The 72,089-nt window shown below is 36.9% G+C and overlaps 1 protein-coding gene across 2 annotated transcripts; it reads left to right on the forward strand.

Annotated features, from left to right (window-relative positions):
* The first annotated feature begins 18,108 nt into the window (after positions 1-18,108).
* lrrtm4l2 (leucine rich repeat transmembrane neuronal 4 like 2) lies at positions 18,109-58,442 on the forward strand. Of its 2 annotated transcripts, none has more exons than XM_065248225.2 (3): positions 18,109-18,513; positions 31,402-33,034; positions 55,629-58,442. In XM_065248225.2, exons 1-2 carry the CDS (start codon positions 18,510-18,512, stop codon positions 32,991-32,993), a joined length of 1,596 nt encoding a protein of 531 aa, XP_065104297.1. In that variant the 5' UTR covers positions 18,109-18,509; the 3' UTR covers positions 32,994-33,034; positions 55,629-58,442. The 2 variants fall into 2 exon arrangements, with proteins under 2 accessions (XP_065104297.1, XP_065104296.1); XM_065248224.2 differs by having other exon boundaries at positions 31,402-32,987.
* Positions 58,443-72,089: the final 13,647 nt, after the last annotated feature.

Below are 72,089 nucleotides of genomic sequence, written 5' to 3' on the forward strand. Positions count from 1 at the left end.
TAAACGCTGTTTATAAAATATTAGAAGATCATACTAACTGAACTTGTTTTTTACCCGGAACTTAAGAAAAGTTAAATGTTAAAGTTAAATGAGAATGCAGTGCTACTAATAGTAATAATATTAACAGTAATAATATAACCATTACATCTTATATAAGGGTTCATGAATCACAATGAACTTATTTTTACTTCAGTCTGAACTAATGCTGAGTTAATGCATGTACTAATCATAAACTAATGTTTATAATATTAATATATGCCTATTTTATTGTTTAAGGTGAATAATGCCTCTTTTAAAGTGGCACTGCCACTTTATTTTTCATGTTGAAAATTTTGGTTTGTGTGCTTGTTTAATTAAGAAAATGCTTAAATAAAATGTTAGCGTTAATGGCAGATGTTACATTTATTATTTGTTGGGGAATTATATGTATAAAAAAATCATTAGACTATTCGATTAATCGAAAAAATAATCGATGGATTAATCGGTTGAAAAAATAGTCGATAGTTGCAGCTCTACACTGTACACAAATTCTGCCATTCTGTTTTTTGCCACTCAGTGGGCGTAACTGCAGACCCTCTATTAAGTAAATATCCAATTTTTTTTCATAATAAATGTACCTACTGCTTATATACGTTTGTGATTGTTCGAGTTTTCCAGGGGAGAGAGGGAGGTGTGTGGAATCGCACAGGAGAAAAGCAACGATGAGACAAAATGCAAAATGGAGCAGCACTCACTGTCTGGATAGACACCATTTCATTTTTAAAGAAACTTGCATTTTTAAGAAACACTTCAGGTTTATTTGTGAGGTGAAATTTAAGACCTAGCAGGGTTATTGCAGTAAATTTCATGAAATTCAATATGGTTTTTGAAATGTCGCTGTTTTTGTTTTTATTTACTTAAAATCAAGTAATTATGTTTTAATTCATAAAGTGTGCTTTTGTTTTATTCAATGTGTTACTATCAGTTGACACTAATAGCAAAGTAAATCAGTGTTAGTATCAGTGGCGAAGCCAGAAATGTTTAAGGGGTGGGCCTTTATAAAACAGGGTGGGCAAAGCATCGAATGTACATAAACTGGGGGCGTGCACAACAAAGTTTTTACGCCCGTGGTGGGCGTATGTTTTTTTCCCAATGGAAGCATGGCGTTTTTCAAAACAGCCAGCAGCTGTCCATTTATTGAAAAAGCTCAGCTCGTCAATGTAAGTTCTCACACGGCCGTTTAATCACAGTGGACGAAGGGCGGGACAAATATCACAACAACCAACCGGCTCACAGCTCAAGTATCACAGCAACCAAAGCGCTATAGGCTGAAAAAACAGCTGGTATTTGGCGTCCTCCAGGCGTTTTCAGCCGCGTTTAAAAACGTTGGTGTGCACGCTACCTAAGCCAAAATTATAAAACAACTTATAAATAACCAACAGTAGCTTGTCTACAGTATATGGGCAGGTGGGGCGGTGCCTGTTTTATACAGTCTATGGGCAGTGCCACACCAAATTATGAATCCACTTGAAAACACAGAACTCAATATAAACTGAATTAGTAAAGGAATTAGTTTTTACGTTATTTACGTTACGTGAACATAGTTCCGAACAATGATTTGTCATTCCTCGTCAGCAAAATGCATGACGTGAAAGCGTCATAGGATACGACAGATTCAACAGGTAACGTTAGTGATTTGATTTTACTAAAGAACTCGTTTGAGAGATTGTTATTTAATGAGAAAATGGCCATCAAACAACATGGCGCAATACAAAATTGCATGTGTTGTCATTTAAGTGTACATTTTATTCCAACAACAGTAAATCATACAGCCTATGACACAACACAGAGTCTGCCCCCTTAAATAGTTGACTGGAGTAATACTCCTGACTATAAACTGTAAATAGTAATGACACCACTATAAACATTACGAAAATGTCTGAACTCACCTTTAGATGTCCTACTGTATTAGTCTGAGACGGGGCTTCTGGTTAAAGACGGAGAAAGTCTCGATCATAATAACAAAGTCCAATATCTTTGATCATAATATGTCCCTTCGCGCAAAGAAAAGCAGAAATACATTTCTCAGACGAGCATTTATCATCGATGAGCGTAACGTTATATGTTTTTTATACAGTATGTGGTGAAGAACAGTCTTTGACACAGCATGACGTCTTATCAAAGTAATAAGTGCTCGTTTCATTTTGACGACGTTTGAAAAGATGTCCTCAGTAATCCAACATTTCCATAAGCGATGTATAGTCTCTGTCTCCAAAAGTAAACAGACAGCAGCAGATGTCATCGTGGAAAGGCTGTTAAACGCGATGATTTGCAACTAGCTATTTTCAAATTCAGTTCAATCGCGCGTAGGCGGAACTAACAATGACTGACGAATCATATTCAACGTTTCATGTTGACAAGCGTGTGCACCGATAGGGTAAAAGAAAACTGCGAAACTGCTTGAACATGCAAACTTGCTCTTATATTTTATATTTTAATTATATTTATAATTTTATTACATATATGAAATTATAGTGTGATAAGACGTCTATTCGTAGTACTATTATTTATTTTTGTTAAATTATTTACACATTTGTCTGGAAAATGGCCTTCTGATTGGATGGGCCACAACTCAAAGTGGGCGGGCCCAGGCCCGGCCAGGCCCACCCGTAGCTTCGCCACTGGTTAGTATTCTGAAGTATTAACTGTCCATATATTGCACTTTAAAAATAAGTTTTTGTTGTTGTTAAAAAGTAATTGGATACATTTTTCCTCTTTATATATTTGAAATCAAATAAGATTTGTCAAAAGTAATCTAAATGTAATCCAGAAGTAGTCAGATTACATTAACAACGATGTGTAATCTAAGAGAGATTATAGTACTCACTACAAATTTTGTCATGTAATTCGTAATCGGTACCTGATTACAATTCATAAGTAATCTACCCAGCTCGCAATAAAGTTGAAAAAAAAAACTCATTGTTTCTAATATCAACATAAAACTGTTCATAGTCAGTGCTTTAGTTGTCCGTATTCATCTTTGGTCTTTCTGTCCTACGGTGGTGTAAATCTTGTAAATTTTATGTTTTTCCCACATTTTTATTTTTCTTGTTGATCATCGTTACCTTTTTTGCATTCCCACTTTTGTAATCCTGATATTTTCCTTTGCATTTTCTCTGTTAGTGTGTAAAATTTTCAGTAGCATTACTCTAAACAACAAGTGCATTTACAAGCCATAATTCTCTTTTAAGAGGCTTTCATTTAATTTTTACATACATGTAGATGCACATTGACACTGACCACGTTTACATGCACCCTCATAATGCGATTGGGATGTTGGCAATATTGCAATTATACTCGTGTAAATACTTCGATAAAAATAATGCGATTAAGCTCATAATCACAGCAAGTATAATCGTATTAATTTATAAACTTTTTTAAACTCTTTCACCGCCAGCATTTTTCATGATTTTCACAAACGTTTAATGCTCTTCTTCAAATATATAAACATACAATATATTAAATGAAAGAACAGACCCTCTGCTTTCAAAAAAAAAAAAAACTAAAAACGTTTCATCCTACCTTCATCAGTTCTCATTTTAACTCTCAAATATGGGTAGGTTTCTTCAAAAACACAAAATTTTGAGCAAAAAGCTGAGATATTTGCATTTTTGTAAAGGAATTTTGATAGAGATCAGATGCAGAGCGATCCTCAAAACCTACACGGACAAACAGCTGTTTGCCTTGGCGCAATACTTCCAGGTTTTATAAGTTGCACCTGGTGGATAATAGCGGTATTGTGGATTGACGAGATAACTCGTCAATGGCGGGGAAAGAGTTAATTTCAGTATGCGACCATGTAAATAGTTTAATCGCATTTATACAGCCCTAACTGAAGTATGTGTGTTTTTTCATGCAAATGAAGCGCAAATTCCTTTTAAACTTGACATTAGAAACTTTTCCACGAATCGCTATCAGCAGTCGTCTTCATCACGGCACCGAATAACGAAATGCGTCCATAAGAATGTGTTTGTCATTTAACATAAGTAAATTAAATCAGCGGACAGTAAATGTGAGTTTATCATTTGTGCTCTGCATTGGGCTATGTGTGAATAATAAGCACAAACAATAGCGAATAATCAGAAAATAAAAACTGCGTGTAAACAGTACCGTAGAGGTTAGCTCCAGTCGTGTAAACATCTTACTGCGATTAAGTCCTTACTTTGACTATTGCAAATATCTGCATTATTGGTGTACATGTAAACTTAGTCATTGTAAGCTGTGTTATTTCAGTTTTTCTCAATTGCTAAAACACTAAAACTATTTGGCTGAACAAAGTTCTCAGTTGCCTAAACTCATTAAGCTAATTGTGCAGTCTGTGGTCAGTAATTTAAACCATTTCACATGGTAAAACACAATTTGCAGATCTCACTTAGACTTTTTGGCAAAACTCTAAACACATTCTGCACTGTAATGCACATGTCATCCAAACTGTTAAACACAAGCGGCAACAATCAAATACAAATAGAGCACACATGTCATTGATTAAACACAACCACTCAAAATTGATTTAACCTGTTTCAAATGATTTGACACAACCAAAATAAGCCAGTTAACTGTTGTATAATGTAGTACAGTGCTTTGTATGCTGTATATTGTACAAGTGTATTGCACTGAACATTGTCTTTTCCTTTTGTTAACAGCACTGACTGCTCAACAAATTTTGACTGGTTGCAGGTTCATATCAAGAAAGAACAAGAAATACTGCATCACAGAAACAAAGGACAAGTTTGAATACAATGCAGGGTACAGTACTGTAAAAATAGGGGTACAAGGAGGAAAAATAGCAAAAAAATTGCAAAGAGCAAAGCAGAGTAATTTCTGATCAATTTCGAGCTACTATGATGGAACATGATTTCATTCATCAAAATATATTGACGGAAAAATAAGAAAATTGTTTTGAGATTACAGTTTTTCCTCAGTTACTTGGAGCATTTCTCGAATCATTCTTAAAATTTCTCAGAACAATTCATACAAACTGAACAACATCATGGATGTCCTGCAAAAGCATGTAACTTGTTCAAAATCCTTAGTTCATCTCTAAAAAGTAAATTTTTACATCAGTGAACATGTCAGTCCCATCAAAATGGTAAGTTCTTGTGTCATTGTTCATAAACAAATGTTTAGCCATGTTGTCAATATACTGTGTCCTCAATTATACTGTACGTGTCAGTATTTTTTTTCATGTAAACTGTGGATGAATTAATTTTTTTACCTTTTTTCTGTAAACAAATTACACAAATTGTGATTTTGAAAAAAAAATTTTTTACAGTACAAATAAAAAAATACAAAATTAGAAAGGATCACTGTACACTGTAAATGTCCAATTGTCTGGAACTTCCAATCAGGATTTGAGAACTATATGTTTTGAACAATGTGTTTTCTATTTTTTGGTGTATTGTTTACTCACTGTTTGATACTGTATATAATTTTGATCACTTTGTTTATGATTTGAGAGCAGTATCTGATTTTGAACTGTTTTGATAGCAGTGTTTTGAACACAGGTAAAATTGTTTTGATAGCAGTGTTTTGAACACAGGTAAAACTGTTTTGAGCAGTGTTTCATTTTGAACACAGGTAAAACTGTTTTGAAAGCAGTCCTTTGAACACAGGTAAAACTGTTTTGATAGCAGTGTTTTGAACACAGGTAAAACTGTTCTAAGAGTAGTGTTTGATTTTGAACACAGGTAAAACTGTTTTGAAGCAGTCCTTTGAACACAGGTAAAACTGTTTTAAGAGCAGTGTTTTGAACACAGGTAAAACTGTTCTAAGAGTAGTGTTTGATTTTGAACACAGGTAAAACTGTTTTGAAAGCAGTCCTTTGAACACAGGTAAAACTGTTTTGATAGCAGTGTTTTGAACACAGGTAAAACTGTTCTAAGAGTAGTGTTTGATTTTGAACACAGGTAAAACTGTTTTGAAAGCAGTCCTTTGAACACAGGTAAAACTGTTTTAAGAGCAGTGTTTTGAACACAGGTAAAACTGTTCTAAGAGTAGTGTTTGATTTTGAACACAGGTAAAACTGTTTTGAAAGCAGTCCTTTGAACACAGGTAAAACTGTTCTAAGAGTAGTGTTTCATTTTGAACACAGGTAAAACTGTTTTGAGAGCAGTGTTTGACTTTGAACACAGGTAAAACTGTTTTGATAGCAGTGTTTTGAACACAGGTAAAACTGTTCTAAGAGTAGTGTTTGATTTTGAACACAGGTAAAACTGTTCTAAGAGTAGTGTTTGATTTTGAACACAGGTAAAACTGTTTTGAAAGCAGTCCTTTGAACACAGGTAAAACTGTTCTAAGAGTAGTGTTTCATTTTGAACACATGTAAAACTGTTTTTAGAGCAGTGTTTTGAACACAGGTAAAACTGTTTTGAGAGCAGTGTTTGACTTTGAACACAGGTAAAACTGTTTTAAGAGCAGTGTTTTGAACACAGGTAAAACTGTTCTAAGAGTAGTGTTTGATTTTGAACACAGGTAAAACTGTTTTGAAAGCAGTCCTTTGAACACAGGTAAAACTGTTCTAAGAGTAGTGTTTCATTTTGAACACATGTAAAACTGTTTTGATAGCAGTGTTTTGAACACAGGTAAAACTGTTCTAAGGGTAGTGTTTGATTTTGAACACAGGTAAAACTGTTTTGAAAGCAGTCCTTTGAACACAGGTAAAACTGTTTTAAGAGCAGTGTTTTGAACACAGGTAAAACTGTTCTAAGAGTAGTGTTTGATTTTGAACACAGGTAAAACTGTTTTGAAAGCAGTCCTTTGAACACAGGTAAAACTGTTTTAAGAGCAGTGTTTTGAACACAGGTAAAACTGTTTAGAGAGCAGTGTTTGACTTTGAACACAGGTAAAACTGTTTTGATAGCAGTGTTTTGAACACAGGTAAAACTGTTCTAAGAGTAGTGTTTGATTTTGAACACGGGTAAAACTGTTTTGAAAGCAGTCCTTTGAACACAGGTAAAACTGTTTTAAGAGCAGTGTTTTGAACACAGGTAAAACTGTTCTAAGAGTAGTGTTTGATTTTGAACACAGGTAAAACTGTTTTGAAAGCAGTCCTTTGAACACAGGTAAAACTGTTTTGATAGCAGTGTTTTGAACACAGGTAAAACTGTTCTAAGAGTAGTGTTTGATTTTGAACACAGGTAAAACTGTTTTGAAAGCAGTCCTTTGAAAACAGGTAAAACTGTTCCAAGAGTAGTGTTTCATTTTGAACACAGGTAAAACTGTTTTGAGAGCAGTGTTTGACTTTGAACACAGGTAAAACTGTTTTGATAGCAGTGTTTTGAACACAGGTAAAACTGTTCTAAGAGTAGTGTTTCATTTTGAACACAGGTAAAACTGTTTTGAAAGCAGTCCTTTGAACACAGGTAAAACTGTTCTAAGAGTAGTGTTTCATTTTGAACACAGGTAAAACTGTTTTGAGAGCAGTGTTTGACTTTGAACACAGGTAAAACTGTTCTAAGAGTAGTGTTTGATTTTGAACACAGGTAAAACTGTTTTGAAAGCAGTCCTTTGAAAACAGGTAAAACTGTTCCAAGAGTAGTGTTTCATTTTGAACACAGGTAAAACTGTTTTGAGAGCAGTGTTTGACTTTGAACACAGGTAAAACTGTTTTGATAGCAGTGTTTTGAACACAGGTAAAACTGTTCTAAGAGTAGTGTTTCATTTTGAACACAGGTAAAACTGTTTTGAAAGCAGTCCTTTGAACACAGGTAAAACTGTTCTAAGAGTAGTGTTTCATTTTGAACACAGGTAAAACTGTTTTGAGAGCAGTGTTTGACTTTGAACACAGGTAAAACTGTTATAAGAGTAGTGTTTTGATTTTGAACACAGGTAAAACTGTTTTAAGAGCAGTGTTTTAAACACAGGTAAAACTGTTTTATAAGCAGTGTTTGATTTTGAACACAGGTAAAACTGTTCTAAGAGCAGTGTTTGATTTTGAACACAGGTAAAACTGTTCTAAGGGCAGTGTTTGATTTTGAACACAGGTAAAACTGTTCTAAGAGCAGTGTTTGATTTTGAACACAGGTAAAACTGTTCTGAGAGCAGTGTTTTGAACACAGGTAAAACTGTTCTGAGAGCAGTGTTTTGAACACAGGTAAAACTGTTCTAAGAGCAGTGTTTGATTTTGAACACAGGCAAAACTGTTCTGAGAGCAGTGTTTTGAACACAGGTAAAACTGTTTTATAAGCAGTGTTTGATTTTGAACACAGGTAAAACTGTTTTGAAAGCAGTCCTTTGAACACAGGTAAAACTGTTTTGAGAGCAGTGTTTGACTTTGAACACAGGTAAAACTGTTTTGATAGCAGTGTTTTGAACACAGGTAAAACTGTTCTAAGGGCAGCGTTTGATTTTAAACTGAGGTAAAACTGTTTTGAGAGCGTGAATGAATTTCCTTAACTGGTTTGTATTAAACACTTGACACAAATATAGACATAGATGCTGAAATGGTGTTAAGAAATAAACAAACAGAAACCTGCTGTTTAAATGGTTATGCTGATATAATTTGTAACGAACAAAACTTGATTTAGAAAGAAGCAAGGAAAATCTGTTTCCCTCTAATGAAGCACAGGAGAAGATCCTGCTAAACACTCTCCCTACAGTATTTTGTCTCGCGCCTTACGCCTGCCAGGAACTAAAAGCTTTCTCATCTCGCGCTCGTTCCAGACTCATGCTTCTCTCATTCACTTCTTCCTGCAGCAGTATAAGAGACGGACGGTTCGCCGGTCTTCTGAAGCATTTCTTAATTACTTTCAGATGAGAGCTGACAGTGAGCGCTCTCTGTGATTAACTGGACCCAGCTCATTCCTCCAAAAGCCTTTAGAAAATAAAGGAGCGCAGTTATGGACCATTGTCATGATATCATTCTCCATTTCATCATAGCTTTCTGCCACCTCAAATGAAGTTTGTCCCAATGATTTTGCTCCTAGTGGGTCATTTTTTGTTAAATAGATGTTTAGGTACTAAGAGTTTGTCAAATTGAAATGTGCCAGAGGAAACAAACGCTACAGTAGGAGAGGCAGAGCACCTGTTTAGACTGTCTGGTTATTTAAGCAATATAATAATTTATGTCTAGTACACTCTTAAAAATGAAGATGCTATAAAAGGTTTTTCACATCGATGCCATTCAAAAAACATTCTTCCACTACATATAAACTTGTGTGCAACTTAGAAGAAACATTTTTAGCTGTATGGTTCCTTTTGGCAGGGTTTTTTTTACTTTTTTGTCAGCTGAACGCCCTTGACCTAAATTATTTACTTGAAGTACACCCTAAGATTTTACATCCATAAATATTTCCGTAATTCAATACCACATTTGCATGTTTAACTTAATTTACTTTTTGCTTTCATCTGCTTTTTTATCAGTAGTTTTTTACATTACTTTATTATTATCCGTTATTGGACCTTCATCTGGTAATTTTTCATCAACCCCCTGCAATTCCCCTGTTACCCCAGTTTGAGAAACCTGTTCTATGTCTTCATGAATTTGATGTAGCGATTGTCTTATTTTCCTTGTCGTGACATACTTTTGAGTGAAATGGCTTCTGAAATAAGAAAGGAAGGGTGGGCATGTTAGCTTCATGCTATATCATGCTAACTTTGTGCTAAATTATGCTAGCTTCATGCTAAAGCATGATAGCATCAAGCTAGATTCATGCTAAATCACGCTAACTTTGTGCTAAATCACGCTAGCTTCGTGCTAAAGCATGATAGAATCAAGCTAGCTTCATGCTAGATCATGCCAGCTTCATGCTAAATCATGCTAACTTCGTGCTAAATTATGCTAGCTTCATGTTAAATCATGATAGCATCAAGCTAACTTCATGCTAAATCACGCTAGTTTTATGTTAAATCATGGTAACATCATGCTAGCTTCATGCTAAATCATGCTAACTTTGTGCTAAATCATGCTAAATTCGCGCTAAATCATGCTAACTTCGTGCTAAATCATGCTAACTTCGTGCTAAATCATGCTAACTTTGTGCTAAATCATGTTAACATTGTGCTAAATCATGCTGACATCATGCTAGATTCATACTACCAGATAAAATGTTAAACCAAACATCTTAAAAAGTCCACATTAAACCTGTTGAACTTTTGTCTAACTGTTTTATACATTCAGGACAGGATTTGTCAAGCCAACATAAAGTTTGTCTACAGTTCTTATTAATATGCACATCCACAATCATTACGATTTGCTTTCACTCCGAGACGTTGGGGTTATGGGTGGGGGTTAATTCATGTTTTTAAAATAATCATATGTTTTATATGATTAATTTCATTCTAAATATCAACGGTAAAACACATACAAATTGTACCTGGTTTTCAGGAATTGGCTAGTTTTTAAAGCATTTTTCTTATTCAAATATATATAGGGATTTTCAAAAATTATTTCAACAAGCTCGAGGATCGACAACACTGACGCACACAAAAAATCTATCAAGTTTAACAGAAGTAACAGAGTGCAATTTCTCATAAATGTCTAAACTTAGTATGGGCAGGTTTCACAGCCAGGATTAAAACTTTAGCTTACTCATACATTTGAAATGTAATTCATTATACCACTTTCAGAAATACATCATATATACCTGCACAATTGTTTTTGACACTGAAAGGTCACTTCACACACAAACACACAAACACACACACAAACACAACACTACCTTGGAGACTAAAACAGGAAGATACTCGATAAAGCAAAATAAAGTATGTATAAATGTCATGTTTTTCTCTGAGGGACACTGTATTCTACCACTGAAAATATTGCCATGTGTTTTAGGAGGCTATGGATTATTAATTCCTGGTCACATAATATTACACTGAACAAAGAGCTTATTGAATGGACAACAAACCACAGGATCTGATACAGCACCAGTAAATGCCACACAGGCCTGAATAGTGTTCAAATGTTATAAAGACTAAATGCTTGCTTAAACATTTCTAAGCATCGGCCACTGTCAAAGAATAAAGACACAGCTACAAAATATTGTGCGCTGACAGCGGGATTGCTTCAAGCACACACTTATAGCAGTTAAACAGCACAGAGATTATTTTAGTTATTACCCTGAGGTCAAAGCAAAAAGTCTTGCATTAAGTTTAGTCTTATTACAATATACAGTAAGCGAGCTTTTCTCTAACAAAACAGTGGCCAAAACAATAAAAACACACATGCATATAAACTTGAGTTGAGCTGAAAAGAAACAAACATCAAATTACTGCTTTAAAATGTCTTGATGTAAATAAACCGACGTGTTCTGCTGTCGCAGTTTAATGAAAACCATTCAATATCAAACCATCTAAACACAATCCCACGTTCAAAGTGACTGGAATGCAAAAGAAGTGTCAACGTTTCTGAATCTGTAATAACCTTATAAGCAATATTTTTAACAGACATCAATGAACTGAATAAAAACTTTCTCCTCCGGGAGCGAAGAGCTTCACACAGACCATAGAGTACTTGATATTAAGATGTTTTTCTCATGATGACATTTAAAAAACACTCTTTGGGAATGCAGTGCAAGGTGGTAGGTGTTTTTTAAAATTAATTATATATCAGTACAACTCACAAAAAAATAACAAAACGCTTTAAGCATGTTAGATTTACCCAAGTTCTGGATGTTTTAATGCATATACTACTTTCATGGGAACTAAAATTCTTTCATCCGGTGATCTTCAGGTTATTATTTTGATAACTCACGTAGAAGCTTCTCAAGTACCAATGCAGAACGGCATAAATATGTGACCCTGGACCACAAAAACATCAAAAGAGTCAATTGAGATTTATACATAATACCTGACAGCTGGAAAAATAAGCTTTCCATTAGGATAGGACAATATTTGATTGAGATACAAAAATCTGGAATCTGATGGTGCTAAAAAGTGAAATATTGAGAAAATCGCCTTATCAACACATATTACTAATGATATACATTTTTTACATATTTACGGTAGGAAATTTACAAAATATCTTTATGGAACATGATCTTTACTTAATATCTAGATTTTTTGGTATAAAATGTCAATGTATTGTTGGCTATTGCTACAAATATACTCATGCGACTTTTGACTGGTTTTGTGGTCCAGCCATGGTAACATTTATAGATCAAACATATGTTTTACACACACATATTCGTTTTACCAGAATACTTTGCATAATATGGATCGGATCAGTATTGAAAGTAATCTTCATATTAACTTTTTCTATGATATGGGTACATGCCCTCAATATGCTTACGTTAAAGTTCTTTCTGTGTTTTTAAAGCTTTGATTGTGTTTACAGTGCGCAATATAACATGTGTTCATGTTTCACGTGTAAAAAACACGGTATTTTCCACACAATTTACTTATCTGTATATTGCGGTTTTTACTGTCCTCAAAACAGGCTTCCTTGTTGTATGAAGTCCCTCCTTCAGAAATACGTATCGAGTTCTGATTGTGTAGTTTGTTTAGTGTGTTGTGATTCGATAGCAGCTTAGCTTAGCAGAGCTGCTTGAGCCAAAGCTGGCGACTGATGTATTCCTGTGGGCGGAGTTTAGTAAAAAAAAAAAACGGTTTACTGACGTCATTAAAGCAGGAAATAGATGCCTGTAGTCCAAACCGGCCGTTCGTTGTAGGCTTTGAAAGAGGAATTTTATTAAAGAAAATATATCGCCTGAAAGAGAAGCTTTATTATTTTACAGGGATTATTTATGCTATTACAGCAACATTACACACTAACTAGGGTTTAAAAATTAGATAAGGAAGAACATGACCTTTAAAATAAAGTTTTCAATGATGTCTGACCTTAAAGGTGCAGTGTGTAAATTTTAGAAGCATCTAGTGGTGAGGTTGCAAATTGCAACTAACGGCTCAATACACTGCTCACCCCTCGCTTTTGAAACACATAGAGAAGCTACAGTAGCCGTCACCGGTAAAACATGTCATCGTCAGAGACAACTTAGTAAAAAAAGTTTGTCTGTTAAAGGTTTCTGTAGAAACATGGCGGCACAAAATGGCGACCTCCACGTAAGGGGACCCTACATACCCTGTGAATGTAGATAAAAACGTCTCATTCTAATGTAATAAAAACATAACGGTTCATTATAAAAAGGTCTTTATACACCCCTGATAATATAGTTTTGTATATTATTTTGCATTTCTGTCAAGAGATCCTTCTAAAAATTACACACTGCACCTTTAAGAAAACCACACACCACTTTGTAAATGGATTATTATAATTTGATGGGAATGATCGGCTGGTGGTACTAAATATGGAAATTTTTGCAATATAGTTTGATTCTGTACTTATAGCCACTATCACGGCATTACTAATGGCTTCAATCAATAGCAAACGCTAATACATTGTCAGAAAATGCAGGGCTCAACATTAAGGACCCAGAGCAAGCATGAGAGACGTTCGGGCCAGTAAAATGTATTGTCACTTGCCCGATCGGCCCAGTGCTTTACCCTCAGTCACTAAAATATATTTTCATCAATGTATATTATTTAACATCTTGGAAGGAGACATTTACTTGGGTAAAACACGACGAAAGAAACAATGCAACATTTTGCACAGTTTGTTGTCAGTTTAGAGATAAAGCAGAAAAGTTGGGAGCCTTTTTTCGTTGGAACGTTTTTGTATATGTATACAAATATATTTTACATTTATATTGTTATTTTTAAATATGTGACACTGACATTTTTTTATTGGGGCCAGTAAAAATTTTGGCAGGCCAAGTGAAAACCTGAACCACTGGCCCAAACGGGTCAGTATAAAAAATGATGTGCGTTGAGCCCTGAATGGTCAATAAACAATCCCAATCTCTCACTGTGGCAGTACCCTTAAAAAAGGTCCTTATTTGTACAATTTAGGTACAGGTGTGTATACATTTGGTACCAATATGAACTCTTTTGAAAGGGTACTGCCCCAGTGACAGCAAATGCTGGGTACACACCAAAAGATAATCAGGCTTATTTTGGGCCGATTTCCCCCCTTCCGACAATCCTAGCTATGTCCCGATTATCATGATGGTTCTATAGATTATCTTATCAGATTTTCCCTTGTTGTGAGGTCTGTAAAGAGAGCTCTGGAAGAACGTCGGAGCCGCCCCGATCACGAATCTAGTATATATTAAATATATGTTTGATATTTACGAGACTTTGGTTAAAAAAATCTGTTTGTGTGAGGTGTGCTGTCTTTGACACATCATGGCACACCACACACTATAGGAGCAGAATGTTAAATCTAGGATTTTTTTATCCTCATGTTTGTGGTCTATCACATTTTGAAAATCTTATAAGTATTAAAATCTTTTGATGTGTACCCAGCATAAAGGACGATTTTGGAAAAAGATATTGGTGAACATTACATAAGTTTTTAATATATGCATGAAGTGAGAAAACAATGCACAAAATGCACTTAGTATCACATTTTGTCCCAAAATAAGTAAAGAAAATTACAGGTGGACAAACTTTCCGTCTCACCTCATTATTTTTCTGCAATGTCTTTTCTCAGCAATATTGCATAAGCGAGAGTGTGGCTATCCTGACATTCAGTAACAGCAGGTCTGCAATTGTGATGTTGTTTACAAAAAAGGAACAAACTGATATCAAGCAACTTACATTCAAATGTATTATGGCCAATTATTTTGATCCGCCAAAACAAAATGTGTTTTTAAATGAAGCTAAGACAGAATTAACTATCAGACAGTCTGTCTATGAACACAGACAAGGAGAGTAAAGCAAACAGTGATGCTAAATACCAACACACCTTAAATATTCTTTATCCAATCAGATGAGAGCACAATGTTGTACACTCACATTTAATGATATAATAATGGTTAATGCACTTCTATTTTCTCTTTGAAAGCTTGTGAATCAAGCAAAGGTTATGCAACCATTATTTCATAATACTAAACTCTTTATGAGACTGCATGGAGGTCATTCAATAAAACGAAACACATGGGTTCAAGTTTACACCATCCTTGTTAAGCCACAACAAACACATGACGAAACTTAAACTACTGTATACTGTTTGAATGATGTTAATAAGACCTTTAAAAGTCATTTTTAAAACACAGCTGACACGCGTCCAATCCGATAGAGCTGCTTATCTACGATTCGCTTGCGAGTCAACAGCAGCTGCTGGATTTGGCTGATGATGAGAAAATTACAACATAATTACATTTGACATTAATGAAAGATCACAGAGCATCCCCTTCTGTCTGCCAACTATTTCAATATATTCCAAGACTGATTTTAACCAAGCAATAAATAGTCAATACAGTATACATTCCTCAGGGAATACCAAATTTATTTCTAAACTTAAAGGGATATCAAAATCCAAACCCAAAAATGAAAAATCTTTTACTCCCCGTCATGCCATTCCAGATCTTATCATCTGACTTTCTTCTCTGTGAGATGTGTAAAGCAGCATTATGCAAGGTTTTATGTCTATGACGCCAAACAGCATCAGTTTGTGTGTAACTATTAATCTGTGAGCTAAAGGTGATAAAAGCAATTTCAATAATAAAACGGACTTATATTTCCATCTGTTCCTCGTAAGGTTTAACAAACTCTCATGCAAAACAAAACAAAAGTCATACAAATTCGAAACAATATAGGGGGGAACTAAACTATATAAAGGAGTAGACCTGCAAGGGAGATTAAAAACATAAACGTGCTTTGGGTAAAAATATCCGTTTAAACAACCAAATAACTTTAAGTAAGCATTGAGCATATTTTCTCTAAGACTCTGTGACATTCTTGGCAAACTTCTCATGGCCTTTCAAAGCCAAAGGATTGTCTGCTGTGTGGTTGTACTTTGACAGGAGACTATTAATGCATTCAGCTGCAGTAAAATATCATAAAAGCCAAAAGACTTGAATACAAAAACAGGCTGTAGTCCAGAGCCCATATGTCCTTTGGTGAAAACGATCTCATTATATAAAACGTGAATATTTGTCCTTTTCTCTGCTTTATGGACAGAGCTGAAGAGATCTGATCTGAGGTCAGATCCAACTATTCAGACATCACAATGACAGTTCAATTACATGCTAATCAGTGAATCCTCTTACCTGTCTTTAAAGCTTTCCTATAAACCTTGAGCGATCCCAATTTGATTCAGTGATTGAGCTCTAAAAACCCATGAAACGCTTTAGCGCGCACACACAATCTTCTTTACTGTTATATTTTTTGCATGATGGCACCTCCGAGTGAACCTGCCTTCAGATGGACCTCCAAAGCACCATAAACACATCTAATGATCCTGAACATTTTCAAGTGAGCTTATACCAAAGCTAATATCTGATTAATAAAGTGACAGAATTGATCAAATCAACTGCTAATATGTTTTGGTTTGTGGTGTTGCTTTTTCCAAATGTGGAATCCAAATACATTCCCATAAAATGCGATGCTGTTCCTTGGGTACTAAATGGTTCTTCACAGTGATGCCATGAAAAAAGCATATATTCTTCTACGAAGAACACTATATTTTATAACATTTTATAAAACCTTTAGAGAAAATTAGAAATATGATGAAACACCTGGGGCCTCATTTATCAAGCGTTCGTACGCACAGAAGTGTGCGTAAAGTGTGCGTAGGAACAGTTTTACGCAAAGTGTGGAATTTATCAAATTGCACTTATACGTAGAAATGTGTGTAAATATACGCACACCTCGGAGTATGCGTACGCAGAGCATCTAGTGGTAGAATAGCGATACTACACAGGACCTTCCATCCCCAGCGTTAAAAGAACACTTTGTCTATTTATTATCCACCCCAAGGTGTTAAAAATGATTACTGTTAATAAAGTAACTGCAAATCAGTGTTGAAGCTAATTAATGAAATTAGTGTCTAACCCTATGTAAGAAAGCTCCGTCAAATGCTTGACACAGTGCAATGGCTTATCTTGCATTATTGAAAGACTTGGCAAATAATCCATTCCGCCGGGAGCGCGTTTTCAAAGATCGCGCCGATGATGATGGTTATGCGGCTGTCCAAGTTCTTTCATTGTCTGTCCTCCTACAGTTGGACTGATTTCACGTCGGTGTGCTGTGACGCGTTTTTTTTTTTTTTTTGGCTGATAATTTAATGTCAAACCACTTTTTTATTTCTAGAAGTGTTCTCATGCCCAATGGAATTAAACTCACTGGTAACATGTTCCCATGCAGATTTGTTTTCTTTTGTTAGTCATTCCTCCCGTACTAAGTGAACCAAACAGATGTGTTATTAACCTCATCCACCAGTAACTCAATTTCTGTGTCTGTAAAGTTCCTCTTTTACGCTCTCTTTGCCATTATTGCTATGAGGGAAAAAGCACAACCACGTGACTTATAACGGGAGGTGTTGTCACCATATATGGTTCATCGGAGGCGTTTCGGAATGCAAAAGACCATGAACGTGCACGAGCATGGTGCTTAAGAACACTTGGGATTTATCATCAAGGATTACTTACTGATGTGCGTACGAACCACGTGCGCACGTTTGATAAATCCCGATTTTTTTGTACTTAGGCACATTCTAAATTTCATTCGTAGGTACAAATATAGAGCATTTTCTACGCAATGTTGATAAATGAGGCCCCTGGAATATTTCTTAATAAATTGACATACAGAAAAATTGTCAAAAATGATCTCTAGCTGTCACTGGGGCAGTACCCTTTTCGATTTACACATAAAGAGTCCATATTAGTACTTCAAAAGGTACATACTGGTACCTGGTAAAAACATACCTAAATGGAACATATTAGTGCATTCGTTTCAAAGGGAATTGCCCAAGGGACAGATTGGGACCCTTTCTTTTCCGAAAGCGTATTGCCACCCAGGAAAAACCATCAAATACCAGAAGAGAAAAATGTACTGCTTATAATGACTGTACTGCATTACTGCAGGTTCAATCCAAGTTTAAGTGTTTTGCACAAGTGCGCAACGGTGATTCACCAACACTTGGGTTTGAACCTACAGCCTGTCAGCTACACGCCCGGATCTTTAACTACTACACCACCCCCTCCCTCTCTGCCAAATGCGTGACGCGAGCGCTGCCGTCTGTCCGCGACGCGTCTGAATCGCTCGCAGCGCAACATTGTAACGGACGCATGCAACACGTCCGTTCGGAAAGAGCGCGCTGGTGCTGATGCTGCGACACCTCGTATACAGCATCCTTTCACAGCAACAGTATGGATCATGACGGCTTTTCTCATCCGCGTCTTATAAAACTTCTCTATATTTGGTTTGTTCAATTTAATGACCGCGTTTTACATCGTATGCGCATCTTAACGTGATCACCTCCGTTTTTAATATTCGTGGGAAGCGAAAACCTGACACCTAACTCTGTTTTTCGGAGTTATGCGTTTGAATTCAACTCAGATTCAATGAACTGACGCTTTTCGATTTACTTGCATTCTTTCTTGGCATCACCAAAAGAAAAGCGCAGAGGGGATTTCTGAAGTCGGGGACTGAATTGGCTTCTAACATCCAAGTGGAAGACAAGCTGTGCAATGGGTAAGAAATAAAGCACTAAACATTTTCTCTCGTTCTGTTAAATGAACATGTCGTCGGATTGCCGTGACAAACAGCCTTTCACACGTGCCATGCGAATTGCACTTAAATCTTGCGTTGCAAATACAATAATTACGCAATGTGTTTTTGAAAGCGCTCAATGAATGTGAGCTGCGTGCATATGCAATTGTTTTGCATTCATTTCATTTCACTGGGCTATCAATTTCTCCACCAGACTTCTGCCTGTTCTGTTCCTCCTCCATGATCATTAATCACTAAACACATTCATCCACTCAAATGCCAGAGATGTAGTTTATAGAGAAATATAGAGATTCAATGTTGTATAAGTATCAGACTTTGTACAGAATTCGCTTTGTCATCCCAAATATGTAAAGAACACTAAAAATATTCTAGCATACAATCTATTTTTACATGGTTTTGTTGCAATTAAGTCCTTATTAATGGTCAAATTGACAGGTACATATCTTGAAAATTCTGCAAGTAACAGGTGCAGCGAAAGATCATGCAGTTCAAAGGGTCATTTTTACAGATGTACGTTACGTATGTCATATTACATGCACTGAAACGCCCTGTGATTTGTCTGACTCATATAAAAGTGAAGCTTTTACAGTGGTGTAATTGGTCTCTTGATGGCAGTGCAGTGGAATATGATAGAGATCATCTGGAAATCTTCACATTCTGGACTTTTCCAAGGTTTCCTGGGCTTCAATTCTACAGTACATTTCTGCTATCCTTTCCATTGAAATCCACAAGTAGTTTAATCCTTGTAGCCACTTCACAATCAATTAAGGCAGCGTATTAGTGAGCATCCACGGACATCGCCGACTCCTTACGCAGCTTCCGTACGAGGTATAAATAGACATCTATCCCGGCAGTTACTGTACTCGGTCTCTGGCAGTCACTACAGATGTCCTCGAATACCCTGATGGGTCGTGATTAACCTCTAACATCCAGAATTCATTTTACTATACATGACAGATAATCAATTTCAATTCATATAAAAAAGTCAGAACCTGATGGAAGTTCTTACAGCTCTTATAATAAGGTTTTAAGCACGATATATCATACATCCTTGATTTAGTGTCGGTTAGAAACAATAAAATTTTGGCCATGGCCTAATCGAATTTAAGCTCAACCAGCAATTGTGTTGAAGGTCCCGCCTACTTGGACTTGTCTGGATGACACTTGAGGTCCTCCTACAAACATGTGCTTCGAAGTTTACTACAGTACATCTGAAAATGCAGAGAATTCTCACACCATTCTGAAACCATTTCCCGCGGCAATATATGTGCCGTATTATGTTGACATGAATAATACATCATCAAGCCGCATATCTAAATGTACATCTAATATATGCAAAATAAAACACGAATGCATGGTCTATTAAGATTCATTAAATTTAATGCTGACAATAAAATGCATTACATCTTCAAGACTCCGGGGCATGAAGGGTATCTGTGCATATGGCACAAATCTAAGACTATTAGGAATATTCAGAATTTCCATTCACGCACAACAGATCAGCACTAATACAGTTCACCAGATCTACTACAGCAAATAACACTAATGCACATTTATATAAACAGTGTTACCATTGGGATACCGGGGGAGATGTTCTGGTGGGTGAACTTGACCTTCAGCCCCCACAAGCTCCTTAAAAATGGATAATGAAGTCATCCATAACACACCTTAGGAACACAATCATCTTTTGATGTATGCACCTCTCACTTTTTAAAATCTAATCAATTCCTTTAAAATAAAATCCATTTTCTTGTTAAACATCTGAAATGTGTCGAATTACAGAAGCAAGATGGGATATGAGTGCTTTTAATGCCGACTTCAAAAGCAAATGCTACGGGGAAAGACGGGGTTGAATGGTTCCTAATTTCCACCGCACCATTCAAAGAATAACTCACGCTACCATAAGATGTTTTCATCCTTTCCTCAGGCATAGTTTGGTTTGACCTCTCTTTCCACGGCCTGTGTTTCAATCATCTGAGACTGGATGATGTATAAAAGAGTTCAATTAGGATTAGCTATGCATTTAATGTTATACTCTGAGGACAGAAGAAAAACATTCAAAAAAGTCAATGCAACAATGCAGCCCTTAATGGGTTCCCTGCTTGTCCTCATGAACTTGAAATGCACTATATGGACACAAGTATTGGGATGACTACTTCTTATGAACTGATTTGACTACTTAAAAGCCCCTATTTAATTTTTCATGATTTTACATTTCTTTCGGTGCGAGTTAGTATATGAAGAGCTCTTTTCCAAAACGCTATAAATCCATTTCAATAGTTTTCAGAAAAAGTAATTTTTTTACCTAGACCCACACATTTTGTGAATATTCAATTTATTCTGTTAAAATTGTTTTTTTTTTTGCTCAGTCTGAACATGTTGAATAATGATTATTCAATCAAACAAAAATATTTTTGATTATAAATTCAAAGTTATTTTTTTTTCAAAACGCTATGAATCCATGATTTTTTTACCATAAATGTATGTTTTTTTTCTTTAAAAAAAAAAAAAACACAAATAAGAGAACATGCAACATATACTCACTCAGGGACTCTTCATACTATAAATGAATAAGTAAATTATTCAGATTGTGATATACATTGGAGCCAGTATGAAATAAACAGAATTACACATAACTAACTTGCTATTACTTGCTCCACCATTTCAGTTTTCTCCTTAGCAGGACGTTAGGAACCTCTTTTGCTTTATATATTTCACATCTCTCTCTCTCTCTCTCTCTCTCTCTCTCTCTCTCTCGTCTACACACAGTTTGTATTAACCTCACACGCACACACAGCGAACTCCCGCACACACAGCGAACTCCCCTCGATCTGCTCTCAATGACATACCATGTAACAATGCGCTCATAATGTCCAATCCAAAAAGCACAACTTATCCCTGCATTGTTCACTAGCCACATTTTGTACTTAAGCACTACACACAATCTACAATAGTACCTTATCATGGTCAATGTATCAAATGCCAGTCTGTCTATCAGCAGGCTATCAAACTATTCAGTACTTTTCATGTTACGTTAGCAGGCTTCTTCACAGGAAAAAAACTTTATCGTGAAGGAGAAACGTACAAAACGGTATTAAACGAGCCAGTTCCGAAACGAAAGTTGTACATACCAAACACTTTGATGAAGATCGGCTAGCAAACGGGTACCTTCTCCAGATGATGGATTAACATGACATTAATCCTTATTTTGAGAAATGAATGAACATAAACAAACATCTGTTCAGAGCGCGCCATTGGATTGCGTCAAACGCTCATCGAATTCTGATTGGTCGAGTGGATAAATCGCGCTTAGGCTAAAAATAGGCTTCGGTGCTTATCGCGTTTTGGAAGAGAACGGCATCTTGTACCTACATTTTAAAGGAATAGTCTACTCATTTTCAATATTAAAATATGTTATTACCTTAACTAAGAACTGTTGAATCATCCCTCTATCATCTGTGTGTGTGCACGTAAGCGCTGGAGCGCGCTGCGACGCTACGATAGCATTTAGCTTAGCCCCATTCATTCAATGCTGCCATTTAGAGATAAAGTTAGAAGTGACCAAACACATCAACGTTTTTCCTATTTAAGACGAGTAGTTATACGAGCAAGTTTGGTGGTACAAAATAAAACGTAGCGCTTTTCTAAGCAGATTTAAAAGAGGAACTATATTGTATGGCGTAATAGCACTTTTGGGAGTACTTCGACTCGCCTGAAAAGTCCGCTCCCCTTCTCACTCTCATAATGGGAGAGGGAGGGTGTTACTGCGCCAAGTCGAAGTACTCCCAAAAGTGCTATTACGCCATACAATATAGTTACTCTTTTAAATCCGCTTAGAAAAGCGCTATGTTTTATTTTGTACCACCAAACTTGCTCGTATAACTACTCGTCTTAAATAGGAAAAACGTTGATGTGTTTGGTCACTTCTAACTTTATCTCTAAATGGTACCATTGAATGAATGGGGCTAAGCTAAATGCTATCGTAGCGTCGCAGCGCGCTCCAGCGCTTACGTGCACACACACAGATGATAGAGGGATGATTCAACAGTTCTTAGTTAAGGTAATAACATATTTTAATATTGAAAATGAGTAGACTATTCCTTTAACAAGAAAATGTAATGATTTGACATGAAACGTTTATGGAGCAGTGAGTAGGTTCAGTACACAGCCAAATGACATGACAAACTCATTTTTTTTTTTAAATGGCGTTATCGCGTTTTGGAAAAGAGCTCTTCATATGTTAACTCTTTCTCCGCCAAAAAAGTTACCAGCCAGCGGCAGCATTTTTTATGATTTCAGGCCTTCCAGAAAATGTTCTTCTAAAATATATAGCGCCAATGGCAGGCTTTCATGATGATAGTTGGCAATGGTTATTATTATTATCATCATAGTTTCACATTAACATGCGCATTGCGTGCTTTTCCTCGCATGAGAGGGTTTGTGGGGTTCACTTTTTGTGTGAGAGAGCTAGTAACGCGTAGGAATTCATTCTCGCACGCATCTGTACTTAATGTGCTGGACCCTTGCTCGGACCTGAGTGTGCGTGGCATGGACTCCTTCTCGCACCTAAATTGTAATGCAAATGACTCGGACTCTTCCTCGCACTTAAGCTTGTAATACACGCGGCTCTGACATTTCCTTGCACTAGAGATGGTGTAAGCGTGCAGGAGGTTAAAACCACCGAGTGTGTTGTTCCCGCTCCCTGGCACGCAGGAAATTTTAGAACGCCTGGGTTTAAATGACGGGCTCAGTTTAGTTCAGGGATGGGCAACTTCAGTCCTGGAGGGCCGTAACCAGCCGAGTTCGACTCCAACTTGCCCCAGCACACCTGCCTATAAGTTTCTAGTTTGCCTAGTAAGACATTAATTGGCTGCTTCAGGTGTGTTTAATTATGGTTGGAGCTAAACTCTGCAGGACACCGGCCCTCCAGGACCGAAGTTTGCCCATTCCTGGTTTAGTTGCATCAGTTTTAAGAATGTTGCGATAATAACAATGTGTTGCTCTTGCTTCTTTTTTGTCCAATAAATCAAGTGACAACCAATGAGTGAAAAAATGTTATGATATATGAATAAACTAATGAGTAAACTACTGCCCCACCCTCCGATACTATTGTGTATCGCTGATCTCACAGGCGATAGGACAATTTCAAAATCAATATTGCGTGCTCTTCCTTGCATGAGAGGGTTTGTGTGCTTCACTTTGCGCAAGAGAGCTTGTAACATGCACAGATTCCTTCTCGCACACACCTTGTAATGCACGCGTCTTGGACTATTGCTTAGACCTAAACGGACGGCATGGACACCTTCTTGAACGTGAACTTGTAATGCAGAAAACTGGGACTCTTACTAGCTAGTAATATGCACGGCTATGTCATTTCCTGGCACTAGAGATGGCACGCAAAGTTTAAAACCATCGATTGTGTTGTTCCCGCTCCCTGGTACTCAGCCGAAAATTTCACGCAGGATTAATGGCATCAGTTTTAAGAAGGTTGCGGTCGTGACGGTGTTGCTCTTAAATAAATCAGTAAATCAGCTTCTTTTTTGTCCACCAATCATGTGGCTTGCCATTAATGAGTATAAAATGAACAAATAAATAAACTATTGCCCGCCCCCCAATACCATTGTGTTTCGGTGGTCTCACAGGCTGACGATAGAAATGGTAAATGGACTGCATTTATATAGTGCTTTCATAGACCAATGGCCATCCAAAGCGCTTTACATATTGCCTCACATTCACCCATACATTCAAGGTGGATGATGTCAGCCATGCAAGGTGCCATCCAGCTTGTCGGGAGCAGCTGGGGTTAGGAGTCTTGCTCAAGGACACCTAGACAATTGGTCAGGTGGAACCAGGGATTGAACTACCAACCTTCCGATTTGAATACAACCTACATGAACCACTGAACCAGTGCCGCCCCATAAAATGATCTCACAATGGGGCATATCGCCCAACACTACACCTAATAACTTTATTTTTAGCAACGTAATAGGTGCTCACTAGGTCATTCCCGTAATCACAATTCTTAATGCTGCTCCCGGCAGGATCCTGTCTCTGTCAGATATGCCTCCCAACACATGAAAAGATTTAGACATTGTTTCTTTATAAAGCTGCTTTGCGACAGAAACTGAGAGAAGTGCTATACAAATAAATGTGAATCGACAAATGTGTGCCTCTGATTGTATAGCTACAGTTTGGTCAGCTGAACACCTTTAGTTTGACCTGCAGGCTTGGAGCCAAACACTTATCACCCCCAAATCCATCAATGACTTGTACACAGTGGTACAGAGATTTTGTTACAGAAAAGGCTCTTTCAAAACGGTCTCAACAAAGATGGAAACAAAATTCTTTAAATGATATTATATGGTATAGGCATTAATATTTGTTTTGATCAGAATTACAGGAAAAGTTAAACAAGTCTATTAGAAGTGGGGATCAAAATACTTTTATCTATATAGTGTACACTGTCAGGAAAAAAAGATACCAAACTGTAACCATTTCGTTTTGTACCTTTAAAGTAGGGCTGGGCGATATAAACTTTTTCGATAAAACAATAAGGACAGTTCGATAAGTGATCGATAATGTTTTCGCACTGTGCGTAATGTTGCGCGAGCACTTCCGGATGCGGCACGCGCTCTTGGTTTACAATCACAGTGACAGTTAGACTTGAAGGAGTGGAAGATGAGGCAAGTTATTCATTTATTAGTAGAGACCTATGATTTTCGCGATGCGGATAACACGGACGGAATCACGGAATCCAAATGCGCGGAAACATTTTCTTGTGTGTAATGTTGGACGCGCAAACAGGGTTCGTCAAACACAGCAGACACAATAGGTGCAGTATACTGTACTTTCATTCAGCATCCGCCTTGCGCACGCACACGTCCGCACAGTTTTTATTTACAGGACAGTATATTTACAGGACATTCACAAATTCAGGAAACTGAGGAAAAGCAGCAGATCCACCACTGCAGTGAATATAGTGTTTGCGTATGTGCGCTCTCACAGCAACGTGACACTCTTGACATCCATTTATCAGCGTGTATAGCTCGTATATGTATAACACACGCGTGATCACTGAACTAAGTTTTCTTTCTTGTTTCAGTGAACATAAACAGCTGTTACTCAGTATATTGAAACTTAAAGCAGTCTGTCTTGGGTCTTAAAGTGACAGTAGTCTGCTGCTTTTGTGTCAGAAATGTGTTGATTTCATAACAAATAGATTTACATTTAATACAGATGCATTAAAACAAGATTTTAGTTTTTGTATTTGTCATGTTCTGAATAAAAAGTAGTTTAAAACCATTATTAACTGTCTGGTTTTTACAATTTTCATTCAGGAGCAAAAATCTGCCTTTAAATTTGACAGGAGTAAAGATTTGTTATTTATCATGATAATTATCGATATCGACTGATATGGAAAAATTTTTTCGATAATTTTTTGGGTCATATGGCCCAGCCCTACTTTAAAGGTATACTATACATAATACAATGTTTGGGTATATTACTGTACCTTAAAGGAAAACACCGCCATTTTTCTATATTTTACTATGTTCTTACCTCAATTTAGATGTATTAATACATCCCTATCGTTTTCTAATGCGTGCACTTAATCTTTGTATAGCGCGTTGTAAATGTATTAGCATTTAGCCTAGCCCCATCCATTCCTTAGGATTAGGGGTGTGACGAGATCTCGTGCGACGAGATCTCGCGAGATTAAATGTGTTTCGCGAGATAACGTGTCTTGCGAGATTTCTTGTGGAGGTGCTGGCCGTTTCTCAAATAAAAGACTGCATCCTTCGGAGGTCACATTTTTAAACTGCATTTACTTCATCACTGTCTTATTAGAGACTATTAACAATTATAAAGTTTACTAATTATTTAGTTAATCGCAATTTGTTGTAATTTGCTCACACAGCCTGCATATGCGACCTCTGAAGGATGCAGCTTTCTGTTGGACCCTTTTACAGTGCATGCATTATATTTGTCTTTTATTGCGTTTGCTTTTTTGTTTGGGTTCGTTTGGGAGCTCGTGTGAAGTCTGAGACGCGTTGTGTGTTTGTGTGTTGATCAGTGTCAGATGTGAAGTCTCAGCAAATTAAACCCTCACACAGAGTTACATGATTTAATGTCTGCATGTTCTTGCTCAAAAAATGAAAGCGTCTGTATCATTTCTAGTGTAAGGAAATGGACATATATTAAATATTAATATGGATTTATCCATTGTTTGGCTAAAAATAAGCGTTTCTCTCCGTCTTAAGTGAAAGTGAAAGTGAAAACAGCGTCCCCGAGACAAGTCCACTATCGCCCCCTGCAGGCATTTGTTATAATACATACATAATGCTTTTTATGCCATAAATGTAATGTGTTTGTTAATGTTGTTTAATGTAACTTGGTTTTAATACTTTATTTTAACCAATTATTATTGCATCTTCATTATTAGGTAATTTTAAATGCTACTGCTCACTTGGGTCTATTTTTATTACCCCAAAATAACAAATTACTTCATTATCAGTTAGCAAAATAATTGTTAGGGCCAGTCCTTGATTAGTTAAAACATTTAAAAATAATGTGTTATTATTTCTTATTCATTTATTTTATCATTGAGGGTTTCTTAAAAAGTTTAAAAATATTGTCTTGTCTTGTTCTCGTGAACCCAATCTCGTGTTTCGTCTCGTCTCGTGGATTAAGTGTCTCGTCACACCCCTACTTAGGATCAAAACAGGACTGAATTTAGAAGCCACCAAACACTTCCATGTTTTCCTTATTTAAAGGAGTAGTTACACGAGTAAGTGTGGTAGCACAAAGCAAAATGTGTCAATTTTTAAGATGATATAAAATTAGAATTATATTGTATGGCGGAAGAGCACTTGGTTTGCAGCACTTCGATCTCAGGCGCAGTAATATTGACGGAAGAGCGAGAGGGGGATGAGTCAGGAGTGATGATGCTACTGCGCGCCGAGGTCGAACTGCTGCATCTCTTCTGCCATAAAATATAGTTCTCATTTTATATCATATTTAAAAATTGACAAATTTTGCTTTGTGCCACCATACTTGCTAGTGTAACTACTCCTGTAACAGTCTTAAAATAGGGAAAACATGGAAGTGCTTGGGGGCTTTTAAATTCATCCCTGTTTGGATCCTAAGGAATGATTGGGGCTAGGCTAAATGCTAACACATTCACGACGCACTGTGCAAAGATGAAGTGCAAGCATTGAAAAAAATATAGGTATGAATTAATTAATCTAAGTTGAGGTAAGAACATAGTAAAATATTGAAAAACAGTGGTGTTTTCCTTTAAGGATCTATTGTGTACCTTTATCTGTTTTGTACCCTAACATTTACCTGGTACACAATAGGTCCTTAGGGTATATTATTGTACCTTCAGTGTGAAAAAATGAGCCTTTGGGGTACCACCCTAGCGACAGAAAAAGTACAATCATTGGATTTTGGCTTGAAGTGTTTTGTGGTTGGTAACTCTGTGAACTTGGAACCAACTTGACAACACAAGTCTGAAGTATGGCTGTAAATGAATTCAGCACAGAGCGTGACATCAACCAACATCCTTCAAATGTTAAAAACACAAAAGATTGACCCTAGAGAAATGCTTGACCTACTTCCATCTGTGGCATTCCTAAATGCTCTTTTGATAAAAGATGACTCTCCTTCTGCATCAAAGACGTAATTACTCTTGTGTACCAAATAAATTGGATAACCGTGGCTCATCTGCCACATTTGCTTCATTTGGTTTGTTACCCTGGTACTTTATTCCTCTCACCTCACGGCATTACATCTAGTTTCTTAATCATCTCCTGCTGAGTCCAGTCCACGGGAGCATTCGTTTGATATATCAACTCTTTGCTCGGTTTCTCTCACTCACTCTCTTTTCCTCCTGATGTCCACATCACGTTTAATGGTTTTTAAAACCACATGAATATGCCTGTACTGAAATGTCAAATAGCAAATAAATAATATTAAATCCAAATGATTTTGAAACAAAGATGAATCATTTTTTAACCATTTAGCATCATGTACCATTTGATTATACCGTATTATGATAGAATAAGACATTGAGTAATTTTATTAATTATTTGAGATGATTTGAAACATGTTGAGGATGGTATACACTGTACTGTATAAACTATATTTAAGGCAGTGGTTCTCAAACTGGGGTGTGCGGGATGGTGCCGGGGGGCTTCAGTTTTATGACTTAATCACATTTACCACATATAAAAAAATGTATTAATTTATCATAAATTCCAGGTAATCAAACCTCAGAAAAATAAGGTTAATAACCAACAGCACTTCATTAAACATGTATAATTAAATATGTGACCCTGGACCACAAGACCAGTCATAGGTTAAATTTTCTGAAATTGAAATTTATAAATCGTTTGAAAGCAAAATAAATAAGCTTTCCATTAATCTATGGAGATTTTCGACTATTTGAAATCTAGAATCTGAGATCAGCTGAATGGATTCCAAAACAGTAAAAATCAAATTTGTATATTTTCAAAAAAAGTGAAGTGTCCCTTCAATATCCTTATTATTTTGGGCATAAAAGAAAAATCAATAATTTAATTTAATTTGATGACCCATACAATGTATTTTTACATATTCCCCTGCAACTTAAAGGGATAGTATCTTTTTTATACAGACACATATTCAGATATTTAAATAAGCTCTTCCAGTCTTTATATAAATGAGTATGGGGTCCTCTCCAAAAAATATGCATCCATCCTTGGCAAAAGTTTATCTCTCCAAAATGCGGAGTCGTCTAAAATGGTGGCGTTATCGGAAGCTAGTTATTTTCGTTTGTAAAGTTTTAAATAAGTATATTTCATTTACAAAATCACATCGCTTACCCTTAAAAGGCCTTTATTAATCCCTCCGAGCAGTGTGGATTTAATTTTTGGAGGCAAAGGGGGACATTTTCAAAAATATATGTGTTTGTATGAAAAAGGATGGACATATGTAACTCAGGAGGCTTCAGGGTGAGTAAATGGGGTAATTTTAATTTTTAGCCTAACTATCCCTTTAAGAAAGGTTTGGTGTCATGGATTTTTTCGCGGGGGTGCTGCAAAGGTATGCACCCTACCCGGGGGAGAAGGGGGCCATGCCGAAAAGTACCACTGATTTAAGCCAAAATACATATAACACATGCTTATGAGGTATCAGCATACAATCTTCATTTAATAGGATGTACTGTGTTAAAGATAAGATAACAAATTAATGAAAAGAAGATATCTCCGCACACTCATTTGCACATACTTTATTTCACCAACCGTATAATCAAATCTCTTTCCTGATATAAGCTTCGCAATCCTCCAAAGCCCTGTTAAAAAAAAAAATACCCTAAACTTTAAATCACAACCTCTTAACTTACACTGAACTTGGAATATTTATTTACAGTACACACTCATGAGCTGAAGAGTAAGAAAGTCGCTGTGCATCTTAATGTTAGACGAACTTAAAATACAAATAACAAGTGAAAACTCGGCAAACTCCTTCATCCATTAAGGAACGCATGAGGCGGGTATGCTTTTAAAAACAGCCTTATCTACTCTCGATTTTAAACAGTTAAGTGAGAAGAAAACGTTAAGAGAATCTGCTCTGCAAATCTTTATCTTTTAATGACTCTCAAAGGCTTAATTTCCTCATTGATTTCTTTAACAGCCAGACCAAAAGATTGATCGCTCAGGTTTACATTCAGCCTTTTGTGGATGAAAGTTTTCTATGGCATAAATTTAATAACAATAGCAAGAAAAAAATCCCAATCCATCGAGCAGCCCATCGCTCACGAGACTAAAACCTCTCCGTACTTCTCTTCCAATGATATGTCGCTAATTAAAAAATGTGCAGTATTAATGGGTCATATAATTACTTACATAATATTGTCTGCCGAGCTTTACAAGCCACAAGGGAAAACAAACCACCTCCTCGGTTGCAGCGTCTCGCACCCAAAGAATTAGCGCATTCTTGTGGGCCTTTATCCATTAAGGCCGTGTCACTAATGATCTCTGCTGCTAAGGGCAGCCATGCGCTCTCTGTGCCATCTCCGCTCTCCGATATCTAATCAGCAGGCGACGGGTGACTGGCCTTTAGACACAAAACAAAACATATTTACTGCACCAATAGGACGCTATTATATAAAATTGATGACTGTGTAAACCCCCAATGGTGTTGCACAGCTCCTCTTGTTAAAGTAGCAGAGCTAAGCAGCAAAGCAGCAGGGAACGGATCTTTCATATGTTCCCTGCTAATGATACAAGTAAACTTTGAGACGAACGACAATGATGTCGCTTTCTCCTGCATCTAATTTTGAGGCAGCCTATATATGACGCAAACTGTAACTGCTGGCCACCTTGAGCCAAATAGATTGTGAATGCGTGCTATTTTTATTCCTTGCCATTAGTTAAACATTCTATGGAGGTGGAAACATTGCATTGTTCCATGCGTTTTGGCGTGTGGATGCATATCTTGGATGCATGCTGATTACAGTAGGTCTGCTCTGGTGAGTGCGGCTCATTATTAATTTCTATTCATTAAAATATCTCTTCTTACTAGCTTTCATTTCTGCCTAAAACTAGGGTGCATTAAAAGGCGTTGTGTTCAATCACGGATAATCTTCATACTTAATCATTAGCTGCCCGACTCATTTTCATATCCTATGCATTACATTTAAATTACCATGGCACACTTCAATGTTCCCTACCCATCATTGTAATGGCTCACTTTTCTTGATGATAAAGAGGAAGGTTGTTAGCACAGACAAAATCACTAGCAAACCTTGAGTGAGCGCTACAACTGACCCAAAATGTTGTCTGGCTGTGTTTCTGTCTGTCTCCGCAGGGCCCTTACCATGGGAAGGGCGTCTGTCGTGTTTTCTACTCCACGTCTCTGTTCTCCTGCTGCTCAGCAAGGGGGAGAGGATGTGCCCGGCGAGTTGCCGCTGCGAGGGCAAGATTGTTTACTGCGAATCTGGCGGCTTTCAAGACGTCCCGGAGAACGTCTCCCTGGGGTGCCAGGGTCTATCCCTGCGCTACAACGGCCTCCTGGTGTTGCTGCCGTACCAGTTTGCGCACCTCAACCAGCTGGTGTGGCTCTATCTGGACCACAATTCCATCGGCGCCGTGGACCGGCTGGCTTTCCGAGGCCTTCGTCGGCTAAAGGAATTAATCCTGAGCTCTAACAAGATCATGCAGTTGCAAAACAATACTTTCGAGACCGTTCCGAACCTGCGCAACCTCGACCTGTCCTACAATCAGCTACAGGACCTGAGGCCGGGGTATTTCCAAGGGCTTCGCAAGCTTCAGACCCTTCACCTCCGGTCCAACAGTATCAAAAGCATTCCCGTTCGAACGTTTATGGAATGTAGAAGCCTCGAGTTTTTAGATTTGGGTTACAATCGCTTGCGGACTATAACTCGGACAACCTTTTTGGGTCTGCTGAGGTTGACCGAGCTCCATCTCGAACACAATCAGTTTTCCAGGATTAATTTTTTCCTTTTTCCACGCCTCTTAAACCTGCAGGCTCTGTATCTGCAATGGAATCGCATACGGACGGTAATCCAAGGATCGCCTTGGACTTGGCACACCCTGCAAAAGTTGGATCTATCAGGCAACGAGATTCAGGTTTTAGATCCTGCCATTTTTAAGTGTCTGCCCAATTTGCACACCCTCAATCTGGAGTCTAACAAGATCAGCAACGTTTCCCAGGAAGTGGTTTCATCGTGGATCTCCATTAGCACCATCAATCTGGCCGGAAACGTGTGGGATTGCAGCTCGAGTATCTGTCCCCTGGTGTCCTGGCTGAGAAACTTCAGAGGAACCAGAGATGCCAGCATTATCTGCAGTACTCCCAAATCCCTACAGGGAGAAAAGGTCATGGACGTTGTAAGGAACAACTCTATATGTGAGGAGATATTTACTGTGGAACCCACCACGGATTTAATTCTTCTCCTGACCACGACCACGACCACTTTATACGTGACAAAGCCACCCACTACAACCCCACCCACCACAACGAGACCACTTTCACAAGTTACCCAAAGACTCTCTCCAAAGCTTTCGTTCCCTGTTCAGTCCGACAAAGAATTCCCACCCACGCCCACCAGCTTACCTTTCACCCCAGAGCCCGAGTTCGAGCACATGACCTTCCACAAGATCATCGCCGGCAGCGTCGCTCTGTTCCTCTCCGTGTCACTGATCCTGTTGGTGATTTACGTCTCGTGGCGTCGGTACCCTAACAGCATGAGACAACTCCAGCAGCACTCCATCCGACGCAAGCGCAGGAAAAAGACTCAAGAGCCAGAGCATAACATCAACACCCAGCTGCAAGAATATTATCTGAGCTACAACCATGCCAATGCAGAGACCATGGACTCTTTGGTTAACGGGGCGTGCACCTGCACCATCTCGGGCTCCAGAGAGTGCGAGGTATGACCTACCGCTAAAAACGCATTCTCTGCACCGGGGAGTCAGAGGTAAACCTTTTTGACTGCCCCTAGCATCTTTCTTGCTTGTGTTTTCCTTATTGGTCTCTTTAGCCCAAATACAATATCAATTTAATGATGCATTCAAATATAAGCATTTAAGGAACAGTTCAGCCAAAAAATTAAAATTACATTTAGTTATTATTACGCCAAGTGATTTACTTCTTTTATGCACTTCACATTTACTGAGTCTATCAAAATGCAAGAAGGACTGCAGTATATAAAACCCAAGCTTATAAATGCAATTATGCACTTATGTTACTCTAAAGCCACAGTGTTTTCAGTCAGAGATAAAGTTGAACTATTCCTAAGTTTTGTTGACTCCTTGCATCTTGTGGCACAGAAGGTAGTGGATGTGCACACAACATACTGTATAATAGAGGCACATTTGAATCTTGCCTGTGGCATTTTTCTTTACTCCACACTAAAAGCCCATAATATAGACAGACAGACATGTCTTTAAAGAGGCCTGATATTGTGTTATTGCCCTTGTCTATCAAAATGTGGGCATTTAAAGGGATAGTTCACTCAAAAATGAAAATTCTGCAATCATTTTCGTATGAATTTCTTTTTTCTGATGAACACAAAAGAAGATATTTTGATAAATAATGGCAAATACACAGCTGATTGTAACCACTGACTTCTATAGTAGGTAGGGCTGCAACTAATGATTATTTTAAAAATCGATTATTCTGATGATTATTTTTCGATTAATCGATGAATCGGATAATAAAAAGCATTAATTTCCAACCCTTTATTCAAAAACAGAACCGAAATCTTCAGAAAGTGCACAAACATGTTGTTCCTTGAACATCCCTGAGCTGTTAAAGTAATAAAATAAAGTAAAAATGGACTATACACAAAAAACATACATGCTTAAAGCTCCACTGTGTAAGATCTACTCCCATCTAGCGGTGAAAGTCTATATGACAACCAACTGAATATTACTTTCTAGCCCTCCCCATTCGGAACGCGTTTTAACTTGTACGGTGGCCCGGCCGTGTCATGCCAAGGTTAACATGGCTTCCAGTAGCTACAAAGCAAAAGCAATGAGAAAAAATGAACAATTTGCAATGTCCTTTGCCTGTGATCCATCAAAGCACACAGATTTATGTTTAACATGAAAAAAGTCTGATTGTCATGTCCGCTTAAAATCACATACAAAAAGCAACCATGACGGGTTTAAATGGACGCGAACTAATATTATGTCAAAGTACAATGCTTATGTTTTAAGTAAACGTTACATGTCCGTGTATATGTAAGAGCTTTCTCTCAGATTGGTGAAAAAAGATCGCGCAACTTTCACACGCTTGTAAAATGAAACGAAAGACGCGCAGATCAGACGCTTTTATCAGAGTATTATGTCAGACATTATGTCAGAGTACAATGCTTATGTTTTAAGTAAACGTTACATGTCCGTGTATATGTAAGAGCTTTCTCTCATATTGGTGAAAAAAGATCGCGCAACTTTCACTTTATCAGAGTATTATGTCAGACATTATGTCAGAGTACAATGCTTATGTTTTAAGTAAACATGTTACATGTCCGTGTATATGTAAGAGCTTTCTCTCATATTGGTGAAAAAAGATCGCGCAACATTCACACGCTTGTAAAATGAAACGACAGACGCACAGATCAGACGCTTTTATCAATGAAAGACAAAAAATAGCGCTGTCACCGTGTGTTTGTGCTAGAGGTCAGAAAAGATGAAAACATTTATCTCAGTACCTCAGATTACATAAATGGGCGGAGAGACGGCGTGTGTCTGTACCAACACATTAAACCACATGCATGTTTACACTAACAAGTGTTATGCATAATCATGCTAAAGTTAGCCAAGGAACTATAAAACTTCAAGTTTACAACATGGACTGTATAGATGTAAACGAATATGCTGAATTACCTGTGGAGAAGATAGAAAGTGCAACTTCAGTGTCCCTTGAGCCCCATCTTGGAAAACTAACTCCAATAGTGACTTTGGTCTTGATGTTTTTCCTGTCACGTTGTCGTTTAAAATCCCCGTTTCTCATCCTTGGCGATTTGTTTTAATGTCCTCGAGAATATGTCTTCAGCAGGCTTTCAAATCAAAGCATTAGATCGCAGGTTCATCACGGTGTGCGGTTGTTGTAAAATCCGAAGGATTCAGCTACGCAGGTCACAGGCTGGATACGTCATCAAGCCTGGTTTATTTAAATTAACTGAGCATTACATTCGCAAGTCATACGCATATTACATCAATTTACAATTAACTAAGAATAATTGTCAGCTTTATAATTGTTAATATTCTGAAATAAGACTGTCTTGATGACGTATAGCGCCTACACATGCAACCTCCGGAGGCTTCAGCTATCGGGCAGCGTGAGTGTAGAGTGAAACCGCGAAAGGCGGAGCTTGAATTTCAGGAATGTCCCTCGTCGGCGAATGTATTTCAAAGATGGAGGCACAACATGGATTCAGCCAGAGAGCGCTTCGACGGTATGCATTTTAAATAGCAGATTCTACACTTACGAGAACACTTTGATTAATGGGTGGGAAGTAATTACACATGAATGAGCACATACTTTTGAAAGAAAACATGGGTTTTTGTTAAGAATTAACTAAATAAAGTACACAGTAGAGCTTTAACATCTGCCAATATCGATTTAAAAAAAATTAAGTGCACCTGAGTTGCCAGAACAATAAATCATAAAAAATAATGAACAATACAAATCAGAAGCAAAATTATCTGCCAATGGGGTAAGAAAAATAATCTTAATGAGATATATTCTCAAACAGAAACAATTTTACACCTTTAAGATTTTAAACCGAATTAAAGTGTTGTTTTAGAAAAGCGGTGCATGCAAAAGCCTTAAAGGCGGAGTCCACGATGTTTGAAAAACGGTTTGGAAAAGGAGACGGGCCGACTACCAAAACACACTTATAGCCAATCAAATCAAATCAAATGCCGGGTTGCGTATGTGTGGGGCGGGTCTATCAACAGAAGGTCCAGATTCTATTGGGGTAGGGGCGTGTTTGTTTAGGTGATTTCAAATATCAACATTGGCTTTCAAACATCATGGACTCCGCCTTTAAGGGCTTTAAGACCCTGGGGAATCCCTGGCAGTGGTGGACTTGAATGAAATATCCGGAAACAACAGAGAAAACAATGCGCGAGAGAGCTCCACGTTAAACTCAACCTTTTTTTAATACTCAAACATCTCTGCGTCACGCGACACAACAAATCGGTTATGAAATTTGTTGCCAACACTTTCAGTAATCGATTTTTATCAATTTAATCGATTCTTTGTTGCGGCCCTAATAGTAGGAAAACAAATATTATGGCAGTATTTCAATAAATGATGAAGATATTTTGATAAATGATGGTAAACATACAGTTGATGATACACTGTAAAAAAATCCGTAGAAATTACAATGTTATTGCAGCTGGGTTTCCGGTAAATTACCGTAGATTTAAATTTATGTTATTTACTACCAAGAGTTTGTTCAAAGTTGAATACATTTTAAATATTAACAAGTCTTAAACTTTACAGAAGAAAATTATACAATAACAGCCTCAGGCAAAGCATTCTGGGAACCAGAAATCATCATCAAACTTTTTCTGTTTTTTTGCTTCAGATTTTGTTTCCCAGAATGTTTTGCTTGATGCTGTTTTTCTGTAAAGACAAAGACTTGTAAATGTTTAATGTTTATTTAACTCTGAACAAAATGTTGCCAGTAATAACATAAATTTAATTCTACGGTAAGTTACCGGCAACCCAGCTGCAAATTTCTACGAGATTTTTTTACTGTTTACCCATTGAATTCTATCATATTTGTTTTTCTTACTATGGAAGTCAATGGTTACAATCATCTGTGTGCTTACCATCATTTATTAAAATATCATATTTTGTGTTTATCAGAAAAAAAAGAAATCCATACAGATTTCGAACAACATGAGGATGAGAAAATGATAACATAATATTCATTTTTGGGTGAGCTATCCCTTTAAGACTTTTCTTTTTTAGTTATCAGGCTGAAAGTAGTAAACAAATTCATCATGTCACCATCACATTAGTTCATTTAATAAAGCAACACTTTAAAGTGCCTTATAATTGGCTCTATAATTTTCATTTGATAGTCTAATAAACCTAATTCATTGCAAACAATAGTGTTTAAAATGCAGTGCCCTATTCAGATGACTTATAGAAACGCAAGCCGACATAAAAAAATAATCACGGCAGCATTATTGTCAGTCCTATTATGTTTATCATGGAAGAAAGAGGAACTGGCAGAGCATTCCAGTAATTATGCACTTACTGTACATGATGGCGTTTATGTTACAAAGCGTTCGTTCTTTGTAAAAGCAATATGCTGCATTCCTTACCCTTGACCGGTAGCAGCTGTTAGAAATCACTTTTCGTATTCATGTACTCCATCAACTTCAATTATTCTGCTTAGAGCTTCAACATCATTCATTTCATCTCATCTTCAGCAGACTGTTATAATGGGTCATGACATATTCGGTTTTGACATTTAGTAAGTGTAAATACTTATGTGCGTGCCTGTTTTTGGATAATGCAAAACAATTAAAGCGCTCTCATAAAAGCTTTCATGAAACTAACCAGAAAATAGGCAACACTTCAAAGGATAGTTCACCCAAAAATTTAAATTCTGTTATCATTTACTCATCCTCATGTTGTTTTAAACATGTATGAATTTCTTTTATCTGATGAACACAAAAGAAGATATTTTGATAAATGAAGGTAATTACACAGCTAATCATTTCCATAGTAGGAAAAACAAATACAATGTAATTCAATGGATACCATCAACTAATTTATCAAAATATCTTCTTCATAATTTATCACAATACTTCCATAGCATTAGTTTTTCCTACTATGGACGTCAATGGTTGCAATCGGCTGAGTGCCTACCATCATTTATCTAAATATCTTCTTTTGTGTTCATTAGATAAAATAAATTTATACAGATTTAGAACATGAGGATGAGAAAATGTTGACAGAATTTTCATTTTTGGGTGAACTATCCCTTTAAAAGGGAATTCACCTAAATTACAAATAATTGGATTTTCTGTCGCATCACAAGAAAAAATGATGGCAGGTTACAGAGATCAAACTATGCACAATCTATCACATCCTCATTATGTTTATAATGATGAAACATAATTTTCTGTCATGCATCACAAAGTGATCCTTAAATGGGTCACATCATGAGCAAACGGGTAACATAGTACAGATTACATTTACATTTATGCATTTGGCAGGTGCTTAAGATATGCGTTTTAGCAGTGTGTGTGTCACATGGGGTTTAAACCCCTGATCTTTGCACTGCAATTGCAATGCTTTACCAATCGAGCTACAATACCATCGAAATATACTGAAACAGCGCTCACTAAAGCTAATATCTGCAACCTTCTGACGTTAGACAGATGAATTTTCTTTTACGGGTCAGCGAGAAGATGACAAATAGTCATTAAAGACTGTAATATTTACTTTATTTCCTTTAGGTCCCATTTTAATGTTTATTTGTTTTTAAGCACCAATTAAAGTTTATTTGACTTGTGTGTCACCGTGGCGATAAAAGCAATATTGGATTATCATCATTAATGTGAAGACAATTTACTCTGCGGTTTCATAATTCTGTCAATCATTTATTCCAAATGTACAGTAAATGCAGTGCATACGTGCGCATTCTGCCGTAGACATCTTCTTGCATGGATCAATAAATCAACTCTATTAACAATCTCATCTCTGTCCATCCATCTACCTGTCTAAGATATTTTTATATATATAATCAAAAGTAGTGGATGTGTTCATAACACATAAGAGCAGTGTGCTCACTGAGACATCAATCAAATCTTGTCTGTGTCATTATACTTCCATATTTACTCCCTCTATTGTCGGTATGCCTTATTATGCTACTGTACTGTGTATAATATATTAAGTCCATAATACACACACACATTCAGGTAGTAAAATTTATGTGGACCTACAGATATTTGTCTTACTTTCTCTAATCTTGTGATAGTAATTCATCTATATATTATATACCAGAGAGACCGAGATAGAAAGAAGCCTGTTTTTTCCATTACAGACGCGCCAAATTTTGCAATATTTTCTAAATGTTGAAAAAACAATTGCGAATGACGCATTTACGATAATGGATTTTAACGTAATTTTTCTCTCATTATAAGTCCGTCCAAAAGTCATGGCGACAGATGTTGGTAGGTTTACATACAGTATGGCAGTCACTGCACTAACCATTGGGTGCAAATGACTTGATGCGGCGCAGCACATCGAAGTACCGTTAGAGCGATTTGAGAAATCATACAAAGCAGTTTCCTCTCGAATCACCTTTGAATCATTGTACTTTAATGTCATCCATGTGTCGATCTACGGGCGCCGCAAGAAGTTGAAGGAGACGCTGGCATGTTATTCAAGCATTAATGGGCAGTTTCTAGTTATAAGGCTTGTTCGACTTCATGCAGCGCCGCTAGAACTGACAGGCGGATGACGTCGAAGTACTGCAAGAGAGAGACGAAATTAGACTTTGTATGATTTCATGAATCATTCTCGCTGTACTTTGACGTCATTAGGCTGTCGTTTTTGTGGCGCTGCATGAAGTCAAACAAGCCTCTAGTACACGATTTTGTGTCTTTAAAGAATGATCATTTGACTTTTACTCACATCAGGTGAACTAAAAACTTGAAAGACTGCTTCCATTGCAGTTTTGCGATATATTTTGCTTGTAACCCAATAGTTGCTGGTTCAAGTCTCACGGCCAGTGGGTTGCAACTGTGGTGCCCTTGAGCAAGCCAACTTACCCTTACTTAAAAAAACACTTAAAAAAACACCTTCATTAAAACTCCCATGTATTGCGTAAAACAAGGTTCCCACAGCTTAGTTAACTTCAAATTCAAGGACCTTTCAAGGACTTTCCAGGTCGAATTCCCCTTAAATTCAAGGACTAAATGTGGGGACACATTTCAAGTAAGAGCAAAGTTACATCGTGTTACCTTTAAAGATACATTGTTGCGTCACTGCGGTGACACTTTGGGGACGCCTCCAGGGTTAAGTGCGTCTGAATGTGAATATCAAATTCAACCAATGATAAGGCTTAACAACAAAGACAGGGTGACGCGGGAGCCAGGAAGTATATCGCTATCTGAAATATTGCCAAAGACGGCTTTACGTATGAAGTATGACAAGGGAGACGCAGCGTCTCATTCCCTTCTCAGGGAACAACAGTTACATACGTAACCTGAGACGTTTTTATATGTCAAACACAACTATCCAAAAAAGCATTTTGGTTTGAATCAACATTCGCATACAGAAGATATAAGCATTTAACTCTTTCACGGCCATTGACGAGATATCTCGTCAATTAAAAGAAAACGCTTCCCCGCCAATGACGAGATTTTCCGTCTTTCCGCAATACCGCTATTATCCACCAGGTGGCGCCTTTCCACAACTTTTTAAACCCGGAAGTATTGCCCTATGGCAAGGGGCTGCATGTCCGTGTCTGTTTTAAAGATCGCTCTGAATGGGATCTCTATGAAAAGTCTGTCACAAAAATGGAATTATCTCTGCATTTTGCTCAAAATGTGGTGTTTTTGCAGAAACCTCAAAAGCTAATTACAAAAGAACCACTGAAGGTAGGATGAAATGTTTTTTTTGTTTGAAAGCAGAGGGTCTGTTCTTTCATTTGGTATATTGTATGTTTATATATTTAAAGAAGAACATTCTCTGGAAGGCATTAAACTTTGGTGAAAATCATGAAAAACGCTGGCGCTGGCTGGCAACTTTTTTTAAAAACGCTGGCGGTGAAAGAGTTAAAGCTAACAGTTTAGCACGTGTGCTTAAAAAGTCTAGAATATCCTACACTACACAGGGAATAAAATAGATTTTTCTTGCATAAAATAGATTCCAGCACTTTCAATGACCTGTATCTATGTATGTATTTTTCAAAAACTTACCGGGGCCTTGAATTTTTTTACCCAGATTCACAAACTTTCAAGGATTTCAAGGACCCGTGGGAACCCTGTTAAAAAAAACTTTTTGCAATATATGGGAGTTTTAACTAAATTGACATGTTTCTATTGGGCAAGTTTACACTTGTACATTTTCAAGTGTCATAGATAGACAGACAGATTTATGACAATCTGCTTTCAACCTGTAATTCTTTATTCTAACCAGCTTCTCTAATCTGTTGGTCATCATCATAATCAAGAATGTTTCCTTGTCTGTCAATCGTCTTTCCGCCTGTACTTCAGAATTTCAATCTCCGCATGAAATTGTTTATTTTCCGTTGAAGGATTTTAAGTGCACCCTTGTTTGGTTATTTATGCTTCTGTCGAGGCTGTTTTGCCTCCACAACCGTAAAGGAATGAACAGAACCCAGAGGTCTTATTTTATACTCATTTTATAGACCTAGCACAAGTCTCTTGATGACAAACAGCAGGTTCAAACTCTATTTACATGTATACACAGCAGGTCTTGTCTTCTAGAACAAGATGCATGTCATCATTATTACTGTAAGCGTAAGTGAATACGGATTATACGTAGATTAGAGTCACTGAGTTAATCTCTCAATCCAAGAACATGTCAAGTCTTTATTTAACGGCAAATTTTCCCTAAAATAAAAATTTGTTATTCATATGTACTACCATCATTGGTAATTCTCATTATGCCAATGTTACACAAAAAATAGGGGAGAGCGGGGCACAACCTAACGCTTTTTGGTTTTTGCTTAATCATTAAAAACATTTTTTGAGTTTGATGAATTATATTTTAACACAAGCAACACACACATCTCTGCTACAATGAACATTTGAAGTTTGTTTCTATTACTTACCATTCTTGGACAATTACACCAAACGTGACAGAAGTGCAAACGTTACAACTTACCCAATAGGTGGGGTTAGTTGTAACACTTGCAAAAAATTAAGTTTGCAGCCAAATATTTCAATACTATTTTGTCTATATACTTAAAGTGGATATTGTTTATGTATCTGTCTATAATAGGTATCTACACTATTCATCCCTCATCTAACCATAGTTCAATAATAAATGAATACAAATGTCTAAATATGTAAAAAGCAGCACAATTATGACAAAAAAAAAAAATTATACGTGACCCTGTTTGTAAAAACCATCAAATTCTGAGATAATAAAAATAAAAGGGATTTTAGCCATTCATTTCTTTATGAATGTGACCTTATTCAATCAATATTAAAAATATGAACAAAAATAAATTTTGAAAATGTGTAGCCTATTTAAAACAAAGGCAAGAATTACTTTTAAAATTAATTAATCAGTTTTCATTTCACAGAGTTATAATTAACCCAGCTGGGTGAAAATATTTTCAAGCGTACCAAAAAAGTTGCTAAGAGCTGCAGACATATTTTAAAATGATGCCATGTTTTAGTCAACAAGACACTGATTTAGATGACACAACATTTGTTTTTGTATCTTACACACCAAACTCAGAAACCAAAAAAAAAAACCAATGATGAAAAAATGTACTTAAATGCCACCAAAACACTCGTTCATCAATAACTCTCTGGAAAAACAATATACTTTTCCATAAGGAGAATGTCTTTTGGCAGCGTGAAAACAATACCGGAAAAACTAATTGCTCAACCCTAAGCAACAATGTAAACAGCCCGTGTTACAACTAGTTATTTTCAACCCAACATTTGCTAAAAATTGACAAACCCAGTCTTTGGGTTAAATTTTTCCAGAAAATGTTTATATTTGACCCAACAATGGGATTAAACAAACCCAGAATTTTGAGTTGAAACAATCCAGCACAGGTTGAATTACAACCCGATGGGTTGGGTTCCTCCATTTTTTATCCAAAACCCCCTCAAACATTTTTTATGGAGTGTTACTCCATCGTCTGTAATACTGTTGGGATATAAATTAAATGACTTGAAAGTTTCTTTCTAGGTGTGAGCCAAAAACAATGTTTACAAAGCTGTCGTGTTTATTAGGAAACCTACAAGCTAAATAGATTAGAGAAAATGTGTATTAATAGACAGCAGTTTACACATTTTTCCACTGTCAGTGTTTGTTTTGAGGTTTTTTAATGTTGTTAATAATTAGTGCAGTACATGGTAAACAAATAGAGAGCGATTACTTACATGAGGCGTTTGAACAGAACCAAATTTAAAAAAAGATCACATTAGAGACATCAATATAAATTAAATGAACGATTCTGTGCTTTAATTCAAGATGTCTAAAACTCCTGTAAAAACGGTGGTAAGGTTACAGAAAGAATTGGCAGTCACATAAAAATTTCTGAAGAATATTAAATGCTTTCACAGAAACTGTTCTAATATATTTTATGTGTTGAAAATGTCAAACCTGTGTCTTTATCCCAAGGGAGTGATTTACATCATCTCAGAATATTTATAAGAGGAATAAAACATTGCAGATAATCCTACTGTATTCCTCCATTTTCCCATGCAAGTCTCACATTGTTTTACAGCTACATTTGTTTGTTATTGCTAAAAAAAAGCTTTTGAGAAAATGTAATTGTTAAACCTAAACACCATTTTTCATTGTCGCACATCATCAGTCCTTCTTATTTGCATTTTAACCCCTCATCTTTTAACACCTGTCATACAGAGATCACTTTTCACAACGATACCCACATATTTTGACTAGTCAACATCACTACTTATTGTAGCCAAGAACACTGTCAGAAAAATTTTTTTTGGACAATGTTTGTTTTGTGTCCATGCAGCACATCCATTATATCATTATACATTTGGTTAAAGTGCATTCTGCTTAATAATTTGGAACAGCATATTTTGCATATTAAATTATTAAAGTATCTTTTAATATTTTAATTTCATTTAAATAGAATAACATCCACGCCGTCATGTACACTGACCAAAAGGATTATTAGGAACACCTGTTCAATTTCTCATTAATGCAATTATCTAATCAACCAATCACATGGCAGTTGCTTCAATGCATTTAGGGGTGTGGTCCTGGTCAAGACAATCTCCTAAACTCCAAACTGAATGTCAGAATTTGTGAAGCCACAACACGCACAACCTTGATGCGGATGGGCTACAACAGCAGAAGACCCCACCGGGTACCACTCATCTCCACTACAAATAGGAAAAAGATGCTACAATTTGCACAAGCTCACCAAAATTGGACAGTTGAAGACTGGAAAAATGTTGCCTGGTCTCGATGTCTGTTGAGACATTCAGATGGTAGAATCAGATTTTGGCGTAAACCGGATGAGAACATGGATCCATCATGCCTTGTTACCACTGTGCAGGCTGCTGGTGGTGGTGTAATGGTGTGGGGGATGTTTTCTTGGCACACTTTAGGCCCCCTTAGTGCCAGTTGGGCATCATTTAAATGCCACAGCCTACCTGAGCATTGTTTCTGACAATGTCCATCCCTTTATGACCACCATGTACCCATCCTCTGATGACTACTTCCAGCAGGATTATGCACCATGTCACAAAGCTCAAATCATTTCAAATTGGTTTCTTGAACATGACAATGAGTTCACTGTACTAAAATGGCCCCCACAGTCACCAGATCTCAACAAAATAGAGCATCTTTGGGATGTGGTGGAATGGGAGCTTCGTGCCCTGGATGTGCATTCCACAAATCTCCATCGACTGTAAGATGCTATCTTATCAATATGGGCCAACATTTCTAAAGAATGCTTTCAGCACCTTGTTGAATCAATGCCATGTAGAAATAAGGCAGTTCTGAAGGCAAAAGGGGGTCAAACACTGTATTAGTATGGTGTTCCTGATAATCCTTTAGGTGAGTGTAAGTGTTGAGGGTAAAATAAAATTTCTAACCTTACTGACTGTATTGGAAAAATAAAAAAATGGCATGTGCATAATAATTTGAATGGTGTGTATGTATGAGTAATATGATATACATTTGGTACCAATATGTTTAGGTACAAATGTGTTTTGAAAAGGTACCGCTCCAGTAAAAGCTGTGGACCATTTTTTGACTATTTTTTCTGACAGTAAGATGAGAATAATTTTTAAGAGATCAAATCTTGACACTGCAGCACACAAAGACATAGTAGACAATTGTGCTATTTCAGTTTCGGATCATCAGTTTCTGCCTCATATCAATGTTTCTTTGGCAGGCCGGTCAGAATGCAAACAAGAAAAGCAATGTTTTTAACAAAGCCAAAGTGCTGTGACTTCAATTTCATTTTGATTTTAAATACTTATGTTTTCCATTTGTTCAAAGCTCTGTTGTTCTTCTGAATCCTCAACTTTAAAAATTAAATGGCGAAAAGGTTCTTCACAGCGATGTCATGGTTATAAACATCTGCCTAAAAATATTTTTCCTATTTCTTCCTTAGCTTTTTATAATTTAAAGAACCCTTTTCCATTACAAAGGACCTTTTGTGAAACACAAAGATTGGGATGTTAAAGGTTCTTAGAGCCGAAAATGCTTCTTCTATGGCATCACTTAGCACATTAATGTTTTTTAAGAGTGCAGCTGATATTACTCTCCATCAGTTAAAGACAAACACTTAGTGCCTATTTGTTGAAAGCTACTGTCCTCTTGAGCTGTTACAACACACAAACGCACACACAGATACAAACGCGCACACACGCGTGCACACAGACACACACAGACGCACACACAGCATGAAAGGAGAGATGGAGGGCTGTTCAACAGAGGGGGGTTAGAGGAAGACCTGCCTTATTAGACAAATCCATTGGCTCAATCACTTCATTACTGCGCCCTCACTCTCTCTTTCTCTTTCTCTCTCTCTCTCTCGCTCTCTCTATCTCTCAGCACTACATCTTTCTGCAAGGAGTGAGAAAGGAAATTAAAGTGAGCAGGAAGTAAAGAGCAGAATTCATCTTGGATTAAGGGTGCAGATTAAAAACAAACTGTGCAGCAGGATGTTAAGGCTATTTATATCAGACTACCATTGCATTTAATCAGAGAAACGCAGGACTATCTGGAACCTTTGACCCAGTGTCTAATTAAACAACATCCCAATCTCTTCAATCTTCAAACTTTTTCCTTTTTGAAACACAAAACTTTTGTGTGTGGCCCGATTAGTGTTTTATCGCAGTCGATGTTTTGGTTAAAAAAAACAGTGTGTGGTGTCAATGGGATTATTTTACTGCTCCCAATCTTGTTGACTATCTCAAATTTAGTCACTCTAGAGCAGTGGTTCTCAAACTTTTTCTGCATGCGGCCCCCCTTGTATACGGTGCATTCCCTCGCGGCCCCCCCCCAAAGAAAATTTATGACAAAAAACGTTCTAAAATGTAAAATTTTAATTAAACAAAACATATTAAATTATACAAAGTAGTGATGTTGGTTAGTAGACAAAATTTTTTGTTTAATTACACAAAATGTATGATAAATTTATGTATTTTATAAAATGTCATAAAACTGGGGCCCCCCTGGCACCGTCTCGCGGCCCCCCTGGGGGCCCCGGACCCCAGTTTGAGAACCACTGCTCTAGAGAAACGTGATTATGCGATTGCAGAATTCAATGCATAATCAGCCAAAGTCCGCAATTTTTCAAATACGACGCACTTTCGCAGCATAAATTGCAGATTTCTGTGCGCAAAATATACGGTGCTTGCATGATTTCATAATCCCCGCATTTTTGTAGCAAAAATCACTTTTTCCAGAAGAACTGCAAATTGTAAATATCACACGTTAACTCTTGATCGATCTGCCTCTGATATGACAGCTATAATAGCCAATGAGAGCATGCAAGCTTCAACCAGATGTTGCATGCTATTTTATCCGAAACAAGACACCCACAAACATGAAATGGAGGAGTATTGAGAAAGAAAGTCCAATGTGTGCGTTCTGAGGATTATGTTATTAAAAATCACTTTAAACTGTTTATCTGTGGTCGCCCATGGATTGAAATTTAAAAGATTCAAAAATCATCCAGTGTGTCCTAGGCCTTAACAATTTCTATTCTCATGCGATAACGTCATTCTAAAATGTGATTCTAGTCGCATAACGTCAAACATGCCTCTTTTGTCTTGTACTCCAAACACACAGGGCTCTATTTTAACGATCTAAGCGCATTGTCTAAAGCGCACAGCGCAACGTCTAAATGGGCGTGTCCGAATCCACTTTTGCTAATTTAACGACGGGAAAAATGGTTTGTGCCCCGAGCGCATGGTCGAAAAGGGTTGGTCCTTTTTTTTAATGAGTAATTGGAGTATTTTGGGCGCAACCTGCAATAAACCAATGAGAGTCTCACCACTCATCCCCTTTAAAAGCAAATTGCGCGGGCGCTATGTCTAATATCTATTTAGATGACGGACTTTGTAAACCAAAAAACTAAGCAGAGGAAGAAGATCCCCAGTTTAGGATTAATGTTAAATAATTGTGTTGTTTTTCACGTGCATTGAAATTGTTATTTTTTTATTAAAACCTTTAAAACCCATTTTCTTTTAGTCATGGAAGTAAAAAAGCAGGTGTTTATTTGCTTTAAATGTATGGCTATCCAATATCATCAAAAAATAATTTACAAGTATGTAAGAAAAGGTTTGTACTCAAAAAATACTTTATTTGTAACAAACAGGAGATAAAGAATTTACAAACGCACGTTTCAGCACTTGGACAGCGTCAGTTTTTTTTAAGCATTACTTAAAAATGTTTCTCATCTCACCATATCCACAGGTACAGAGTCGTCATATACAATAAATCCATGAGGTAGCATTTAAAAACATTTAAAAACAGATGTGAAGCAGCTCTTTGTGCCTTCTAACGTCTCAACAAAGTCCTCATTTATGTCCAAGAGACTCAATAATAATCTTTTACATTCAATCCTTTAATCTTTCATATTTAAAAGCGTTTTTGTGCTGCTGCGCATTCATGTATGTGTTAAGCAAACCCGCGTTGTCGTCCCGTTTAGGCACATATTACTAATGCGCTCTTTAAATAACAAAAAAACGTATTGCGCCATTGACTTTAGACCAGGTTTTTGTTGGTCAATGGCGTAGTCTATTTTAGTTGCCTCAAAATAGCAACCCGCCAACAATGCGCCGGAACACACCTCGTTTTCAGACCAGAACGCCCATGGGCGCAAATGCATTTGCTATTTAAACAATGCGGCGCTAAACGTGAAAATTATTATTGCGCAGGGTGGAAACTAGCAAAAGACACTTGCGTCGCGCATTGCGCCGGGTGTAAGATAGAGTCCACATACTGTAACTTGGCATTTTTAAAAAAAAGTATCATGTGACTTTTACGTATCTGTGAAATTTTTATCATAAACCCTTTAGACGCGTCTGCAGCAGGCACTTATTTTGACAAGACAAGCGTTATGCACATAAGATTTCTTGACGTGCAGAACACATATTTAAAAAAATTATGAACTACACACGCATGACGGGCTACATACGTGTTGTGACAAACTTCACATCGAGTGCCCTTGAAAAAAAGTTGTCACCTGCCGCCACTGGAAAATATGTTTCTATTGTATTATTTCTTCGAATTGCCTGAAAAACCACCGCACCCAGCTAAAGTAAAAAAAAAATGTTTCCTCACATAAAGCTTATAAATTGCTTCAAAGGACATTTGGGGGGGGGGGGTGTAGTGCAAAAGTTGTATGAATTACCTCTGTGCTGCTTTTCTTGTTAGTTTTAAAGCTTGATTGTATACAATCACTGCCAATACAGCGATGACAATATTTCCTGGCTGCCGTTCTCCTGGCATAATCTTGAAGTTCTGAAATATTAAGAAAAAAACATTGCTCTTGCTCGAGTACTTTGAAATGGTGCATTCTGCCTTTTAGTTTACTGATTGCAAGGGGAAGCATTTTGGACCAACCTAAAAAAAATAAAGCTCCTCAAAATAATGCCTACTGTCTGATCAGGACAGCATGTTACTCTTATAGTTTATTAGTAGACGCAATGTTCAGTATGTATGCTATGTATAGACAATTTCAGCTGCAACAACATAAATAAAAGGCATTTGTGGCCCAAACTTAACATCCGGTAGACTTCTGCAAAGAATCAGTTAGTACTGATAACAAGCAAAATAAATAAAAGTAAATTACCTTAGTTCAAAACATAGCTAAAGCGCATCCATTACTGTGTAAAATTAATGTATACAATGTTAGCTGCTAAATCTCTCCAGACAGTGGTGATCCATGCTCGCCGTCTTCCTTAATCTTTAGGAAACTTAGACAAGGTATTTGTTCCAAAGGTCAGTTTAGCCACTAGCCAGACTGATAAACAAACACAGACCGGTTTAATGTCGGGCCAGCCGAATCCGATGAAACCGTCTATAGCAGTATATGATTATCTGTGCACGGGATACAGCACATATAGTGCAGAACTCCCACAATTCATTGAACTTGACTTGACCTCCATTTTCATTGTAATAGCAATCCTGACTAATGTTTCCTGATAAGTCTCCTTTTTAATTTGCAATTTAAAAACTTTATCTACATTTACATCTATTCATTTAGCAGACACTTTTATCCAAAGTGACTTATAAATGAAAAAGCTTTTACTGTTACACTTCATCAAACCATCCATTTTAAAATCGTGTCACGTGACTTAGCAACAATGTAACACAACTCTTTAAAATGCACATTATTGCATAAAATAAAGTGCTGTACACAGTATGCTTGTTCCATTGTTCCATTCTGAACATAGCCACTGACTATTCAATCTTCCAATCCAAACACGCATCTATCCTGCAGAGCGCTTTGAATGAAAATCTTTAAAACATTCTCAATGCTTTCCATGTTACTGTGCTTCATTGTAGAAGTTATTTAACTGAATTTACTTATTCACATCCACATTTACCCTTTGTCATAATCTAAGGATGACGTAAAAGCACAGTTAAACTTTTACCCTGACAACAACGCAGTTATCTAAAAAATGCATCACTTCCTGCAGATGGCCGTCTGTTTTTCCGCAACCCCCAATATTTAACTTATTAGAGTCGTTCTTCTGCGAGTAATAGAGACAATTATAAAGATCCGAACTCCTTGGCCCTCGGGGAAACACATTTGCATACTGCAGTCACAGCCGTCAAAAAGAGAAAATTGTTGCATGACCTACATGCTCATTTTTACAATGCAGATTTCCTCGTTTCTATGTCACCTGATGGGAGCAGAGACTATTGGCTATTGGCTATTGTATACTTATCCATCCCAGTCTCTTCTTTTCAAAAGAAAATGAAGAGTTTTGCCTGTTCAAAAGTTCATGTCTGACAATCTTTACAAAGAACATATACTGTAAATATACACACATACATGGACAAAATGTCCTGGCTGTTCCAAGCTTTATAATGGTAAATTAGAAACACCATTTCCTACCATTATAAAGCTTGGAACAAGCAGGACTTTTTTAACATAACTCTGATTGTGTTCATCTGAAAAAGATATTCATATACATCGGGAATGGCCTGAGGGTGAGTTAATTTAATCATGGGGTAATTTTCATTGTTGGATGAACTATCCCTTGTATCCCTTGCGCCCAATGTAAGGTCTGTTTCACAGCTGCCCTAAACTAACAGTGATTACAAAAATCATGTTTCTATAATGGTAATCTATCAGTATGCATAAGCTTTTTTGTCAAAGTAGTATTTCTAATAGTTAAATAACAATTTACTGCAAGAACTTTAATATTTTTTATTCAGATGCCCAAATATTTATTTACTTGCAGTTTTTAATAGAAAAATAAAATAAGGTTTAATGGTTTAATGTTATGCTTGATTTATTTTTTAACAATGTGTTCAAATTTTTAAAAATACCAATGTATGCAAAAGACAAAGATTTTAATATGAATACTGCAATTTAATGAGAAAACCACATTCATTTTACAGCTCATAATTCAATATATATATATATATATATATATATATATATATATACATACTTTCACTTTGTGTTAAAAATCAATGCATGTGTCTTTATTAATTCTCAGAGGAGAAACATAAGAGGCAAAGCTGATATTATTCAGTCCTGAACTTTGAAAGGGAAACCTTTAGAAACCGAATATTACAGCCTTTATATTCACAGCCCTCGTCTGCAAGCGTCTGCAACATTATAAGAAATGTGTTCAGACCTGCCAAAGTGATGATGTGTTTATTTGTGTCATCATAAAAATGTATGTGCCCCATCGGTTAATTTGCATTTCTGCATGACTCACGAATGCACCGTACAGCGGAGGTGGAACAGTGTGTGCACGTTTATCTGTTTGCATGACAACATGCACGGGTGCATGCGTGTTATTCTGGGCATGCATGTGTTAATGAAGTATTTAGTTTATCTCTGACCTGGAGCTAAAAGTATTATCTGGAAAATCTGATGCAGACATTAATTTTGAGTCTGTAATCAATAACAGTGTAAGATTTACCCTGTTCTCCTTCTGGAAACCTCTTCTGCAGGGCTGATAAGGTGCAAATGAAAAGCTATTAGTAATGCGTCTGCTATGGGAATGTAAAAGGTCCTCGGGTCAGAGGTTGGAGAGATTAATGACAAATAAAACGATCATAAAACTTGAGTCATGGTTTAGGAGGTAAAGTACATGCTTTGAATCATCATGCTGGGAGGGCAACAGGAGTTTAAACCTGGCTTGCAACATTTACCCCCAACCCAATCTTCAGTGTAATTTTCTTTACATGAAAAATTATAAAAGTCTTCTTTACTAAAAGATAAAGCTACTTCTAATTTATTTAATTATTTCTTAACACCATTCCTGCATCCAGGACTACCACTGAGAAGAGCAGTCACTGGGGCAATGCCCTTTCGGAAAGTACACATTTGCACCTAAAGACTTCATAATATCCTATTTCACTTACGTGAATAAAATGGGTTGCAAACACCGTTTTTCACAATGACTCAACATTAACGGATATATATAATGAACTGTTCTTTGTTTTTGCATTAACAATATGCATTCAAAATAGTTGCATGTTTTCCATTAGCGGTTATTTGTGCCGGCATGCTGTGCTTGTCAACATGCCCTTGAATGACATCCTAAAGACTTTGTCATTTGTACTACAGGCAAATAATAAGCAGAACGTCCTGTAGTACAAGATCATCCGTCTGCTCGAAACTAAAGATTTGGTATTAGTCTGATATCTGATATCCTGGGGTGCATTTGATTGTCTTATATAATGATGTTTTGCTCAATTTCCTCAGCGGGAGACAATCAGAAAAGTTCAAATATTCAGAGACCTTAAAAAATAATTACCATGATTTTCAACATTTTGCATGATTCGCAGGAGAAGAATCCTGGGAAATTTATAAAACTAGTGTGGTCATGGCAACCTATCCCACATTCTCCAAAAAAAATACGGACAAAAGTTGCACCTTTTACAAAAGGTCCAAATATGTACTTTTTAGGTAAAAAAGGGTACGTTTTGGAAAGGGTACCTCCCCAAGTGACAACTTTTGTACCTCCATGAGTGCAGCAAGCAATTGCAGTCATTTCACCGTCTAGGTCCCCAACATGGTGCCCCTGGTTGCCCGCACGGATTCTGTGAGTTGCCCGCCAAAGCACATTCTATTAATAGTCTCAATTTTTAAGAGCACCTATTTCATTGCTAAAAAACAACATTAGGGCTGCAACAATGAATCAATTAAATCGATAAAAATCGATTACTGAAAGCGTTGGCAATGAATTTCATAATCATGTTTGAATTCATGTTTGCGTGGTTTATGGTTAAAAAAGCATTAATTTTCACATACTTTATATTTTTGTAGCTCCAGATTTCCCCGTCTTTGCGAAACGCACAGATTTTGTACAGAACTGTCACTGATTGGCCAGCTAGCCTCTACGTTGTGATTGGCCTATACTTCTGATGTCAGCAGGAAATGTGACGCTCCTTACCATGTTTGAAAGATTCACGCATAATGCAATTCTAACAGGAGTTAACTTTCAGGCTGAGTCCAAAGCAGGAGGAATTATGATAATGTCGGTCTTGTCTACATCACCAATCGCAGGAAGTAAACTGTTGCCTACAATCCGTGTGGTTGTTGTAGTCCAAGAAAAAAGATTTACGTTGGAGAAGATAACTCGCGTCATTGTTTAGTTTAGGGTTTGTACCTTTTGCATATCTAATACACACTCGCACACTAAAGGAAATGTAAAATCGTCAATTGGACCACTGGTGCGCTTTAATATTTATTTATTCAGGGCTCCAGACTAACTTTTTCTCCCTAGGAGCACAATGGCCCCCAACTGAAAATTTTAGGGGTGCAACCAGAAAATTTAAGGGCACATAACGGAAATCAACATGCTAACCAAATATTCACATTTCTACTAAGTAATACTCTGTATTACTAAAAAATACTTTGATGATAGATGCAGAAAATACAATGTGCTGTTTTAAATTCAGTGTCACATCACAAAAAAAGGTCAAATTTACTGGTCGCACACGTGCGACTTGATGTAAAATTCAGTGGCACACTCTCAAATTTTGGTGGTATTCTGGAGCCCTGTTATTACATATTTTTTATATTAGCTTGGCTTAAAAAAGAAAAAACAAGTAAAATAAAATAAAATCAACAAGTAAAACCAAAAAGTTTAGAGTAGACTATTTAAAAAAAAAAGTAGCCCTCCACATTGTTATATCCATTAGCCCTTGCTCACAAAAAGTTTGGAGACCTCAGACCCGTTATGCTCCAGCTATAAGTAACCCACTTCCAGACAAAATAAACTTGAATTGATTACATGTTGTTTTTGTCAAAATAACTTGTGAGATGTCATGTAAGCAAAGTCAACAAAGTGATTACAAGGTGTTAAATTTTCACAGACAGTCCAAAATTTCCTTTTTATAACCTAGACATCTGGGCTGTGTTTGGTATGAGCAAATATGCGTCATTTTGGATGTGTCCTTTTCAAAGCAAATGAGTTGATCTCTGTACTAAACGGCAGTGCCGTGGTTGGATAGTGCAGATAAGGGGGGGGGGGGGTATTATCCTATTCTGACATCACAAGGGGAGCCAAATTTCAGTGACCTATTTTTTACATGCTTGCAGAGAATGATTTACTAAAATTAAGTTACCGGGTTGTTCTTTTTCACATTTTTTAGGTTGATAGAAGCACTGGGGACCCAATTATAGCACTTAAACATGGATAAAGTTAGATGTCCCCTTTAAAAACTTGGAGAATGGAGAAACATTTTCAGGGTTTAGGTTAAGTGTACTTATTATTTTGGGTTGAAATAACATGAGGGATACCAACAGTGTACCAACATAAAAGTTTTCACTATTCTGAAAGAGAGAGAGAGAGAGAGAGAGAGAGAGAGAGAGAGAGAGAGAGAGAGAGGGAGAGAGATATTTTTTAAATAAAAGATAGAAGAGATATAAATGCAATCAATATCTAATGACATATTTTTGGAAAAGATGGGTTTTAATTGTTTTTTGAATGTTGTAAGAGATGAGACTGACCAGATAGTAAGATCATTCCACTAGCAGGAAGAAGTGAGGAAAAATAAGTGGGAACATGATTTAGTGACCCATTTTGAAGTTAACACAAGGCGTCACTCAATTGCTGAATGTGAGTTTCTGGATAGGGTGTAGGAATATATTAAGGTGTGAAAGTATGCAGGTGCAATCCCAGTGAAAGTTTTATTATGCAGTGAGTCTATTATGTTTCTTGTGCACTTCGTGGTCAAATATCTCCTACTGAACTTTTCAACTACTGCTATTCTGTTTAAGTATTTTATCACAATAAATGTTTTAATCACAAAATCATGCCCTCGCCATACTTCCATTGTCAATGTAATTTTCAGTCAAGGACAAACACAGATGTTGAAGCCCAGTCCGTCCATATTTGTGAGGCATAAAAGATGATTTATTCATAAGAAGATAATTACAAATCTCAGAGAGGTTCTGCTATTCAGAGATTAGACCCCTACTGTGTTTGTGTCTCTCTGGAATAGAATATCACATATTCAACTAAATATGCATGTAAACTTCTCTGTTTGGCACATAATTATCCAAAGATTCTTGTTGGTTGGAAGATAGGACATATTTAACTGGGGACGAACCGCATGTGTGTTTCTCAGAGCAACACCCCGGGTTGTCACTGTAGACGGTTCGCATTAATTGCCAGTTACTGCGTGCATGCAAATCAATGTTCGAGTAAAACGGAAAGGGGACGTTTTAATTTCATCTCTCCGTCGGTTTAATTAATATTTTTAAATGTAAACATGATGAGCCGTTCACCGCGTGATTTTATTCCCTCCACATAAAGGTGAGCGAATGCGAAACATGTTTATCCGCGTGAAGTGAACCACTTTAACCTTAGAAGTTAATCAGAAAATGTCATGCGTTTTAAAATGTTCTTGGCTGCAGAAAAGGAGATACCAAATATATAGTCGTGACGGTTAATTGATTCTTCAACGCAGTTAAAGACAGCTTAGATTAAAAAGGGAGGATTGTTTACGTAAGAAATATTGTCTCGGGGACCCTATCAAATTTAACACATTTGAAAGCTAATTTGTTTGACGACATTTCGTCTGGGTGCAAACAGCACGCTTGGCGCATTTCAATTGTGTTGAGGAAGTGATAAATACAATGCAATATTTGTATCTAATTGTTGTTCTCACTTTTTTTGCAGAATGCTTATACGTACCCCAGACCGCTACCAGGGCCGTGGCTGGGAGACATCCACACAATTCACTGAGGGAGGGCCGTGAGAAAACCTCTCACTGCCCACTATAATTCGCAGAGGTTCAGATAAACGCCTTTCCTGGATTTTGGTTCAGCGCAGATTTGCGAACACAAAAGAAGCCTTATCGAATCTGAAAAGAAGGAAGCCGAATGGGCGGCACGCATCCTTTTGGATGAAAACTCTTTGGAAAGTGGAGTGAATACGCCATGAATCTCACACCCCGTCCTTAAACGAAACCCAGTTGGTAGTCATTTCAACAAACAATAACCGTCCCCCGCAAACGTGGGGCCGTTTCAGCTGGGTTGGCAAACATGAATGGCAAATCCATACTGTATGTAATGAACTGGCAAAACGTTTTTCCAGGCTGCCATTGTTCTTGTATGATAGCTACTACCTGCTCTCCCCGTGGATCTACGCCTACCGTTCGGATCTTTCCCACCTCCCATACGTTCATCTCTTTGTGTTGTATAGTGATGTGATAACTATTCATGTCGAACCATTGAAAACGTCTCTCCTGATCACTGGACAGTAATTGCTCAATTGAGCAAAACCCACAGGGATGTTTCTGGAGGACTACACGACAACAGAAGTTATTTTTGACAGTCGTGGAAAAATAATTGAAAAGAAAGTGACGAGAGCCATTTCCTAAGACCGCAGCTTCACCACAAGTTCCCACTGTGATTTGATTTCAGCCCCGGCTGATCTCGGACAAACCACAGGAGAATTGAATTGAGGCTGGATTGTGTTTGTTGTGAATGTGTCCATTTTGTTTCCCATTTAAAGCCTGAATTTTGAAGCATTCATGGATTTTCTAAGCATCTCTTTGTTCAGAAAGAAACGTTGACTATTTTTGTATGAGCACCTGTCATCGTAGCTTGACGCACCGCTGAGAGATGGATTTTAAAAATATTGAGATACGTTCGTGTTTTTGGGAAACCTTGCATCCGGATGCTTTTCAACATCAACAGCCACCCATCAAACGCAAACACAGCAAGTAACCGGACGTTTACTAAAACACTAAACACTACCGCAGCATCGTGCCGCTGACCTGGCAGAACATAAACCAACAGTTCTCAACCGGTGCGTCTCAGGCCAAAATGGATGACAGGTCTGCTGAGATAGGATCATGGAAAGAAACAGTACAATAATACTAAACATTTAGTAGCTGATAATAAAGAGAGCAAAATCTTTGTTTATCATATTTTTTGATGATAGCATCAAAGGCTGTGCCATGAAAAACACGCCAAATTTTTGACAGATGCCAACAGAGACATACTGGTTGATATTTCCTTATCCAAGAAAACCATGAACAAACATGCAGAGTAACAAAAATCCAGAATACATGAAACAAAGGCTTACTTACAAAGCGAATAAGCCAGTTATATAAATAATTATTATCGGCCTTTACAATTCGTGGTGACACCAATGCATGTCTTTGCAAAACCTTTAGTTACCTTTGCAATTTAGGTAACGAGTTGGGTCTCCAATGTAAAAAACCTTGGCCCTAAAGTAAAAAACCAGTTGAGAACTGCTGACGTAAACATTTCTGCTAAGTTTTTTCCACACTGTATTAGATTTCTCATTCGTATTTTCTATTCCGCACCACAAGCAGATTTACAGCGTATCTGGCGCAACGGTGACAAGCCGTAACACATGCATTTGTGCAAGAGAAAGACAGGCCAATGTAATAATGTAGCTAACAGTGACAGTGAGCGAGGACATGAATAAATGAATGTGCGATTGCTCTGAAAGCCATGGAAAGGATTATGTAGAAATCCACACCCACTGCCATCTGTCCAGAAGACCTCCCCCATCCATGTTTATTGCTTAAACCTTATTAAATTAATCCATTACTGTATAATCCACAGCAGAATTAGTTAACATCGTGCAGTTGCCTACCAAAATGCCACAGTGTTGTTGTGCAGATACCAAATGGTTTTTAAGGTATTTGGGGTTGTTACTGGCCACTTTGCCTATAGTCAAGCATGCTTACATACAAGTCGGCACACTGCAAAAAAAATCCAGATTTATTTTCAATAAATCAAAAATCGTTGGGTCAAAAAAGAATGATAGGTTAAATTAACCCAGAAAAAGTTTCTATTTGACCCAACAATGGGTTAAAACAACCCAGCATTTTGAATTTAAACAATCCAGCATAGGGTAAATTACAACCCATTGGGTTTGTCCCTTTTGGGCCCAATGCGAAGTTGAGTGCAGATATAGCTTAGGTTTCACTTTTAAAGGGACACTAAATTTTTTTTAAAATTATGCTCATGTTCCAGCTCCCCTAGAGTTAAACATTTGATTTTTACCATTTTGTAATCCATTCAGCCGATCTCCGGGTCTGGCGCTAGCACTTTTAGCATAGCTTAGCATAATCCATTGAATCTGATTAGACCATTAGCATCGCGCAAAAAAATAACCAAAGCATTTCAATATTTTTCATAATTAAAACATGGAGGAGGCGCAATGATATTACACAGAAGCCAAAAATAGTCCCTTTAACTTTCAATGGCAAGGGACTATTTTCGGGCATTGCGTAATATCATTGTGCCTCGTGCAGCCATGTTACGGCAGCAAAGTCTTTGATTAATATGCCAGAATGAGAGTATAGTTCCTAGCCATATCAGCCTAGAAAATCACAACTTTTAATTTTCCGTCGGTCTTAGTACATGATGTAACGACAGAAGAGTCAAGTTTTAAATAGGAAAAATATCAAAACTCTTCTTTAGCGGAATGCTAATGGTCTAATCAGATTCAATGGATTATGCTAACCTATGCTAAAAGTGGTACCGCCAGACCCGAAGATCAGCTGAATGGATTCCAAAACAGTAAAAATCAAATGTTTAACTCTAGGGGAGCTGGAAAATAAGCATATTTAAAAAAAAGTGGAGTGTCCCTTTAACTCTTTCCCCGCCATTGACGAGTTATCTCGTCAATTACGAGAAAACGCTTTCCTGCCAATGTGTTTTTACGACAATCCATATTTTCTCCATTATCCACCAGATGAAGCTCATACCCAGCTTATAGAGAACTGAAGCATCCACTGATCCAAAAACAGGAAAAAAAAACTCTGTGTATGTTTTGTGTTTATGTCAATCATTCTGAATCTGATCACTTACAAAAGTCTGTTACAAAAATGCAATTATCTCACCATTTTTCTCAAAATTTGTTATTTAAGAGATCAAAGAGATTTAAGTGAGTTTTTTAAAAGCAGAGGGTCTGTTTTTTATTTGATATATTTTAGGAAAATTATATACACATATTTTTAATTATAATATAAATATATTAAATATATACATTTTCTAGAAGCATTAAACATCAACGTGAAAATTATTTAAAAAATGCTGTTGGGGAAAGAGTTAATTTGCACGCGCCTTATATTTTGCCTGTCGTAGCTGGCAGACTTTATGATTTGTTTTGCTTTGAAATATCACAATATCCCTCCTCAACATCAGCCATCCACATGAAGTACTGTACAACAATCAGTGCTGATAAAACACAAGCGTTAGATGAAGTTAAATACTTAATATAGGTGCTTACAATTTACGATAAGATTGTATTAATTGACATTAGTAAATGCATTAACTTACATGAAGTAACAATATAGTTTTTCATCATTTATTAATCTTTGTAAAGCCAATACAGTTGTTCAGTTACAAGTTTTTACGTTTTTTTTGGGGGGGGGGTTAAGATTTGAACTAAGATAAATAAATGCAGAAGTATTGTTAATTGTTAGTTTGTGCTACTGTAGGTAATGGAATGATAAAAACAACTTTATGGTAAAGTGTTACTGGATAAGTGGGTTAGTTTAAATTCCCTTTGCTTGATTAAGATAAGCCAAACTAAAGATAACTAAACTTCTGTTATGTGAACTTCAGTGAGAACTGCCCACCCTTGAAGTTTTGGATGATCAGATTCTCAAATGAAAATGTCTGCAAATCTATCAGTGCCACCGAATCAACGATCAGACTCCAGGGCTTCTCCCTGATGGGCTGTGCAATTTAGTTTTTAACACATCCCATCCCAAATAACTCATAGACCTCAGATTTCCTCTGATCAGAGCGGAACAGCTTTACTCTGTGATGTATTGATTTTTCACAAATCCCTAACTCGAAGGTATCATAAAAAGAACCAAAAATGTGATACTTAATCATGCCACGTGGTCTGTACTGTACGAGAAGTCTTTATACCAGCAATCTCTTTAGAAAGAACTCATCTCCTTTTGGTCAGATTAAAAGATATTTCACAAAAGTTCTTTGCAGTACAAACAAACACAGATCTACCCGTCCCTTTCTCAGAATTTACAATGACCTTCATGGTTTAAAACTAAGACGAGAACGCAGATTCAAAATGGCTGTCGTTTGTAACATGAAAGTGTAAATACTGATTCATGAGTCGAAGGGTTAATGACACCTGGCCAAGTTTCTTTTTGTTTTCAGCAAACTGAATACAAAACCCAGCCAATTGATTCGTTTAAGAGAACAGGATTTAAAGGGATAGTTCACCCAGAAATGGAAATTCAATCGTTTTCTCACTCTCATGTTTTTACAAACCTGTATACATTTCGTTGTTCTGATGAACACAAAGGAAGATATTTTGAGAAATGTTTGTAACCAAACTCTTCGTGGACCCCATTTACTTTATCCTACTATTAAAGTGAATCGGGTCCGCGAATGGTTGGGTTGCAAATATTTCTCAAAATATCTTCCTCTATACAGGTTTGTAACAACATGAGAGTGAGAAAATGATAACAGAATTTTCATTTTTGGGTGAACTACCCCTTTAAACTTTTGCTTTATTTTAAAAAAGGCAACACTGGGTAATAAGTTGTATTTGTTAATATGAGTTAATGCATTAGCTAACATGAACCAACAATGAACAATTTATTTAATTTATTCATCTTAGTTCATGGTAATATCAGCATTTACTAAAACATTTTTAAAATCAAAAGTTATGATATTGCTTATTGTTACTTCATGTTAGCTAATGCATTTACTAAAGTTAACAAATACAATCGTATTGTAAAGTGTTACGAAAAAAGAGAAAACAGAATTGCTGTGATTTAATGTCTTTATCAAAAATATTTTTCTTTATCAGTTTTCCCACTGCATTAGAATACTCCATTTGTTGATGTGTTTAACTTAATTTCATGTTTTTGTAGGGGGATGTTGTTTTCATCCCCAACCAAACAATCTGTTTGGAATAAATGTTTAATAAATTAGATTTTAAGAGCAAGACAACTATTTTCAAAAATCATAAAATTACTAAAAATAAAACGTAACTCTAAAAAAGTGAAAATAAAGTTGCATTGCATTGTGTTATTAGAATAATCTGGTTTAAGTCAAATGAAATGCTTTCTAGAATAAGTATCCTCCTCACTAATGCATTAAATATTACAGCATTTAATATTATACAGTTCTACTACTGCAGGCAAGTAATGAATAATTGACGATGAGCCATTGAATTATTTGAAATAATGCATACCCAAGGTGGTAACGTTACACCGCGGGTGTGCATTATTTTCAAATAATTCGAAAGAACTCAAGTCAATTATTCTGCTTATACCATGAACATTGCTCTGGTGTTTAAGACATTTCACAGGTCAGGTGTGCATTTATTGGAAAATAATTCACACCTGTGGAACCAATCAGAATAAAGCATTCAACAGCCCCGTGGTATAATAAAATGTAACCACATTAGTGACAATGACCACTTTAACTATACTGTCCACCTTAAAGGAGCAGTATGTAAGAAATTTATATCAATTAATCATAAAATGGCCCTGATATGTCACTAGACATTGAGAAATAATTTTCATTTCAAATACTTATATCACTGACAACAGTGCTCTGGCCAGGATATTGTCATTTAAAAAGTGGAGTTGCAGCCCTCAACTGATGTTTATGTTGTCATTTTGTGTATTGGCCACCAGCTGTGTGATTGCAGTATCTGTTTTAGCCACAAGTTTTGTTATTGCAATACCAGTTTGGGCCACAATCCTACATACTGTTCCTTTAACTATGCACAGACAAAGCCCATGCAAATCATTAAAGCAAAACATAGTAAATACTAAAACTCATGTTATTTCTTTCAATACTGACATGAAATTAAAATATAAATATAATTGCATTCTGTTAAAATGCGAAAATGGGTATTTTAATGAATGATCTCAGACGTTTGGACCCCTGCTTACAATATAAGTGAATTGAAAAGGTTATTTTAACTGCACTGACAATCTGAATCTGTGCTCATGAGCGTTTAAAAAAGATTGAACTGCTTCTCCCTGTACCTTTATACCAGACACATTGTGCACGAGAACAAGAAAAACAAAATAGTCCCTGTATTTACACCTGTCAGCGGTCATGTTATTTACACTCACACTGTTAAAAAAAGGACAGAAATCTGAAGGCTTGTTAGCTCTGCAGACCGACTGTTTGGATCAGCACAGAAAAACAAACCTCAGTCCTTCAATTTGCTAAACTAATGTTTCCTCTAATGCACTTACAATAGAAGTCTATGGGGCAAGGCCATATAAAGAGTTTAAAGCAGATATGTGCAGCTTGTATTTCAGCTCTTATATTTATTATTTTTCTACAGATGTGTGTTTTTGAAGCTGAAATGTTTAAAGTTTACATTGTCTTGTTGATTTGTGAGGCTACAGTTCAAATAAAGACTGATTCTGGTTAAGCATTACCAGTTTAATTCCTGTTTCTCGCTGTGTAAACCGTACTGGTATCCTTGTGTGTATTATATGACAATTACTGTGTTAACTAGGTCATTACAATAGTGGAAAAAACCCATAGACTTTTATTGGTAGTGTATTACTAGTTACATGTTTGCTTTAAAGTTGATATTACATGGAAGATTTCTTTAGTAATGCTCATACATCACACTGTGATAATCTCTGCATCTGCTTTTATGTTCGGTCACCTTCCTCTGTGATAAGAGTCATGCTCGGCTTCGCAGGGTGCATTTCATGCAATTATCAGCAAAAGAGCAATCCTACCGTACACGCCGTGTTCACATGTACAGACTTCTTACCTCCACTCCAGGAGTTGATATGTTGGTATTTGTACTTTTAACTGTATCCTCGGTATGTATGTGGCTCTTTTCTTTAGAAAAATAAAAGAAATACTTTTATAAAACCCACCTGAGTGACTGTGATTTGTCAGTGTGAGTAAAAGATCCGGTCACTGACCAGCAAAAAAGAAATGTCAACATTTAATCATTTACAGAACCTATATGTGACTCTCTCAAAATGTCTTAGTGGTTTTGTGTCCATAAAATGTCATTTTTTATAAATTTTCCAAAAATGTAATTATTTGCGTTAGTCTATTACATAAAGACACGAATAGACGCAAACTCGAGGAAGGCGATGCAAATGGCGCACATTGCGCTACTCGATTGCTGCAAACGTACAATATTTGCATAAAATCTTCTGCGCAAATAAAAAAAATCTGTTTGTGAGGGACCTTTGCAAGACGCATTGTCACGCAAGCCAATCAGCAAAGAGCTTACTGACACATCTGCTTTGACACATCCAGTTGTATTAGAAAACGGAGAACATTGTTTTCATTTGTGCAATTGATGCGAAAAACCCGCGTGTAATCTAAAGGGGGTAATGTGATGCGCAAATTTGTTGCACACACAATGAGGCTGCTTCAGTGGACCCTGGACAATGTAAAGAGTCGAGTAAAAAATCCTAATTTGTGGTTAATATGCAGTCCTTCCAGAAAAACACTTTTTTGTGATTGTTGCGGGCAAAAATCCTTGATCTTGCAGGACATTTTTTTAAATGTGATGGAATATGCGGGATATTTATGCAGTTTTATGCAATGACATTGCGGGAACTTGCCAAAACTGCGGGAACTTGCCAAAACTGCGGGAACTTGCCAAAACTGCGGGAACTTGCCAAAACAGGGTTTATACAGAAATCCTTAAGTTAAATTTACTACTTTTTACTACCTTTTTTACTACCTTCAGAATATTTTTTAAAACCATCACGACACTGAATTGCAAGTGTTAATCAGCGACCTTTCTATTATTTACACAGATTTTGACATATATAACATACAAAAAAGAATTAAAGTGAAAAAAATTCTTCTGACTGAAATATTTTTCAGGCCAAGTCATATTCCTTTACCTAACACTTTATGTAGGCGAGACCAATAGCATTTTAAGGGGAGATTTGGCATATAGGTAGCTGTAGCTGTAGTTTGCAGGGCATTTCAGATTAAGGCGAAACAGCTAAATAACTCACTATACTGTATAAAAAGAAAACATGAATATCACCACCTTTAATGAATCTTTTATCAATTATTTATTAATTGTAAATGTATTTATTTTAGCATTTACTAATAATTTTTTAATCAAAGTTGAAACTGTTAACATTAGTGAATGCACCATGAACCACGGTCAATTACTGTAATGACATAAACAAGAATTAATTAATGATTATACTCTATATTTTTCATTGTTTGTTTATGTTATATAATGCATTTACTAATGTGAACAAATACAACTTTTTCATATCATATTATTCAGTACACATAAACAAATAATCCAGGGTCTGTTCTGTTCACACAACAGCTTACAGTCACAGCTCTAATACAGAAACGTTATGTATGAACGAGTAACTCGAGTCAAACTCGTGTAGAAATCGCACAGGATGTCTGTAACCATCGTGACAGTTGTTAATTGAATGACTGTACATTTATCAACAAATTATTATGTTACAATAGAAGCAGCGCTGATGTGCTAGTTTATGCGCAATGTTTCTGCTGTTTACTTTCTCCTAAGACCTAAATGGTCGTGTTTATATGATGATATTTGCAAAGACGGGATTTTTGAGGCATATGTGTTATTTAAGGCCAATAAAGCGGCAAAAATACGTACAACACAAGCTCAATGAGAAACGAATGCGCGGCTAGCGTGCTCCTCTGACACAGAAACAGCGGACGCACTGTTGTTTGACTTTGAATGGCTTAAATCACTTGTTTTTAAACTGCTGTGCTTAAATATATGTACAAATGTTATGTTTTTGTGCCCACACGCAAATGCAACTGCAAGAACCGACAGGTGGATGACATCAAAGTCGCGCGAGAGCATTTCGGAAGCAGTTTCCTCTTATGATTCCTCGTCAATCGCTCTCACAGGATTTGGATGTCATCTGCCTTTTGGTTGTTGTGGCGCCACATGAAGTTTACCCACGAGTTAAACAAACCCGTTGTACCAGCCACTGGCTATATTAGCATAGCATTAAAAAGCGTGCCGCGGATGATCAGTAACGTGAGAAATCATTTACCCCCAAAATAGAGGACCCCTTACGTTAGTCATACTAAGACACGCAATTACCTGTTTTCTTAGCCCACGAACTGAAAGGCTTGCCAATCTTCATCATTTCGCTAAGCCAAGTCAATCGTCTTTTACACCTTTATTGATCTTCAAAACATCGGAGCCTTCCTGCATTATAAGTTTGACCATGCTAGCTGAAATAAAGTTTTACCTCAGCTTAACGTGATACAGTCAGAAAACCCGGAGTGGATCCGGTCCGTAGTGATTACAGAACGCTTACAGCGGAGAGAGGAACGTGATTTGGCTCCACTCCAGGCTTTGATCACATCCCAGAGACGAAAGACCTTTGATTATTTGCCCAGATATGTAGGTGATTTGAACTAATTTCCAGGCATCATAACATTACAAAAGGCAATCGAAAATTTACTACCTCGTCAGATGACGCTTACTACTTTTTACTACTTTTTACTGGCCTTAATTTGGCATAATTTAATTTACTACCTTTTACTACTTTTTACAACCCCGCGGAAACCCTGCAAAACTGCGGGAACTTGCCAAAACCCAAAACTGCGTGAAATTACAAAAACAGTATGCTGCTTTTGCAGCTTTTCACTGATGTTCAAGTCGGTTAAATGCGGTAATTATAAAATCATGCAAGCCCTGCATATTTTGAGCGCAGAAATCTGCAATTTATGCGGCGAAAGTGCGGCGTATTAAAAAATGCGGCCCCCGCATAAATATGCGTCATTATGCGATTGCATGATTCAATGCATAATCAGCCAATCATGTTTATCTAGAAGGACTGACTATAGTTTTCAAACAAATTAAAATATTAAACTATGCTTATTGTAGTACAACAAGTCAATTTAATCAAGTTTTACTCTAGGTCACATTTTGAATAAAGAAACATCTGCTGAATAGCTGACAATGTGAAACACTCGAGGGATTTTCCCTAAACTGTTTTATTATGTAGTACAAAAGGTAAATTAGAAAGCCAATCAACACTATTCTGAATATGATAATAGTGCAGCGCTCATTGTTCCTCCGCAGGGGTGAAATCTCTCCCCATTTTCATTTAGTTTTGACTTCGCTCACTATCTGCTTATACGGTGAGACTGAAGTTAAGGGTGCAGTGATGTGCAAATAATGGATTGCCGAGCTGTCGCTGTCTCACGCCGTTAAGAGGAGGACACTAATGCGCTTTTAATTACAAGTGTCATTACAGAAAGACATGAGTGACACAGTTGCAGTCGTACCAACATCGCTGTCTCAATCTGCAGGGCTTGCTGTTTAGTTTTTAGTGGTATTAGCAGTAATGGAGTTGTGTGATGCTGTCATGCAAACGTTGTAATTCACAGCAAGTTATTTAGCAGATGCTTTTATTCAGTACAATAGAGAATTGATGAAGGACACAATGTCCTCATTTATAACATCTGTCGAGGGTGATCCTGTCTCGAGTGGGCCGATGAGGTGAACCGTTAATATAAACTACCATGTACAACTCGTATGTGTCTTCCTGGGATCAAAACATAAATCACTTATTACTCTACATCTGTTCAGAGGGAGGGGCAACCTTCTGATCTCTCTGATGAAGCTAACATGGAAGTGCAATTCATCAACTGGCCGCTAGAGGCTCCAAAAGGAAGTTAATTCCCATAGACCCCCATTTTAAAATGCCCAACTTAAGAGCTGAAAATGTGTGTTTACAGCATGGTACAAAAAGTGTTTTTGGTAACTAATTCGTTTAAATTATATTAAAGGTGCAGTGTGTAATTTTTAAAAGGATCTCTTGACAGAAATGCAATATAATATACAAAACTATATCTTCAGGGTTGTATAAAGACCTTTTATAATGAACCATTATGTTTTTATTACCTTAGAATGAGATGTTTTTATCCACATTCCGAGGGTCCTCTTACATGGAAGTCGCCATTTTGTGCCACCATGTTTCTACAGAAGCCCTTAACGGACAAACTTTTTTTACTAAGTTGTCTCCGAAGATAACATGTTTGTCTGGTAGTGGCTACCGTAGCTTCTCTTTGCGTTTCAAAAACGAGGGGTGAGCAGTGAACTGAGCCATTGGTTGCATTTCTCAACCTCACCACTAGATGCCTGCTAAAATTTACACACTGCACCTTTAAGCCTTAAAGTTCTGCATAATTAAGGGCGTGGCCACTTGAGTGATGGGTGAACTGCCACTGCTGTCACTAGAGTCAAGCTAGGCGGGCGTGGTTTCAGCAACCAGCTACTTCTGCTTCACCCACAACCCGCCGCTTTACCCGTTTTCAGTTATCGGAGAGTGACGCATTGAGACGCACAGCCAAGATGGAGACGGCAGGCTCCGCCTACTTTAGAAAAAAGCTATTCACAAACCTATGGGTGACTTCTCGCACACTACGTCCATATTTTTTACAGTCTATGAGTCAACAAATTATGGCTATTAAAAGTTTCATTTAACCCAAATTAAAGCGGGCTGTATGATTTTTGAAAAATACTTTGGAAAAGGGAGTCGAGCCGAGAACTAAAACACACTTATATACAAGCATCAGTAAGGGGCGTGTCTACTAACCGACATTGTTGCCTGGGTTGCGTATTTGTGGGGCCGGTCTATCAAAAGAAGGTCCATATTCTATTGGGGTAGGGGCATGTTTAAGTGATTTCAAATGTCAACGTTGGCTTTCAGAGATCATGCACCCCGCCTTTAATGTGCGAAGGCAATTATTAGGAAGCTTTTGTTGGTTTATATTTTTTTAACTGATGTACACTCTTAGAAAAAGTGGTCACTGGGACAGTACCCTTAACAAAGGCCATTTAGGTACACATATGTGTCTGCGAGGTATTAATATGTACCTTAGATGAACTAATATCCACTCTTAGGTACAAATGTTAACAAATGTGTTCTTTCTGAGAGTGAACGGTGCCTTTCAAATATATAAGGCCAGCACCTAATCTACAGTATTGGTGATAACCAAAATCAGTTTTTCATGTTTCTGTAATGGTTAACCCATCAGCATGCGTAAGCTCTTTAGTCACAGTAGTATTTCTAATGCGGAAATATAATTATTGTTATCTTTGAATTTTTTATTTTACGGTTTTACAAGAAAGAGAGAAAAAATAGTAAAGCACTTAATTTTTTTATTCTGATTCCCAATTATTTACTTGCAGTACTTAACAGTAAAAAAAAAATGTATTGTACGCTTGATTCATTTCTAACTCCTCTCAAAATTTGCTGGATCAAATTTTTATTAAAACATACATTTGATTTAGCATCCCTCACTCATTTCAAAATAGTGAACTTTCTGAAAAGGAAAGATTTCACAGTAAAACACTCGATGATGCTGGATTGTCTTTGAGACAAAAGGCAAGTGCTCTAATAAATTTGCTAAGCACTGTGTGTGTTTTCAAATGCTGTCAAAGACAAAAAAGTTAGTTTCTTTTAAAGCCACCCATAACCAACAGTTGGTAAACAATGGTTTAACACAGTGGTTGGTTAATTGGTGATCATTTCACCGAAAAAAAACTTAATTCAGCTTGCTTCCAAATAATGGTCACTAATACGAAGGTGGAAACAGGGCAGATGGTTATAATTTATATATAGAAGCTCCTGGTGGGGCACAAACCAGCAACCTTTCAGTTAACAGCACAGATGTTTAACCACAGCACCACATCCCCTGAAGACTTAAACAAACTCTGCTTTTGCATATACATCCCACATATTTAATAAAAACTTAAAAGTTTAATGAAAATTTAAATATATGCTTGCTTGATTCCTTGAGGAAATAAAAATACATTAAATATATATATTCAAGAAGTTTTCTCTGAATTACTTTAACACAAGTCTAATTATTCTCTTCACATCATTAATTTGCCTGCGTAAGGATTTGCTCTGCAGACAGACACATGAGGAATGAAGGCTGGAATTAAAATCACTATGTATCAGTTAAATACCTGCAACGCTCGGTCTGAGATGATGGGCTCTGCCCTGCTGATTCAGTTAATTTTGTGGCAGAAAGATTTCATTTGTACGCGCACCTCTCATGGAGCATGTCTCAATGTTATCGTCCTAAAAGAGAGATGAAGAGTAATTACGGGGACTATTAAGCCACAATAAAACATTGCAAAGTAAACAAATGCCGCAGTAACAAAATAAACCTGCATGCTTTTCTGTTACCAAAAGAATTCAATGAAATGCTCTTATTTCATCTGTCCTCTATGACAGACAAGGTCAAAATCGTGGTTTGTGTTTGCAAGGGAAATTAAGCTAAAGAACTTATTTTAATAGTGGTATGTAAATGTATTTCACAGTCTGAGAGTGATGTGCAATATGGAGTTCAGAAAGCAGGACCACACCTTATAGATCATAGTATTGTTGTTACAAGTATGCTATCTTTCTATTAAATACTACTGTACATATCAAACAGTATGTAGTACACAATGCTAGCATTTTTAGCTTGCTACATTGTTGTCACATGATGCCATTATTTTTATGCTCAATTCAATAAACCTTATCTTGTTATACATGGAAGTCAAAAATAATGTAAAAGTTCAATATATAGATTTAAAGTATAAATAAACTACATATTGCCTAATATAACTTTCTGGTAACTTGTCACAATTAAAAATTCTTAATCAAGTAGAGTGCATTGCATTGTGGGATACAGTTTTTCACACAAAGTCCTCTGTTATACTGCACATTTTGTTTGTTTGTTTGTTCTTAATGCCATTCCAGCATTGATGGCTATATTCATGGTGAAAACTGGTTAATCCATACACAAGTTGATCCATACAAATTAATCAATACACATGTTAGGGGAGGGGCAATTAACCTAACCTTCATGCTTTTGGTCTGTGGGAGGAAACGAAAAGGAAGTAAACCTAAGCTGGGACACCTGGCAGGGCCATGCCTTAAACCGGGGACCTTATTGATGTGAGGAAACAGTGCTAGACTCTGTGCTGTTAATTAAGTATGCATGCATTAAAGGGGACATTTTACAATACTTTTTTAAAATCTTTGAAAAAATACTTGTTTTCAAAAACTTTTGTGTCCCGAGAGTATGTATGTATGTGAGCTTGTAACTTAAAATTACATTTACATTTTTTATTATAGCGTGTTAAAATTGCCAATTTGTAGGTGTGAGACATTTTTGGGTGTGTCCTTTAAAATGCAAATGAGTTCATCTCTGCACTAAATGGCAGTGCCGTGGTTTGATAGTGCAGATTAAGGGGCGGTATTATCCCCTTCTGACATCACAAGGGGAGCCAAACTTCAATGACCTGTTTTTTCACCTGCTTGAAGGGAATGGTTTACCAAAACTAAGTTACTAGATTGTTATTTTTCACGTTTTCTAAGTTGATAGAAGCACTGGGGGACACAATTATAGCACTTAAACATGCAAAAAGACAAATTTTAATGAAATGTCCCCTACTGCAAAATATGAGTATGAACAGAGTTGTTTTATATCAGGTATGATGCAATTTGACAAAAGACATTGTTTATCAGCTTTGACACAGATTTAAACATATCACCACATAAAAACATTTTCTCAGTGCACCCAAGCAAGCAACTTTCAATTATGTTTATGAAATCAAACTGCGTTTATGAAAGCCTTATGACTAAAAGGCACTGAAATGATGAAACAAAATCAAATTAGCACTCATTTATCACGCAGTTACGGTATCTTAAAATATCAGGTTTAATAAACTTGCTAAATTTACATCTCACAGCATTTCTGCATTTGATGTTCTCACGGCCAACCAGTTTTGGCGTCCTAAAGAAAAACGCAAGCATTTGCTAAGCCACTTAATGTAACGGTGTTTCCCCTGCACAAAAATCCTCTCGTATAGTTATATTTGTAATGACTAATTCAGTTCATGTCATTTCAGCACGTATTTTAATATAACCTCATTAACTCATCAAAAAGGGTTAAACATAATTGAGTACTGTTCATTGATGCAGAAGCATACTGGGGCCTTTTGGTTAATTTACCATGTCCCCAATTCACAATACACTCCCTACCACTGCTTGGTAAATTAAAATTTAACCTGGTTCATTTAAGTACTTGGCCCACTATACAGTAGAGCGGTCTCATTTCCACCACACATTTTCAAATCTTTTTTCATGTCTATAACATTTATTCAACTGTTTTTACTTCCTCCTGCCATTTGTGGCTTCACCCATAATGCCCTTTTCCCAAAAGCTTTTTGCGTTTCAGAGATTCGAGACGTTAAGCCGGCGCTACAGCTGACATCTTCAGCCCTGATATTTAAGCCACTTTTGCAAGCTGATCCTTCAAGATTGGGTCTGTGTTTTTAAGCTCTATAAATGATTTTAAAATTTATTTGGTTTTGGAAAAAGATCAACTGTAGGCTGGTCCTCATGTTCATGTTGAATGCTATATAAAATTGGTATTTTAGGAGTATTCGCTAACAGAAAGTAAAAAGTACCATAGTGTTTCCATGTTTTTGACATGAAACCACATTACACATATTGTACAGAACAAATAACCTTTAAACCTACTAAGTACATGGGGGATCCTTGTCAATACTACATTATAAAGTTTTGCTGCATCTTTGACTATACCTCTGATCAATACACTTAGAGATTTTTTAGGATAACTTGAATAAATACAGTACAATTCAGTATGTTGTGTTGAAGTGTTTCCTTCAGCATCATTATTATTTTTGTGCCAGTGTTGCCTTATGAAAATCTCCACAGGAATCTGTTCTGATGCCGGTCTGCCCGCAGAAAACTCACTGCCTAACAAGAGAAAAACACACTGAAATGAGTCTAACTCCAAAATTAGCTGAATTTGACCTTTTATTCTGGCTAAGCAGACAGGTTGTACAGATACCCAAGCAATGAGCTCCCCAGTGACAGCAGAAAGCACTTTATATGTCAGTAACAGGAAGATATTATTTCAGCAATTTCAGACTAAACCTGTCAAATTGTGAAGGTGTGGACACCGAAAATCTGTTTTAGCGAGAGAGAGGACATGGGAACACCGAATTCTGTTGCAGTGTTACAAGCTTGGGTCTCTGGCTGTGTTTTCACATATTAATCATCAGACTTTGTTAAAAAGTCACTGTCGTGGTTCTGATACGAACATAATC

Source organism: Paramisgurnus dabryanus, chromosome 11, assembly GCF_030506205.2.
Source record: "Paramisgurnus dabryanus chromosome 11, PD_genome_1.1, whole genome shotgun sequence".
NCBI lineage: Eukaryota > Metazoa > Chordata > Actinopteri > Cypriniformes > Cobitidae > Paramisgurnus > Paramisgurnus dabryanus.

Bases quoted from the DNA above. Each gene is read 5' to 3' on its own strand.
- lrrtm4l2 (XM_065248224.2), top strand. The intron at 32,988-55,628 runs GTATGACCTACC...CTTTTTTTGCAG, and splicing joins CGGGCTCCAGAGAGTGCGAG to AATGCTTATACGTACCCCAG.